At 42.5% G+C, this 72,089-nt stretch overlaps 1 protein-coding gene and 1 pseudogene across 1 annotated transcript; both read left to right on the top strand.

Annotated features, from left to right (window-relative positions):
• The first annotated feature begins 9,541 nt into the window (after positions 1-9,541).
• On the top strand, positions 9,542-21,121 carry LOC114088338 (zinc finger protein 431-like). Its single transcript, XM_034635531.2, has 5 exons — positions 9,542-9,559; positions 18,347-18,473; positions 18,662-18,722; positions 19,288-19,444; positions 19,781-21,121. The coding sequence occupies exons 1-5, from the start codon at positions 9,542-9,544 to the stop codon at positions 21,119-21,121; spliced, it is 1,704 nt and encodes a 567-aa protein (XP_034491422.2).
• Positions 21,122-41,874: 20,753 nt separating this feature from the next.
• LOC139703586 (zinc finger protein 431-like) lies at positions 41,875-54,264 on the top strand (annotated as a pseudogene).
• Positions 54,265-72,089: the final 17,825 nt, after the last annotated feature.

Here is a 72,089-nt window from a genome sequence, read left to right as displayed (position 1 = left end):
AATGTAGTCCTAGATTCCAAAATCTCTCATAAGATACAGAGAAACTCTGTCTTGCATTATTGCTGCAGATTTTGAGTCCAATTCTACAAAAATAGTGGTAGATAAATTTATGAATGTGGTTTCATGAAAACTAGTATCTGTACTTCACAAGGTGATGAATTGGACAAAGGATGACAGTTTTTCACTGTTGTTGTCTGGTCTTGGCAGGTTCATGGTTTTTTTGGTATCAGGAATGGAGCCCAGAGGTGCTTAACCACCAGCCCCTTTTCGATTCTTTGTTTTGGTACAGAGTCTTGCTACATCGCCTAGTGCCTCAGACTCCTGAACCTCTGAGATACAGGTGTGCACCATCACTCCCATCTTCAATGTAATTTTTTTTAAATTTATTTTTTAGTTTTCGGGTTATATAACATCTTTATTTTATTTTTAGGTGGTCCTGAGGCTCGAACCCAGCGCCCTGCACATGCAAGGCGAGTGCGCTACTGCTTGAGCCACATCCCCAACCCCATTCATTGTAAATTTTAATGACAATTTTGACAATACCTGAAATACCCAACTATGATCATTTAACCACTGAATATCAGTGAAACAGTAAATGACACTTGTTTTCTGGAAAGGAGAAATACATGCACCTAAATAAGGGTGATGATCCCCTCAAGAGCACTCCCACTATGTCACCTGATTCCTGTTCCCTTCTAAGTGCCTCCTCTTAGGGCCACCCCTTTGGGAGCTGGCCTTTTACCTTATGAAATTTGGGTGCAACATAAATGCTCTCTCTACTTTCTCTGTTCTGTACAAAATTTTGGCTTGTCTTGGATACAGTCTACTACTTTCAATTTTTTTTTTAGAGAATTTTTAAAATATTTATTTATTTTTTGGTTTTTGGCGGACACAACATCTTTGTTTGTATGTGGTGCTGAGGATCGAAACCGGGCCACAGGCATGCGAGGCGAGCACGCTACCGCTTGAGCCACATCCCCAGCCCAGCTATTTTCAATTTTTTGAAAAATATTTTTTTGTTATTTGCTGTAGGTGGACACAATACCTATTTATTTATTTTTATGTCGTGCTGAGGATCAAACCTAGGGCCTCTCATGTGCTAGGTAAGCACTGTACTGCTGAGCCAGAATCCCAACCCTACTATTTCCATTTTTAGATGTAGTTTTCCGTATGTTTACCTACAAAATACAGTAAACCGTGCCCTGAATTTCACAGAATTTCCTGAAATGCTCCATGTTTTTTAAGAGAGTTTTGATCATGCTAACATTCAATCTCCTTTGTGAGAAAGTGTGTTCTTTCTATTGATTTTTTTGTATTCTATGCCTCTAATTGTGTACCTTTTGTATTATAATCATTTTTATGTATTTTAGTTTTTTTTTTTGTGTGTGTGTGTGTGTGTGTGTGTGTGGACTGCTGGAAATTGATCCCGTGGAGGGCCACATACATGCTTGGGAAGTTTTCTACAACCGAGCTATTCTCCAGCCCAAGAGAATTAGTATTGTAGACTGTTGTTTATTTATTTGCTTACATGTTGAGTGCTGAAGATTGATGCCATGGACTTGCTCATGCTTAGTTATCCTCCGGAAATGATTTTCAATTTGTGAGCAGTGTTCTGGAGGTGGGCAGGTGTTTTACTGGGGAATAAACTTGACCACAAAGCACATTCTCTGCCCTTCTTCTTATTTATTTATTATTTCTTGTTCTTTTATATATATTTTTTAATTTTTTTGTATAGTTGTAGATGGACAGAATACATTTATTTTGTTTGTTTATTTTTCTGTGGTGCTGAGGATCATATCCAGTTCCGCAAACATGCTAGCAAGTGCTCTGACACTCAGCTACAATTGTAGTACCCATTTTTATTTTTGTCGAAGACCAGTCTCACTAAATTTCTGAGTGTCTTGCTAAGTTGCTGAGACTGGCCTCCAACTTGCCATTTCCCTGCCTTGACTTCCCTAGTGGCTGAAATTATAGGTACACACCAACACACCAGCAGTTGAATGACTTTTGAAGACTTATCATCCAATTTCTTTCCAGATGAAATTAGTATTCAAAATCAGTTTCTCTGCTGTTGTCCATACTTTTGAAATTTGTAAATACGACTCTTCCTCTTTGCTTTATTTTTGCATTATTATGAAAAAGTTATTTAGCAAACAATATTGTTTCTTATGTATATATTTGTAAAACTTCATGGCTTGATAGTTTATTCACTTCTTTATTATATAAACTTTATTTTATGAGCAATTTTAGGCTTACATAATTTATTACTCAGTGTTCTCTAGAGGAACAGTATCAAGAGGAAGTATGATTATAAAAGGGGAGGTATTCGATTGGCCTACTTGACCTGAAGCTGGATGTCCACAGTGGCCATCTGCAGCTGGAGAGCTTGAGAAGTAGTAGCTACAGAGTCCAACAGGCTGAAGCCTCAGAATAAGAGGGATCAATGGTGCAGCCCTAGTCCAGACCAAAGGTTCTGGAAACTTCCTGGAGAATCACTGGCAGAGTCCATGTTGGGAGAGTGAAGAAGGCAGAGTCTGATATCCTCAGACCACTGCAGCAGCCATCAAGAACCCATTGAGAAGAAAGGAGCTTGCTCTGCTGCTGCTTCCTTCTTCTTCCAACTTTTGTGCCTCCCAAGACACCATCCTATTGGATGGTGCTGCCTAGCTTAAGGAGGTTCTCCAATTTGATACGCTGTTCCACATGCCAATCATTTGTAGACACACCCTCATGGACACACCCCAAAGCTTATTAATCACTGTATCTTTTAATCCAATCAAGGTGACAATTAAATGTGCCATTACTCATAGTATCGAATACCCCTTCTCTCCAGCCGATAGTCTCCACTGTTTTCAACATATTGCATTGGTGTAGGGTGTTTGTTAGTTACTAAACCAGGTTTGAACATTTGATAAAGAGAATGGATGAAGCAAAACGTTATCATAAGCCAAAGTTCACCATTTACCTTAGGTTCCTCCTCTGTGTGATGTGATTGTGTGTGTCACATAGTATACAAGAAAATGTACAGAAGAGTTTCACTGCTCTGGGAATCCTGTGTTCCACCTGTTCATCACTCCTCTCATTCCTTCCTCCCTCTGTGCTCCCTGAGTCCCTGGCACCCATCAGTTCTGCTAGTGCATCTATAATGTTGTTCATTCCAGAATGTTCTTGACTTGGAATCTTACTGCACTTGGCCATTTCAAACTGGCTTCTCTCACTTTCCAGTCTGCCTTTAAGGGTGCTGTATCTTCCCAGGCTGCAGAGCTTGTTTTCTGGGTGATGTTCTTTGAGGTGGCCAAACTGCAGCTTGTCAATTCAGTATTGAAAGATGCATCTTCCTTGCATCTAGCTTTGGGCAGTTCTGGATATGGATGCTGTAGTCACTGCAGTGAGCGTTCCTGTGCCCATTATTTTCACATCATTTTTATAGACACCTGAAGTGTGATGACTTAATCATACAGTTTTTTGCATTCATGATTGAATTTTGCATTTGTGAATATGAGCATCAGTCATAGTTTTCTATTTAATACTTTTCTTGATCCATTTAATTTGGATAATATGGTAACTTATGCCTCAGAAAGAATTAGAAGGATTTAACTGAGCTTCTGTGTTCTGGAAAAAATGTAGAAAATTGGTGGCAGTTTTTATGTGTCTCATGGAAGCCTGTTTGTGATGTTAGAGCCTTGCCTTGCCTTTTTTAGTAGTAATTAGTTATTGAGTCTCTTTTTTTTCAGCAGCCATATGCTCATCTATTTTGTGTATTTCCCCTTGTGTGTAAAAATAAAAAAAACTGTCTCTCTCAACGAAATGGTCCAGTTTTTGCAAGTTGCCTAATTTGTGTCAAGCATGTTTATGATAATATTGAAGTCCCAATGCATTGTTGACGATGAGAATTTTAAATCTGTTTGTAGGTTTTCAGTCCTCTTTGCTTTTTTCTTTAATGTTATTGTATAATTTACACTTTTATTTCGTTCTTTTTATGTGTCAGTGAGGATTGAACCCAGTTTTTCCCAGGCCATAGACAAGCACTCTTCCACTGAGCCACATCCCCAGTCCCTGTCCTCTGTATTCTTAGCCTTATGTCAGTTTATCAGTGATGCTGATGTTCATGAAGAAGTTGATTTTGCGGACTGTGGATTTCCTGATTGGGGTTTCATCAACACCTTCTCTGTTACCTTCCTGTGGTTAATTTAGGTTTTCCTTGCTCTTCTTTCTCTGGTTTTTTGAAGTGACAGTTTCAATAATTGCTTTTAGCTCCTTTTCTGAAATGTGTGTTGGATGACTTGGATACCAATACAGCACACCTCAGGTATTCTCTATGAATTTCCTGTGATGGACTTTTACATTTTTCTCCTTAAAAATGGTCACATTTTCTCTTGAGTCACCACTTTGTCCTGTGTCTGTTTAGAGTCTTGTTTCATGTCCCCTTCCCTGGAGGCTTTTCACCTGCTCCTGATCTGATTTCTGTTTTTGCTCTCATGATCTTTGGGCATACATGGGATTTCACTGGTGGTGCTCTTGTAGGGGTGTGGTTTATGTCCTGTGGAGTGTTTCTGTGACCCAGAATTCTCAGTGTGCTTCCCAAGGGTTGAAGGCCCATGAAGCGCTCCTGCCTGCATCATTGTCCTGACAGAGTTGGGCTGATGTCTCTGAGTGTAAATGTGCATTCTTCATTGTTTTGGGTGGTTCTGTATGTTCTCAGTCCTTGAGTTTGGTTCTGTGTCAGTGGCAGGGACATTTTCTTTTTGCCTGTTCCATCATGGTGCAGACATCATAGCATGCTTACAGATGTGAGTGGTGGCCTGTTTCACACCCAGACTGTGTGGGATAGTTCAGGAATCTGGGCTACAAACTTGTTGCTTTACCACACTCTGGATGATCTTCTCCCTTAGGTTTGTTGGCACCACCATTGCTGCAGGCACGATGAATCTCTTTCACAACAGACAACCATTGCACATGAAGCCCAACATTGATCAAAATGTCCTTGAGCACAACATTGGTATGTGTCTCATGACTACATTATGGTAGTGAACCGGCTGCTGTTAAGAAGAGTTTGACAATCATTGAACATGCCTTGTTGCTATGAGACTTTGAAATGTAGTGCCTTCTGTTTATTAAGAAAATTGTTTTTAGAGTTCTAAAATTTTGTAAGGCTGTTGTTTGGACAAGGTGACATTTTTGGGTCATTGAGTTATTTCTGAGACATGTGCCATCTTTCACTTCCCCCATTCTGGTTTGACAGTAACCACAGGAAATTATCAAATTGTTGTGTTTATTAATAAATAAATTAAATTAATCAAATAGAGAACTCATGTTTGTTTTGGCCATTTAATAGTAAGCTATTAACTAAATTTGTTCTGGAGTAAAGTACCTGCAAACTTCTAGTTGTTCTCAGTGTAATCACACAGGATGAGCTCAATCTCCAGCTAATGCATTGTGACAACCTGTGTGGAAGTTTGTCTCAATGTTGTCTGTGAAGGTAGCTTTTTAGTGACCCCATGCCCAGAGGGTGTGCATGGGGGCTGGTTCTAGGCATTTCTTTAAGTTTGGAACAATAGACTTTCAGAGGAAACAAGACATCAGTAAATACCATGTTGTGTATATTAACTTTGTAGGTCCAGGGAGCCACTGTAATTGGCAGAATCTCTTAGTTTCATGATTCCTGCAATTTCCTACTCATCACCTTTGTTTTCTAAACATAAGTACTCTCAAAAGTGCTTATATTAGCTCTGTACCACACAGGTCATTTCTAGGACATGTGATAGAGGTGCAACCAATAAAGAAGTTAGGAGTAATCTGGGAACCTGTCTTACTTCCTGTGAACTCACCAAAGAAAAGGTATAAATCACTATGATGTTTTCCTTCTGAGTAGCCAATTTCTAGTGTTGGAATGGCTGGAATAAATTTAGTGCAAGATTTGATGGACCAAATCGTGGAATTAATCGAGAAGCCAGGGAATTATGTGAACATCATGCATGTTGAGTATAGATTTCTCATGCTGTCAATCTCTCCTGGCCTCCACTATACATTTGGTGGGATATTTTAGATCTCAGTGACCTTTGAGGATGTGGCTGTGAACTTCACCCAGGAGGAGTGGGCATTGCTGGATGACTGATGTGTGGGATCACCAGAGTCAGGTCACTTCCAACAACTCCCTAATAGTGGAATGTAGAACATGGACATTAAGCACAAGGTGCTCATTTTATTTCAACCCCGCATTGCTGCCTTAGGGAATTGCCTCCCACACCTCCTTCGCCTCCATTCTGCTGGGGAGAGAACACTGAGCCAAATCACCAACATCAATTGTTTCCTTTTGTTAGCTCTATCTAATTCCTCAAAACATAAGTATTCCAGAGGTGATGAGAATGACTGAAATAATTGTCAAACTCTATTTATTTTCACATATCAAATATGTATGATACATATGATATTTTTAAATATTGTTTCAAAAATTTTGAGACTATATCTTGCTAAGTTGCCTGAGGTGACACCAGCTGATACTATATATGGATATAGGTATCTTTTTCTTTGAGGTTCTGTTGAATAATCCCTGTGGGGCTCGACCTCTGAGCTAGATCCTCAACCCTTTTAATTTATTTTAAGCTAGGCTCTCCCTGTTTGTAAAGCCAGATTGAAATTTATTAGTTTCTGCAGCTAGGTAAATGGGATCTAATATCAGGTCCAATAAAAATTACAATCTGATCTGATCCTGGGAAACCAAAAAAACACTTGATAAGTGAACTGTTCATGTCCCCATGGCCCTGGGAATGTCAATAATAAGGGTTAAAGAAATAGCTGCCAGTAAAATAGGGAGATGCTAATCAAACCACCCTAGGGTGTTTCTGCCCAGATTTCTGCTGCCGCCCCTTCATTCCACCCATTTCTCTCCCTTTGGCTTTCCAGCCTCAGGCCCAATTACCTGCACAATAAAGGAAAATAAAGGACAGGAATGTTGGAGGACAAAAGATCTTAGGTTTAAGAGGGAGAAGTCCTCCTCCTTACAGGCATTCTGCCTTTTGGGTCCCCTTCTTCCTGGGGTGGGGGGAGTCTTTTGTGCTTTCTCTTATTAAAGCCTTCCACTTTCCACTCTCCACCTGCTTCTCTGGTGTTATACTGCAGGATTCGGGGGAACAAGGATTCCTCACAGTAAACAGTATTAACATTTGTCGATGCTCACCTGACCTTGGGCTCCTCAGGCCTCAGAGTCCTTAAGTAACTATTTTTTGTATTTCTTTTTAATTGTTGTTTGTTTCTGTGGTGAGGTTAAAACCCAGGGCATCACCAGTGCTGGGATGGCAGTTTCCCTCAGCCAGAGCTCAATCCCAGATGTTACCATTTGTACCAAGTTCAAGCAAAGGCTTCCCACCTGGGTTAGTTCCCAGCCCAGGAAAGAAGCTCCACCTGAAAAGGGCTGGGGCCAAGGATCTGCCACTCTAGGCAATTTTGGTTAGTGATTGGATAACCTTAGCTGTCAGTCACAATGCAGAGGCCTGACTGGAGGTGGCCCATTAGGGATGCTGGGGTGGAAGTGTCCAATCAGGTTCCAAAACAGAGGGGAAGGGCGGGCTTCCGCACTGTCGCTGGCTTTTTATCCCCTGTACCAACTTTGCTCCTCCCTTTCCGGGCCCCACGTGCTCTGCCAAGAGGCCTAGGTGATTCTGAGCAGCCTGTGCCTCCCTCTATCTCTGGTGCCTTGAGGTCCTCTAGCAAACACCGGGTCCTCTAGAAAGACAAAAATGGTGAGTATGTGATGAGGGCTGAAGGTACACGGTCAGCACCTGCCTTGGGGCCCCCTCAAAGTGGTGAGCTGCAGAGCCTGGCCGAGTCTCCTCTGGAGGTTGCCCTGGGTCTCTGTCCCCTGGTCCTGGGGGTTGGGCTGGATAGTAGAATCTTGAAGTCACCTTGCTGGCGGCTGACCCTAAGCCTCTGCCACTGGTCCCGCGGGGTGAGCTGGGTTCCCAAGGTTGGTGCAGATGGTGCAGCCTAGTCCTCCATGGCGGATGGCCCTGGGCTTCTGCTCTGTGTCCCCTAGTATTGGGCTGGGTATCCAGTCCCTGAGGTCAGCTGCGGAGCATGAGGCCCAGTTCCCACTGGCAGGTGGCCCTGGGCCCTGTCCCTTGGCTTCCATTGTTGAATGGGCAGCTCAGGTCTCCAGCTTCCCCTTCCCCCCTGCTGGTGGCCCTCACCCACTCTTCCAAATGTGTAGGAAGCAGGATCGCAAATCCACTTTCTTTCCCCCAGTTTAGTTCCTCCCACAGCTGCTGTAGGTCTTTCAAATTGCAGTTGCCTCCTGAGTTCTAAAATGCCCCATCTTTTCCACTTCCCGTCATAAATATCTGGTCTTCCTCTAAGTTTCAAATGGACACAGTCTATTAATTTTCACTTTTTCTCTACTGATATATTGCAAAGAATATTTTGTTTTTGTATTGCAGTTCAAAACTAGAGAAGCTTTATCAGTGTAATCGTCAGGCATACCCACCCCCAATTAAAAAAAAAAAATGAGATCCTATCCCAGTTGTTTGGGACACTGTCTTCCAACTTGTGATCCTCTTGCCCCAGCCTCCTGAGTCCCTGGGATTACAGGCCTGTGCCACTATCCCTGGCAAGATTAACACTTTTGTTCTGTTTCTTGAGGGAAAAGAATAGTCATGTGACACACCCTGTGTTCAGGTAAAATAGCTGCTTTAAATGAAATAATGCAGTTGGTTATTGGTACTAGGGATATTGAATCTTGGTGTACATCCCCAGCCCTTTTTTGTTTGTTTTTTGGCAGAAGTTATTTATTTATTTTACTTGGTTTTCATTACTTATACATGACAGTGAAATGCATTATGACACATCATATGTAAATAGAGTGTAACTTCTTCTTTTTCTGGTTGTACCTAATGTCCATTCACACTGGTCATGTAGTCACATATGCAAATAGGATAAAATGTCTGATTTATTCTATTGCCCTTCATCTCCAGCCCTTTTAAATTTTGTTTTCAGAGTGGATCTGGCTATGTTATCCAGCCTCGCCTGGAACTTCTGATCCTCCTGCCTCAGCTTCTCAAGCTGTTGGAATTAAAGGCACTGGCCACCATACCTGAGGAAAATAGTTTACTTTGACCCAAATATTAATGACCATCCTCAGGAACGTGGATTCAACTTATCCTGAATGATGTATGTGTTTCAACCTGGAAGAGATTACATTTTTTTTAAATCCCTGGCATTGACCCCAGGGGTACTTATGCAATAAGCCAGATCTGCAGCTCTTTTTACATTTTATTTTGAGACATGATCTCACTAAGTTCCTTAGGGCCTCACTAAGTTGCTGAGGCTGGCTTTGAATTTAGCAGTCCTCCTGACCCAGTCTGTTAAGCTGCTGGGATTACAGTTGTGCCCCACTGTGCATGGCTGACAAGAATGTTTGTAAAAGAAAGTTATGTATGAATACATTAACCAAGTGCATTGGTAGGATCATCAGATGGGTGGCTACAGTAAAAAAAAAAAAGGTGAAATTTCTTCTGTAGGTCTGTTATTACATTGTTAGCTTTGGAAGATGGCGGTTATATGTCAGGTAAGGTTGGTAATATATTCTGAGAAGTGCATTTGTTTGGAGAATTTTGGACTACTATAGAAATTAGGGTAATTGACTATTAAAGGGCTTAAGATATCCCATAAGAATTTTTGCCATCCATCCAGAACCCCATTTTACTATCCTTATGGTCGTCTCCTTCCCCAAAGTCAAGTGGTCTGAAGGTTCATTGACATAGAGCAAGTTCATAGAGAACTTCAGTTCACACCTGGGAAAATCCTGTGCTTCTCTTTTTATCTTTCTTAGGTATAGACAGCATATCAGATTCCTCTGGCGGGTTTTCTTTGCATACCTCACAGAGTCTTATGTCCCCAGCCACTATCCTTTCCTTGGTTGCCACCATGTGCCCACAGCTCTCCTGTGCCCTGCATGGTACAAGGAATTTTATGCCCTGGGTCAGCTCCTCTTAGAGGACAGCCTAAGTTGTGAAGTACAGCCTCTTGGGAGCTCAGCTGAGGTCTTGGGTCTAAGGAATGTCCTGGAACATGCCTCATCTAGACAGCTAACTTCTTGGGATCTTGTTCTCCCCAAGCCCTGTTCCCATTCCTTGGATACAGTTGGACAGTCAGCCTGTGGATGCTGGTGCTGAGGGGCCAGGTCACCAGTGATTCCTGACCTTGCATTCTTTCACACTGTGAAAGAGCAAAAACTCTCCCCATGCATAAGGACCAGCCACCCCAGTGCAGTGCTGTGAAAATCTGAAAAGCCTCATAGGCTGGAGTCATGGTCTAGGTCTCATGGGACAGTGATTATGGAGTGTTTCAGTGAGCATGCCCAGGTGTGAGGATGTCCCAGCTGGCAGGGGGACTTTCCCTGCCTCTTGAGCCTGATATGTTTGCTCCCTCAGCACCAGCCATTTGTGGTTATCACTGTGAAATGATCTGCTCACTTATCTGAGGCCCAAGTTGATTTATTCAGAACCAAATATGATGAAATATTATAAAAGAGGGAAGAAAGAAGTGGAATAAAAAAGCCTACTTACATTTCCATTTGGTAAACATTCTAATTTATGGCAAGGTGCAGTGGTGCACAGCGGTATTCCTTGCTTCTCCAGAGGCTGAGGCAGAAGGATTTAAAGCTTGAGGACATCTTTAACAACTTAGCGAGACCCTTTGCAACTTGGAGAGACTTCGAATTCTGGGGATGTGGTTGGGTGGTCAACTGCCTCTGGATTCAATCCAAGATATCAAATAGAAAAAAAAAATGTGCCTTATCCTTGGGCCACCGCTTTGGGAGCTGGACTGTTAGCTTATGAAATTTGGGAGTTACATGACTTCTCTCTGTCTACACTCACTATGATCACTACAAATTTTGACTGATATTAAATATGGTCTTCTATTTCCATTATTAGAAGTAGGTTTTTTTTTAAGTTCACCAAGAAGCACAGCACACCTGGCCCTGGAATTCACAGAATTTTCTAAAATGCTCAGGGGTTTTCAGAGAGTGTAGATCATGGGAAAGTTCAGTCTCCTTAATCTCCTTGGTAAGAAATTATATCATCTTTCTATTAATTTTGTTGTATTTTATGCCTCTCATTTTGTACCTTTCCTATTGTAATCATTTTTTGTCATTCATGAGATGAAGTTTAGTAGAGTTATATTGTGTGTGTATGTGTGTGTGTGTGTGTGAGTGAGTGTGCGTGTGTGTGTGTGTGAGTGAGTGTGCGTGTGTGTGTTTGTGCCCTGCTTCAGATTGAACCCAGGGCCTTATGTATGCTTGGCAAATCTTCTACTGTTGAGCTATATCCCAGCCCAAGAAAGTGGACTATTATTGATTTATTTACTTATGTATTAATTGGTGGGATTTAAGCCAGGGACTTGCTCCTGCTTGTTTCATTCAAAAAATACTTTCAAGTTTCTGAAAGCATTTTTTGATGGTGGATGTGTGTTTCCCTCTGGATTAAACCCAGAGCCACTTGACCACTGAGCACATCGCCAGCATTTTTTATTTTTATTTTTTAATTTATTTTTAATGTTGTTATAGTTGGAGATGGACAGAATACTTTAATTGTGTTGATTTTTTTTGTGGATCTAAGTTTCAAACCAAGTGCCTCAAACATGCTGGGAATGTGCTCTGTCACTCAGTGACAGCCTCTTTTCCTGAATGTAATTTTTGATTAAGACCAAGTCTGACTATGTTTCTGATGGCTTTGCTCCATTGCTGAGGCTGGCTTTAGTCTTGTCATCTTCCTGCCCTGACTTTTCTAGTTGCAAAAATTTAAAGTGGACTCCACCAAACCAGGAGTTATAATGACTTTTAAAGATAACTCACCCATTTCTCTCAAAATGGAAACAGTATTGAAAATCAGTTTCCTTGCTTTTCTTCAAAGTTTTGAAATTTGTATATATAACTCTTCCTCTTTCCTTTACTCTTGCATTATTATGGAAAAGGTATTCATTATGTAATATTGTTTCTTCTTTATGTATTTGTGAATCTTCCATGGTGTGGTAGTTGTTTCATTTTTTATTGAATTTATTTTTCAGAGCAATTGTAGTCTTCTATAGTACATTAGTTAGGGTTCTCCATTGGAACAGAATCAGCAGGAAGAATGAATACAAAAAGGGGATTTGTTAGATTGTCCTAGGTGACCAGAAGCTGGAGAGTCCTCTGTGGCAGTCTGCTGGCTGGGGAGCTGGAGAAGTAGTAGCTGTGCAGCCCAAGATGCTGAAGCCTCTGAACAAGAGGGATCAATGGTGCTATCCTAGTCTGAGATCTAATGCTTCTGGAAACTCCCTGGAGAATCACTGGCAGAATCAGCTTTGGAAGAGTAAAGAAGGAAAAGTTGATATCCTCAGGCAATCACAGCAGCAGTGGAAAACCCATCTGTGTAGAATCCAGCTTGCATCTGCAGCTGCTACCAAGTTCTTGCAACTTTTATTCCATGCAAGCCACCATCCTATTTGGATGACATTACCCACACTTAGGGAGGTTTTCTAGTTTGCTATCCCACATGCCAATCACTCCTAGACACAGCCTCATGGACACACCCAGAAGCCTATTAATCATTAGTGTCTCTTAATTCCATCAAAGTGAACATTCGAGTGAACCATCACCCATAGTATCATACACCTCTTCTCTTTAGCTTGTAGTCTCCAGTGTTTTCAACATCTTGTACTTGGTATGCAATTCTTTTTATTTATTTTTAGATTCAGTTAAGTAATGTTTGTGGAGGTATTTTGCATTTATGATCATGAAAGTAATTCATAGCTTCCTCATTTTATCAAGTTAATTTTGATAATAATATAACATATGCCTCCAAAGGAATTAGAAGGTGTTTCCTATGCTTCTGCATTCTCAAAACAAATGTAGAAAATTGGTGGCAGTTCTGGAGTGTCTGGTGGCAGCCGGTATGATGTCTAACAGCCCTACATTTCACTTTTTTGATGGTAATTAGATATTGAGTCAGTTTCATCAGTAGGCACAGGCTCATGTGTTTTGTGTATTTGTCCTTCTGTGTAGTAGTAGATGGTCTCTCTAAAATTATTGGGCCACTTCCTCTAAGTTATCAGATTTGTGTCAAGTGCATGTTTATGATATTGTTGAAGAGCCCATGGATGGTAATGGTGGTTATTTTAACTCTAATGGGTAGTTTCTGTGTCTTTGGATTTCTTATTTGTTTAATGTTATTGTATTTCTCATACCTTTCTTCTACTTATTTACTTTGATGTGCTGGTATGGATTCAGCCCAGTGTCTCACTGGTGCTAGGCAAGCTCTCTACACTGAGCCATAACCTCACTCCTGTCCTCTGTTTCCTTAGCCACATATTAGTTTGTCAGTGATGGTGATGTTCATGCAGAACTTGGTTTTGCTGACTGCTGATTTCTTTTTTTTTTTTAAGAGAGAATTTTTTAATATTTATTTTTTAGTTTTCGGCAGACACAACATCTTTGTATGTGGTGCTGAGGATCGAACCCGGGCCGCACGCATGCCAGGCAAGCGCGCTACCACTTGAGCCACATCCCCAGCCCTCTTTTTTTTAATAATTGTTTTTTCTTAATTTTTAAAAATTGTTCATAGATCTTTATTTATTTATATGTGGTGCTGAGAATCAAACCCACTACCTCACACATGCAAGGAGAGTGAGCTACAGCTTAGCCCCAGCACCAGCCCCTGCTGATTTCTTGATTGTGGTTTCAACAACAACCCCTCTTACCTGCCTGTGCTTAATTTATACTTACCTTTCTCTTTTTTCGCTCCTTTACTTAAGTACAGGGGTCAATGATTGCTTTTATCTCTTCTTTTCTGGAATGTGCTTTGGATGCTGTAGAGACCCCCAGTGCACCATCTGTGCAGTTTTTTCATGTTGGACATTTGTATTTCATTTTTCTCAACATGGTCACATTTGCCCTTAAGTCATCTCTTCCTCCTGTGTCTTTTTAGAGCCCTGTGTTGCATCTCCCTTTACTTAAAGGTTTTCCAGGTGCTTCTGATCTGATTTCTGCTTTAACTCCCATGTTCTTTGAGCCTACTTGGGATTTCACTGGCATTGCATATTTGTTGAGGTGAGGCTTATGGCTCAGAATGTGGCCTGTTCTGGGTGGTGGTACTGTGATCCTGAGAAGGCTGTGTGTTTCACCTTGACTAATGGCCAGGGAAGCCCTCCTGTCTGTTGCTCTGCTACATGATCACAGACCCAGCAGTGTTGTGGTGATGTCTCCCAATGTAGCAGTTTATTCTTCATTGTCCTGGGGAGTTTTGTATGGCTCTGCCTGATGTATTTTGACTTTTTTTTAGGTGCATGCATACTAACAATTCAAGAGAGTTACTTGAAAGTTTAGCCTAGGGCCCCCACATCCCTTTAATCCCAGCAGTTCAGGACTCTTAGGCAGGAGTACCACAACTTCCCAGGAAGGCTCATCAAGTTAGGCACTGAACAACTTAGAGAAATTCTCTCTCAAAATAGAAATAATTAAAAATAAAATAGGGCAGTGAATGTGGCTTAATTGTTATGAACCCTTTGGTTTAATCCTTGGTACAAAATATAAACAAACAAATGAATAAATGAATAAAAAAATTTATCCCAGGGATTCTGGAGTCTTATCTTACTCAGGCATGGTCAATCTCACGTCTGTTATTTTCCATGCATGAGTTATGTTTTGCTGTTCCTCAGTATTCTTTGTACATTTTTTTAAGTGAATGAAATATGTTTCTTGGGGCTGGGGCTGTGGCTCAGTGGTAGAGTGCTTGCCTAGCCTGCATGAGGCACTGGGTTTGATTCTCAACACCATATACAACTGAAAAAAGTTCCATCAATAACTAAAAAAAGAAAATGTGTTTCTTCCTTTTCTCCTATTCTGTGGTTTCTGTTTGTTGAAGGCTTCATGCCTTTGCCTAGAGACTAGGTGTCTGAGCTATGTTTAGCAAATTATTTTGTATTCAGCTCCTTTGAAAAATTTCCCTGAATGCTAGATCATCCAACAGAATGGAAACTTTAGGGGTTTCGAAGCTGACAGGCTGAGGATTGGCAGACTGACACCCACCAGCTGTGCTCTCTGACATTTCACCATGAGGGCTGGCCACAGCTGCAGGTACCTGTAATGCAGTAGCAGAAGCAGTCAACAAAGTAGCAGAGAAAGAACAATCCCTCTTCAGGTTGAGCATAGTAAAAGTCCCAAATGTGTATGAGTCTTTAGGCCATTGGCAAGCTTGTTCCCATATAAGAAATAAAAAATTCACTCTCCAATATATTGCCCCAATTTTCTTTCTTGATGTCCTCAAAGCTTGTTTATGTATAAAAGTAAAAGCCCTGATGTTCTCTGGGCTCACGCCTTGGGAATTATTTTTCTGGGCTGTACTGCCACTAATAAACTGTTGCTGCCAGATTTCAGTGTCCCCTGGCCTCATTTCTCCGTACACCAGAAACTAGAGAATGACAGTAGAAACAGGAAAACCTCACTTGTCTGGTTTTTGTGAGTAGTTGTGCTGGGGCCTGTGCATTAATACACAGTGGTGCTATTAAAACTCTGCTATGTCTTTGCCCTGCAGATCCCCACCTGGAGAGCAACCAGTGCTGAGCATGTGGGTCATGGTCCTCTTTAATATTTCCTCCTAGTCTGTGTGAACTTCCTTCTTTCATCAGTATATCTCGGTGGTTTTATTTGGGGGAGCATACTGTGGAGTAAATCCTTGGGTGCTTAACCACTGAACCAAATCCGCAGCACCTTCCCCCTTAACTTTTATTTTTGTTAACTTTCATTCAGGATTTTGCCAACCTGCTTAGGGCCTAACTAAGTTGCTAAGGTTGGCATTGAACTTGAGAACCTCCTGCCTTAGCTTCCTAAACCTGGGTGTTTTTAAAACCTGATTTTTAAAAGAAACTCTCTGAAGCTTTCTTGGTCAAATTTTAGGTGATGGTTCAGTGGGTAGACAATAGTTTGCTTTCTTGCTATTTGCAGGCTGTTTGTTTACTTAAATCCTTTTAAGGAATTTCTGCTGATTTTTTTATAGTGATTACTTCTGATGTAGAAGACTGAGAGTTGGTTTTAGTCATTAATATATTTCCATGGTTGAGCTGGGGTTGTGGCTCAGTGGTAGAACACTCACCTAGTACATGTGAGGCCATGCGTTCAAGCCTCAGTACCACATTTAAAAAAATAAATGAATAAATAAAGGTATTGAGTTCAATTACAATTAAAAAACAAAATATTTTTTAAAATATATATTTCCATGGTGATTTTAGTATGAATTGCCCAAAACTGAAGAAGATGTGCTGTGTGCAGTCTGGAGTCATAGAGGGTCAGGCTGAAGGTCAAACCATGGTTGCTGCACTGCACTCTTCCATATGACTGCTTCACGGAGCTGTTGGGAAACTTTCAGGGCTTTGGGGCATGATGACGTTGTTGTTCTGATGGTTTGGCTTGTGTTTCCAATTCTGTTCTATCTCATGGCTGTACTGAGATGATTCCAGGCTCTCTATTGTGTCATTTTGCTCTGAGTGTTGAATTTTTTTTCTTTCTTCTAATCATTAGGGAATTGTATAACATGTTCTTCTACAAAACTAAATTTCCACAGGTGCAATGGTGCATGATTGTATTCCTAGCAGCCTTGGAGGATGAGGCAGAAGAATTATAAATTTAAATGCTACCCTCAGCCTCTCACAAGGCCCTGAGGAACTTTTTGAGTACTGTGTCAAAATGGCATATGTGCTGGGGATGAGGCTCAGTCATTAAGTGCCATATAAATAAATAAAATAAAATTTCTTGTAAGGTCATTAAATGTGTTTTAGTGTTTTACATTTGAATGCATAGTAAATGGATTTTTGTCTACAGAATTGAGGATATAGTGCCTTTGGCCACCCAGATTCCAGTTTGCCTGGACCATCATTGTGATCTGTATCCAAGACACCTGCTGTCACTCATCTTTCCATCCTGTGAAGGCCAGCCCACGGAAGCCTTCTTCATGGTCTCTTGCTCACCTCTGCTGATACTGTGATGCTCAGGATATCACATGTGCTAAGTCCTTGAGAATGGTTGTATGTCAGTGGCAGGGGCACCTTCTTATAGGTGATATTTTTGACTATTCCATCATGGAGCAGACATTATAGTATTGTTATGATTATACATGGAGTGGCGTGTTTCACACCCAAACTGTGTTAGATAGGTGAGGATTCTGGGTTGCAACCCTGCTTTTTTACACACCCTGGAAATGCTTCTGTCTTAGGTTTGTTTGCACCACCATCATCACAGGCAGGAGAAAATTCTTTCACGACAGACACCCGTGCACATGTGGCCCACTCTTGACCAAAGTGTCCTTGAGTGGAACATGGCTATGTGGAACATGACCGTACGGTAGTGAAGTGACTGCTTTTCAGTAGGTTATTGACAATCCTTGCACATTCACTGTTGCTGTGAGATTTAGAAATTCGTGTCTGCTGTTCATTAAGAAAATTGTTTTGAGACTTATAAAACTTTGCAATGTTGTTGTTTGGACATGGTGACATCTTTGGGTCATGGAGTTATATCTAAGACATGTTCCATCTTTCCCCTTACCTCATTCTGCTTTGACAGTAACCTTGAGAAATCATCAAATTTTTGTGTTTATTAATCATTGTGCATGTTTTCTATTTTATTAATTTTGTTATGGAGAAATGCACCTGCAAATATCTAGTTGTTCTCTTTGTGTAATCCCACAAGATGAACGCAATCCCCGGTTCACAAATTGTGGCAACCCAAGTGTCAATTTGTCTATATGCTGTCTGTAGGGGAATCTTCTTTGTGATCCATGCTCAGACGTCATGGGTGGGGACTGTTCTATGCATTTCCTTAAAGAAGGAACAATAGACTTTCATAAAGAATCAAGAGATCAATGAATGCTGTGTTGTCTATATTAACAGTGTAGGCACAGTGACCCACTGTGGTTGGCAGAATCTCTCTCAATTACTGAGTTCTGTGATTGCAACAATTTCATAGTACTTACCCTTAGGAAAGAAAGCTGACTATTGGGGATGTTAATATTAGCTTTCCACAGCAGAGAAGGTTGTTAGGACATGTAATAGAGGTGTAACCAACAAAGTGAGTCATGATACTGTCTTACTTCCTGTGAACTCACCAATGGAAGGGAGCAAAACACTTAGTTGCTTGCCTTCTGAGTGGCCCAATTCTAGTGTTGAAATGTGTGTGGGGAATTGAGTGCAGGAAGGATTTGATGGACCAAATCATGGAATTAATCAGAAATTCATAGAATCCTGTGGACATCAAGAATGATGAGTACATACTTCTTCTGCTGTCAATCTCTCCTGACCTCCAGTAAATATTTGTGGGATATTTTAGATCTCAGTGACCTTTGAGGATGTGGCTGTGGACTTCACCCAGGAGGAGTGGGCATTGCTGGATCCTTCCCAGAAAAACCTTTACAGAGATGTGATGCTGGAAATCCTCAGAAACCTGGCTTTTATTGGTAATAATGATGTTTTTTTTTTTTTTAAATTAATCACATAGAGAACTCATGTTTATTTTTGTCATTTATATACAACATGAACAGGGAATACATTGTTGAATTATTGCAGCATAAAAGGCACCTACAATTTGGCAAAGCATTTCTGTCTCCTAAAAATTCATACAGATTGTTCTGGTTTCTCATTTTAGAAAACAAATTGGATGAAAAGAATATTGAAGATGAGATAAAAAATTCTGAGAGCATTCTAAGGTAATTGTACCCACATGAGGTGTATTTGAGGGAATCTGAGAAGGTCATATAATTTTTAAAACAGACCAACTCAAGAAGTATGCACAATTTGAAATATATTTATTTTTATAAGATTTTTTAACTAGAAATATATACTTAACTGTAACAGATATTCAGTTTTTTCCAAGTACTTGGCATGCCAAAAGTATATGAAATTGCATATGAATATCACTATTTGGATAATCACCATAGGGAAGCTGCATTGCAAAGGATTGTTTCCTTTCAATCTCTTAATTTTGAGTCAATTTGAACACATCAGGAAACCTCGCCTTACCTGATGTTGATAGTAATGTAAGCCTAGGTCCTATAAATAAGTATAAAATCATGAATGAATCAAGCATTGATAATGTGCTGGTCATTCTTCAAAGAAGCCATGTGGTAAACTTCAACGGCCAAGAAGATAGTGTGGGGAAAGTTTCAATGAGAGTCCAGTTCTTACCTGGACAAAGAAAAATTTTAATAGAGTAAATCCATGTGGTTGTCATATGTATGCCAAAGACTTCATATGCCCTTCATTACTTCATAGGCACATCACATCTTACTCTGGACACAAATGCTACAACCAGGAGGAATGTGAAGAGAAGCCACATGAATTTAAACACTATAGGCAATGCCTGGTTTCTCTAAAAAATGTTCACACACAAATGTTAATACAAACTGGAGAGGGACCTTATGAACGTACAGTACGTGGGAAAGTCTTCACTTGTTCTAGTGACATTCAAAGACATGAAGATACTCATACTGGGTTGCAACTCTATGAATATCAACAATATGGTGAAGCCTCATCTTCTTCCACACGTGTTCAAAGACACATGAGAATACACAGTGTAGGTAAACCTTTTCAATGTGATATATGTGGGAAAGCCTTTCATTTCCCTTCTTTATTTAGAAGACATGAAAGAACTCATTATGGAGAGAAACTCTATGAATGTAAACAAGATCGTGAAACCTTTATTTCACACACAAGTCTTCAAAGGCAGAGGATCACACACATGGGGAATGCACATTTAAAATGTAAGGTATGTGGGAAAGACTTTGCTTACCCCAGTTTATTTAGAATACATCAGAGAACACATACTGGAGAAAAGCCTTACGAATGTAAGCAGTGTGGCAAAGCCTTTTCTACATCCAGTTACCTTCAAATACATGGAAGAACACATACTGGAGAGAAGACCTATGAATGTAAGCAGTGTGGAAAAGCCTTCACTTATTTGTCTGGCCTTTACAAACATGAAAAAATTCATACTGGAGACAAGTCCTATGAGTGTATGCTTTGTGGCAAAGCCTTTGCTAGTTCTAGTAACCTTCAAAGACATAGAAGAACACATATTGGAGAGAAGTCCTATAAATGTAAGCAGTGTGGAAAAGTTTTTGCAAGTTCCAGTGATCTTCAGATTCATGGAAGAACACATACTGGAGAGAAACCCTATGAGTGTAAGCAGTGTGGCAAAGCCTTTACTACATCCAGTAACCTTTACTCACATGAAAAAACTCACACTGGAGAAAAGCCCTATGAATGTAAGCAGTGTGGTAAAGCCTTTGCTGCATCAACTTCCCTTCAGATTCATGGAAGAACGCATACTGGAGAGAAGCCCTATGAGTGTAAGCAGTGTGGAAAATCCTTCACTAATTCCTCTGGCCTTCACTCACATAAAACGGTTCATAGTGGAGAGAAGCCTTATCCATGTAAGCAGTGTGGCAAAGCCTTTGCTAGGTCCATTAGCCTTCAGAGACATAGAAGAATACATACTGGGGAGAAGCCCTATGAATGCAAGCAGTGTGGAAAAGCCTTCACTCAATTCTCTGGCCTTTACTCACATAAAACAATTCATACTGCAGAGAAGACTTACCCATGCAAGCAGTGTGGCAAAGCCTTCGCTTGTTCCTCTGACCTTTACTTACATAAAACAATTCATACTGGAGAGAAGCCTTATGCATGTAAGCAGTGTGACAAAGCCTTTGCTGCATACAGTAGCCTTTACAGACATAGAAGAAAACATACTGGGGAGAAGTCCTATGAATGTAAGCATTGTGGTAATTTCTTTGCTAGTTCCAGTTACCTTGCCAAACATGAAAAAACTCATACTGGAGAAAAGCCCAATGAGTGTGAGCTGTGTGGCAAAGCCTTTTCTACATCCAGATACCTTCAGATTCATAGAAGAATGCATACTGGGGAGAAGCCCTATGAGTGTAAGCGGTGTTTCAAAGCCTTTGCTAGTTCCAGTGAACTTCAAAGACATGGAAGAATACATATCGGAGAGAAGCTCTATGGTTGTAAACAATGTGAAAAAGCCTTTGTTACATCTGCTCAGCTTCACTTACATGAAGGAACCCATAGTGCAGAGAATTCGTACTCATGAAAACAATTGGCAAAGTCTTCTGTTAATAATGTTTCACTCATTAACATGTAGTAATTTTTCTGTAGAAAAATTCTTTGAATGTGAAATGTGGGAAATCAATATTTCTTGTCAAAGTGAAAAAAGTGCTCACATGTCCAAATCAATCAATCAATCTATCTATCTATCTATCTATAGTACTGGGGATTTAGTCTGGTGGTCATCTATCACTGAGCCACAAATTTTTTCCTTTTTATTTTGAGAGAGGGACTTGCAGAGTTCTTTAGGGCCTTGCTTATGTGCTGAGTTTGGCTTCACATTTGTGATCCTTCTGCCTCAGACCCCGAGTCTCTGGGATTAAAGGCAAACACTACTAGATCCATCTGAATAAAGCTTTAAATGTGAAGATTGGAAAATCATTCCATTTTTCCTGTTGCCTTCAAAGTCATTTCACTCACACTGAAAAACAAACCCTGAGAATGTGGAAGATTTGGTACATTCTGTCAGCTTCCCATCCCAGTCCTGCTTTCCTTCTCATATATGAAAATACAGAGAGAAGCCCTGAGAATGTGATTAATGTGAGAAGTCTTCTAATTTTCCCAGTTTTTTATAAGGTCTGAGAAGACTCTTCTGAAAAGATTCATGCCAAAATGAATAAATCATTTGCAAGTAAGTGTTCAAGTGTTTCAGTTTTGTTCAGTTGTATGAAAGGACTCATACTGTAGAAAATCCTGTGGAAAAGCCATGTGGGGCAGTATGCAGCTCTCCTGGTTTCCTTCAAAGACATAAAGGGATTCACATCAGGGAAAACCCTTCTGTTCTTTAAACAATGTGATGACACTTTCACTTTTCCATGTTCTTTTGGAACATCATGGAAGAACTCACTCTGGAGAAAAGCCTTGTATATACAAATGTGGTGAGACTTCCAGTTGTTTCAGATCCATTTAGACTTATTTAGACTTGAGAGAATTTGTTATTTTAATTTCTTTTACTTTTTTTTTTTTTTTTGGTACCAGGGATTCAACCCAGAAACAATTGATCACTGAGCCACATCCTACTTCTTTTTCTTTCTTTCTTTTTTTTTTCAAATATTTAGCCATGGTCTAAGAATTGCTTAGGTCATCACTATGTTGCTGAGGTTGATGTTGAACTTGTCATCCCCTGCCTCAGCCTGCTTTTCCAGTGAAATTACAGTAATGCAACCCCTTCAGCAAGAAACTTCTTTTTTTGAGAAAACCACTGTAGGCAAGTAAAAAGGGTGTGTGACTTCATTTATTTTTTGTCTATTCAGAGGTAATGAGAATGCACCCAGGAGTGGATGTAGGAATTGTGTCAGCATGAAGATGTGAAGGCAACATGTTTCTCCTGGTTAAATATCTCTTTCTGTTAGATTTAATTTTTCTCTATATATTTTTTGCACCTGTTGTCAACTCTCCCATATGATGACATAATCCTATATTTACTATGTATGTGTTGGCAAAATCTAGTGTGTAGTATGATTTTGTACAAAGAAATATGATATAGAATAGTACACAAGCTTTGTAGTTAAAATGTATTAACCTGTATTTGCAGCATTTTATTTTTTTTAGAGTTTTCATCTCTCTTCTTCCCTTGAGTTCATTTTCTCTTTTATTGTCCATTTTTATGACTTTTATATATGTTTTGACAAAATATAAATTGTGAGAGGTTTTCAATATAATTACCAGAGTCATAGAATTGAGGGCAAGAGAAAATAAACATTAATATTTTAATTATCATCATCACCATCATCATCATCATCACCACCACCACCACCACCACCACCACCATCATCATCATATCTAAAGTGCCTAAGCCGCAGGTGGACCAATGGTACAGAATAGAGGACACAGAGACTAATCCACAAAGCTACAACTATCTTATATTTGATAAAGGAGCTAAAAGCAAGCAATGGAGGAAGGATAGCATCTTTAACAAATGGTGTTGGGAAAACTGGAAATCCATATGCAACAAAATGAAACTGAATCCCCTCCTCTCGCCATGCACAAAAGTGAACTCAAAGTGGATCAAGGAGCTAGATATCAAATCAGAGACTCTGCATCTGATAGAAGAAAAAGTTGGCTATGATCTACATACTGTGGGGTTGGGCTCCAAATTCCTTAATAAGACACCCATAGCACAAGAGTTAATAACAAGAATCAACAAATGGGACTTACTTAAACTGAAAAGTTTTTTCTCAGCAAGAGAAACAATAAGAGAGGTAAATAGGGAGCCTACATCATGGGAACAAATTTTTACTCCTCACACTTCAGATAGAGTCCTAATATCCAGAGTATACAAATAACTCAAAAAATTAGACAATAACAAATACCAAATGTCTTCTTTGATATAATGAGAGCAACTAAGAACAGAGCAGGGAGGAAGAGCAGGAAGAAAAGATTAACATTAAACAGATACATGAGGTGGGAGGGAAAGGGAGAGAGAAGGGAAATTGCATGGTAATGGAGGGAGACCCTCATTGTTATACAAAATTACATATAAGAGGTTGTGAGGGGAATGGGAAAATAAAGAAGGAGAGAAATGAATTACAGTAGGTGGGGTAGAGAGAGAAGATGGGAGGTGAGGGGAGGGGGGATAGTAGAGGATAGGAAAGGTAGCAGAATACAACAGTTACTAATAGGGCATTATGTAAAAATGTGGATGTGTAACCGATGTGATTCTGCAATCTGTATTTGGGGTAAAATTGGGAGTTCATAACCCATTTGATTCTAATGTATGAAATATGATATGTCAAGAGCTTTCTAATGTTTAAAAAAAAATAAAATCAAATCAAATAAAAATAAAGTGCCTAAGCCCTGATCTCATCCGGACCCATTTTTATTTATTTATTTTTAAAATTTTGATTGAAGTTGTTTTTTTTTTTTTTAATCCTTCTAAAGGGCCTCAGTATGTTGGTGAGGCTGGATTTGAACTTGTGATTCTCATTCTATAGCCACTGGGATTACAGACGTGCTATCATGCCTGGCTCCTGGATGTTTCTTGAAACTTTGATGTAAATCATTGTCTGCCTTCTTTCTGTAGAGTTTCCAAGTCTTAGTTGATACAGAGGCAAGAATTACTTTTTAATGTGTTTATATATACTAATGCCATTCAAGCTCTAAGATTCTAGAATGATTCTGAGCATCACAATGACATTAATTCACACCTTATACTCCAAATTTTTATATTTTCAGTTGGACTAAACTGAAGTCCACTTGGAAAAAGTTTATTTTAGATAATTTGTGTTGAAAACAGGGTGGGAGAACTGCTTTAGTGTTTAAGGGAAAAAACCTTTTCATTTTTTTAAAGATCTTATGATAAAATGAAGTGCAAGTAATCACTAAGAGTATTACAGAATTTTTTTTAACAAATGATTTTATATTTCCCTCTGTGCACCAGACACCAGATAATCAACTTCGCAGAGTCACAGAGACTATGGAACATGGCCTGGTGCTCATGTGAGTGTTATCTAGATCACCAAGTGAAACTACAAAAGCAAACACCTGAGAGGGCTGAGTTGTACCACCCACACATGCACACTCATACCCACGTGCACACGCATGTACAGGATCAAGTCACCCTTTTCACTGCATACCCTCCATAGTGCAGTTCTTTCATCCTCACTGTGTAATGCAACTATTGATTTCTTTGACTTTTCTCACAACATTGCTGCCCACTATTTTTTCTCAAAAATTATTACTTCATGACTTCTCAATTTATTCTTTTGTGTCTTCTAAAGTTTGGTTACACGTTGTGTATGTGAGTTGAGGCCTGTGCACTCCAGCATTCTGTGCAGATTGGCTAAATGTCTATTTTTTTCTCCTTTGCTCCCTTCTTTCCTTTAGATTTCACTCAGGATTGCTCCACCACTGAGATTCCCCCTAGCCTTTTTATTATTATTTTTTGAGATGGGGTGACGCTGGCCTCAAACTTGTGGTCACCCTGCCTCAGCCTGCTAGCATCTGGGACCATAGAGATGTGCCCTGTTGTGTCCTGAAACTGGCTTCTTCCATTTCCTTGGTGCCTTATTGTCCTGTGATGACTCTGGGACCACCATTCTGTCGTATTTCTTCTAAGTCTCATGTGTTGTGTTGTATGTAGGCACATTTAAGGGCATTATAAAAGTTGTAATGTGTATGTATTCTTTGGAGAGGCACCTTCTCAAAATATACTTTGCCCTGTACTTAATTGAGTGGCTTTCTATTTCTTCTCTTTCCCTGTTGCCAGGGACCCAAACCTGCCTTGTGCCTGTTAGACAGGCACTCTAGCACTGAGCCCTCCCCTAGCTCAGGTAGTAAGTTTGCTGCTGCTGTGTGCATGGACACCACTGATGACCACGTCGGTAGATGCAGCTCTGCAGGTTTTCCTCCACGTTTTCACCTGGTCCCTTTCTTCTTAAACATATTTAACAGCAGGGAATTTTATTTATTTATCTTTTTAATTTTATCAATTGAATGCTTAACAACCATCAATAGAGTTTAACCTCCTTTGACATTTCTTTTTTTTTTTAAGAGAGAATTTTAATATTTATTTTTTAGTTTGCGGCAGACACAACATCTTTGTATGTGGTGCTGAGGAAGGAACCCGGGCCACACACATGCCAGGCGAGCACGCTACCCCTTGAGCCACATCCCCAGCCCAAGACAGCAGGGAATTTTAACCACTGACATCCAATTTAGCTTTTTTCACCATGATTAATACTTAGGTGGAATATGCTAGAAAACCCAGGCTGGACTTCTCTCTGTGTTCAGGGTACCTCAGTAGCCCTGGGAACCTCCTGTGATGATTTTTTTTCATACACAGCATGTAATCAAAACTAGGTAAGGAGGGCCCCAGTCGAATGTCCTAATGTATTGATTGGTGCCCCCTTCTGCACCTAAGAATCTTTTCTTAAAAAAATATTTTTATTAGTTGTTGATGAATTTTTTTTTACTTATTTGTATGTGGAGCTGAGAATTGAACCTATGGCGTCACACATGCTAGGCAAGCGTTCTACGGCTGAGCCACAACCACAGTCCTGCACCTAAGAGTCTTAAATAAGCTTCTCCAGAGACCCTCACCATAATTTTCTTTAAAACAAATATCAGGAAAACGTTTTGCAAAGAACTCAATATGTGTTGAATGAAGATTTAATGATGTTAATTCTTTTCTGGTAAAGCGTGGAAGACCTCTGAATAATCTCAAAAATGATTAAAAGTTCACTTTCATTGAACAACCAAAAAAAATTTTTGTAGACTCCTATAAATAAATAAATAAACCTCCACCCCCTCCCACTGGGTATAAAGATAATGAAATTACAACATCAAGCTCCACAAAATTTTAGGTGATACCCTTGTAAGCCCTGCTGTGAATAAGTCTGCTCCTGAAAATTTCCCAAGTATCCAGCCTCATCTACCCCACATCACTAATAGAGCCTCAACTGGCAAAAGATTTCACATGGTATCCAGGAATGTTTCTTTTAACATTAACAGCAGAGTCTCTGATGTGATTCAGGAGTACTAGTTTCAAGGCTTCCAGACACTTTAGAACTTCCTTACCAGCAGTCATGACCCATTTGAAGTCCACAGTGTGTGTAGCACCCTGGAGGTGGTCAGCCTATTGAAGGCAATAACCTTCTTGACCTTGCAGCCAATAAATTTCCAGGATCCTGCTTTCCAGTGCTTGCCCTGTACTGCAAAGGATTTTGCATGTTGATATATACTTCTGGGTGTTCTTTCTGTGCTCTGCTGGGGTCATTGTGCCCAAGAGGCCTGGACACTACTGGTCCTGGGGTCTATTAATGACTGTGGAGCAGGAGGCACTTGCATGGATGCCCATTTACTCCTTGGTCTGATGAATTTCCTGGGCCACCACCACCCAGTTGTGCCTGGATCTGCTCTTCACTGTTGCCTTCTTCCCTGCACTGCCTGAGCTCAAGAGTCGCCTCAGTTCTCCACACTCACATTCCTCTTTCCTGATGGCCTTGGTGGGCACAAGGAAACATACCCCCTCTTAGCCTCATGGGCTCCTGCCAGACCCCACTCTGCACAGGTCAACATGGTGTATGCCACAGGTTTGGCATCTCCCCTTGCTGTGGAGTCTTGGTACACTGGGCCCCAGGGTCAACCTGGTCTGTGCCACAGGGTGGACAATTCCCCCTGTCCTGTGGAATCCTGGTATACTCTGCCTGTACCCTGGGTATCCTGCCAGGAGGAGAGACTGCCTCCAGCAGAAAACCTAGGTTCTGATCTGCTGTGATATTGTGATTTAAGGACCTCCATTGACCTGTCCTGTTCCCACCCTAGGGAAGACTCTGCAGGGCACCCTGGATGTATTATGCTCCATGGAACATGCCCCCAGGGAGAATTGTGTTTGTGTCATTTGTGACTGGCTGTGATTAATAATGTTTTTACTTATAGTCTGAGGTAAACACAAATTCATTCAGCCAAAAGTGAGTTGACCAAATGGGAAAAGGGGTTGGGACAGAATTTTTTTTTTCTTGGAGAGCATATTTCTTGATATTGTAAGTGCTGCTGGGAGACTGGATGATTTGTAGGGAGTATAAGAAAAGCAAAGGAAGTGAAAACATTGTGACATAAGCTTCTGAAAAGGTACTTTCAGCTGCTTCAATGGATAAAAATGAAAGTGGACCATTGATCTCAATTTGATATATTTTTACATAAGAAAAAAGACCCTCCCATTATTGAAACAAATTCATGATAGTTAAGGCTGCTTCCTTGTGAGGTGCAGACTCTGTTTTATTAATATAACATTATAGATAGGTGTTACAATGTTAGAAGACTGGAACACAGGTAATAAAGCAGATGCTGTGGTGGCTTTTTTGACCCCCAAGAAAACATCTGATTTATGTGTCATTCATTATCTCTCTTCCCTCTCTTTTTCCAAAATTTTAAATCAGAATAATTATGTCCATCTCATGGTAGGTGAGTCATTGACAGTCCTACAGAAAATAAAAATGATAGATATTATTGTAGTATTATTTGGTTGTAAATAGTGTGTTTTTACTTGCTAATAACTAAGTTACTGAAACATCATGATACATGAGGTTATCAATCTGATTTTTTTCATGTTGATTTGAAATTACATTTAAAAAATAATTTACTTTTCTCAATTTTTTTCTTTTACTAATTATCAAACTTCATGCGATCATTAAATATCAATTGCTTCATAAATACTCAGAATTTTACCTAAATTATTTTACAATACAATTGTCCATCCAAATTTGAAATAACTGAAGTTAATTTAAAAGTTTTGGCTTTTACATTAAGGTAAAGATATATATAGTGAAATTTTTCAACCATTTTTAAGTGCATAATTTTGTCCTATTAAGAGCATTCACATTGATGTATGACCATCCCTGCCATGCATCTTCAGAAGTTTTTAATCTGTCCAAAGTAAAACTCATGAAACACTCTCTCCCCTTCCCTTAGTCCCAGGCAACTTCCTCTCCAATTCCTGTCGCTAGTTCATGACTGGCTTCTATCATGAAGTATAATCTCTTCAATGTTCATTGTTATTGCGGCCTTTGTCTCTGTGTATATTTTTGTCTCCACTGTTAGTTTATCATTGTGTATATGTATCACATTTTGTCATTCACTTCAGGATGGATGTGGCACACAGATAGCTGTTTTACCTTTATTTATTTATTATTACTATTTATGTGTGTGTGTGTGTGTGTGTGTACACACCACACTGGTGAAAATACTGAATTATTTATTAAGTCAAGGATTAGTGTTTTGAGGATTCACTGTACTGCTTAACACATTGGCATCACTATTTCAAATTTCCAAAAAACCCAGAAAAGCTTCAAGTTCTACACACATTTTGTCATTTATTTTTGAATAAATTTTTTTCTTGTGGATGCGAAATGGTTTCTCATTGTGAATTTGATCCTCATTTCACTGATGAGTACAGGTGCAGGACATGTTTTAATGTGTTTATTATCCATTTGGATATCCTCTTTGGAGAAATTTAGTCTTCAAGTTCTTTGTTCATTTTCTAGTTGGTCTTTCTCCTTCATATGTGCACACATAATCCCACTTGTGTGGATCTTAATGTTTCATGATGTGAGCTTTCCTCAAGTCTAGGGAACTTTGGCTCTAATATAATATATAAGCCTAAAAAGCACAGAATTATTGGTGGTACTTCTCAAAATTGTCCAATGATGAACTTCATCAAGACTGGAATCTTCTATACTCTTGTGATCTGCATATTGTCAGGATGACAGCTCCTCCTTCCACTTTCACAAGATCCAAATGACAGACGTTGTGTTCAAATTTATTTTTGAAGAGTTCATAAAGCTATGAGTTTGGTGCATGAGCATCCCAGAAGCACAGAGACATACCACAAATGCTATTTGTGAAGAGCTTCGGCACAGCTGGGAAGCTGCAGTGAACATAGGCATAGATGTCAGATATGGGAATGACCTTTTACTGAACTCTGGAGATTGGATGAAAACCAAAAAGAGACTGGGTGGAAGTGAACAGTGAAAATTCAGAGTATGAATTTCTGTGACTTTGTATGTGAGGTATTGACAATAAGAATTAACTGTGAATTTTAGAACCGAGAAAAAATGATGTTCCCTGACATAAGATATGCCACACCTGGGAATGTTGTACAAAGAATATTAAAGAAGATAAAAAAAAAACCATTTTCTTACATTACATAATAAAACAAAGAAATTTTTGAAGTAGCCATAAAAATAAATATAGAAGAAATAAATGATGCTGTGATGATTTTAAAACATTTTGTAATATGGACCTCTATTGGATGAATTTAAATGAAGTTTGTATGCCTATATCCTGGAAAAATAATTCCTTATACTAATTTGTAAATGCATTAGTGGATACAAGACATTCATATCCTACTGAAGTTGTAACAAATGTTATGGTTCACTAAATTTCCAAGTTTCTTAGAAAACATTTTGGTCATAATTAGTCTCAGAAAATATTAATATCTAAAGAAGAACATGAGATTTCTTTTTCACAAATACAAAAAACATGGTACTTAAATTAAGATGCACACATTTAATGAATAACACACATCCTGATTGCAGAAAGAAATTTTCCAAATTGACTTAATAATGATTACTCAACACATTGATTCTTGTTTCTCATACCAAGCTGAACCCTAATAAAGCTCTGTGGCAAATTATGATGAAGTGTCCATTGATTTTATCTTGTTGGAATTGTTTCCATCATAGAGAGTTAGTCTTGTTGGGCACAGTGTCACACACTTATAACTCTAGTGGACCAGGAGGCTGAGGGAGAAGGATGACAAAGTTTTGCTCATCACCTTGGTGAGGCCTTAAACAACATAGCAAGACCCAGTGTCAAAATAAAAATTAAAAGTTCTGGGGATGTTGCTCAGTGGTTTTGCACCCCTGGGCTTAATCCCCAGTACCAAATAATAAAAATATAAAAATGGATTTAGTCTTTCCTCTTCATTTGCATTGCTCTCATCTTCCTAATGGCTCTAATTGACAACCTATGCATGATCCTTCTCACCCTCCTGGATGTCCTCCTCCACATGTTCCTCTATTCCCTGCTTAGTTGGCTGTCCCTCATTGATGTAAGTTACATCTCGACACATGTCCCTAAGATGGCGTTTACTTTCTTATTTCAGTGAATGTGAAATTCAGTTTCTCCTTTCTTTGTTTAATAAGTAGAGATATACTATCCCTTATATCTGTGTTATTTGTTCATTTGTTTGTTTTGGTACTGGGGATTGAATTCAGGGGCACTTGTCCACTGAGCCATATCCCCAGCCCAATTTTATATTTTAGTGAGAGACAGAGTCTCACTGAGTTTCTAAGTGCCTCACTTTTGCCAAGGCTGGCTGTGAACTTGTGATACTGCTGTCTCAGCCTCTTTAGGCATTACAGGGATTACAGGCATGTGCCATGGTGCCCTGTGATAATAGTTCTTTAAAAAGGGCTTTATCCACTCCTGTGCTCCCATCACATATACACTCCATATCTATCTTTTAGTGTTGATTTAGGGCCATCAATCATTTTTTTCTGCTATGTCTCCAGCATTTTGGCCCTTGTTTGTATGAACATCTGGGTCCAGGAGATCACAGTGTTTGTGAGCATCACCTTTACCTTATGTTTGCATTAACTGGAATCATTTCTTGTGGTCAAGTCTTTGTTGCTCTGTGTTGTATGCCCTCAGGGTCGAGCAAAAGGCCTACTCCACCTGCAGCACCCCACTTCACTAGGCACTCTTTGCTTACACTTACCCACAGCCAAGATACCTCTGGTCTTCAGCAGAGGACAAGGTCCTTGCTGTCATTTCTACCACCTCACCTCAATGCTCAACTCCATCTTCTACAACCTTAGGAACAAAAAGGGGTTGGGGCCCTGAGCAGATGGACCAAGAGGGTTTGGTGTGTGTAATGTAGATAAACTTTCTGCCCCTTTCCCCGGGACTTAGCTACAAGTCCATTCAACAATGCATAGTAACTGAAAATATTACTTCACACCAAGAATGTAGAGACAAAAACAATCTAGAATATAAATACACTTTTCAGGTCTGTACAAAATTGTCTTATAAACATGTGTAATTTGAAATAAGACTTTAATTGTGTATTGTCCACTACATATAAATGTGTGTATTTTCTGCTAATGTACTATGATAGAGGAGATTTTTTTTCTTGCTCTTGCTGAAACAAGATTGGAAATTGTCTACCTGGATTGGCATTCAGCATAACAATTTCAATATAATCAATTTGTCTTCTAATATTGTTAGTTTATTATTTATGTACATCCAAAACACGAAAAGAAATTTAGTTGAGTAATGGATCTAATCAATAGCTGTACGTTTTGTGTTTTCTTCCCCACATTGTATAATTTAACCATTATCAATTATCTTTCTTTCAATTTAGAGAAATCATTACAGAATTCAGCAGAGAACTCATTAGAAATATTGAACTCTTCATTTTTGATGTCACATTTCAAACTAATGCTTTTTTGTGAAGGCTGAATGCTAAGTGAATGAACATCAAGGAGGACTCAGAGTTGCCAGCAGAGGTAAAGGGTGAGGGGCAGGTATGATATAATACAGACAGGCCAGGGTTCAGTCTGATGAGCCACATTAGATACACGGAGGGCCTACTACCATCCTTCCCATGCTCAGCACACAATCCAGTAACATTCCGCATAGCCACTGCTCCTTGCGTATCCACACTGTATGTCAAATGATGCTTTACATTCTACATGCCACTTCCCATACTTTTACTGAAATGAGTGAGGGAAAGTGAACACTTATACACTAAGATTTTCAGTCACACTTAGCACATATTACAAAATGATCTTAAAAATATTTAATTTGAGAAAAAATAGATTATTTTACCAAGGTTTTCTAGAATATTTCTAACTGGAAAAGGTTTGGTATAAATTTCTGATGAATCATTGAAAAATAAAAATTTTATTATGCAAAATTCACAATTTTCCAAAAGTAATTTATGTTCTAATAACATGTAATTCTTACTATAAATGAAATTTATATCTTCCAGGTTTTTAAACTTCAAAAAGAAGCAACACGCACACACATGTTGATATTTGGCAGTATTGAGTATACAAAACACAGATGTGCACCTATGAGGCAAATTTTTCACCTCTAAGTTATACTCTTGGATGTAAATTTAAATACAAACTCATCAACAGTATTCATAGATTCTCACAGAGAAGTGTTCAGGAACAAGAGAGAAAACCAGCTTCTCACAAGTCTGTTCTCACCTCTTGCACTGTTTTACACCGAAGAGAGTACCTTCCCAAATAAAACCAGACAATGGCTCGCATTTACCAGCAAGGCCTTTAAGGATTTCTGTGCAGAGTGGAATATTAAACATACCACTAGTATTCCCTACAGCCCTCAGCAGCAAGGAATAGTGAAAAGAGCCCACAAAGAGCTGAAGGTTGCCATTTGAAAACAAAAGGAGGGAGACAGCACCTCCTCACCATCTCCCCATGGTATTCTTAAGACTATCCTCTTTACTCTGAATTTATTAATAGTGCCTAAAAGTGATGACTGCACACCTAGCTTCAAATATTGGCCCCTTGATTGGGCCTTCTCATTAACCCTTAATACAATATAAAGACTCCTTTACCAATCAGTGGTAGGAGCCTTCACCACTCATGAAGTTAGATAGGAGGTTTGCTTGTATCTTCCCAGAAAAAAAATCCACAGCCCATCTGGGCCCCTGCCTGGCATATCTGACCCTAGATGCCTACCCAACATGATGGCCTGCACCACAATATAAGAAGAGAGGAAACAAAAATGCAAGAGGGCATGAGGACCCCAGAAAGAGAACCGTCACAGGATCACATGGAGGGATATAAAAGGACTAATTCACCAGGCCAAAAATATTGGAGAAAGATGGCGTCGTGGTTCTAATTCTCCTGGGCAAGTTTTTTTCTACTTTTATGCAGAGCTCTAACCATTGAGAGTGCCATGGCCCAGGTAAATTGGGCCCTGGTCACTAGACCACCCCTTTTTGCTGTGGATAATTGGGAAGGGGCTTTACCTAAGCTCTTTTTCTAAAAACTCCAACCTCATTGACTCTGAGTTATTCATCCAGGAGGTGACTGTAACCTGGAATGCCAGCATTTCCAAACCTACTCTGCTCATTTGTATCTCTATAGCAGACAAAGATACCTATAATCCAAACAGAAGGGCTAAATCATAACAGTGAGGACATATCCAAAAACACAATCTACAATCAGAAAAAAAAGTGAAAATAAAAGAAAAATTGATAAAGGAAATTGAACACTGAACAATAATAGTAGAAGACAGGAAATAATTTATTAGTGGAATCAGTTGAAAGTGTTTACCATCTGAAGTCAGGCATAACAACATTAAAGGAGTTCTGAGACCATGGCAAGGTTGTCAAGATATTTTACTATTCGTAATATGCAAAGAAAGAAAATTTGTTCATGAGATTGTTGAGATGCTAATGGACCAGAGGTGCTTTCGAGAGGCTAAAGACCAGAGGTACTGTGGATTTCAGGTTCTCACCTATAAACTAGAAGGATCAGGGAATTTTCAAAATAGAATATTGAAGCTAACTAGAATGTCATTTACACAGAGCCTAAAGTAAATATTTTTAAAGCCTCCAAGTTTAAGTTCCCAGCACATTTTTAAAAATTATTTATTCATTCTGCTTTGTTATATATCACAGCAGAATGTATTTCATTTCCTAGTACACATAGAGTACAATTTTTCATGGCTCTGGTTGTACATAAAGTAGTGTCACACCATTTGTGTCTTTATACATGTCCTTAGGGTAATGATGCCCATCTCATTTCACCATCTTACTTACCCCCATGCGCCTTACATTTCCATGTATCCCCTTTGCCTTATGTAAAGTTCTGTTATTCCTCCCATGCTCTCCCCCATCCCCTTTGTGGATCAGCCTTCCAATATAAGAAAAAAACATCTGACTTTTGCTTTTTTGGGAAATTGGCTTACTTCATTTAGCCTAATATTCTCCATCTGCACCCATCTATCTGCAAATGTCCTAATTTTATTCTCTTTTTATGCTGAATAATATTCCATTTGTGTATATATACCAGTTTCTTAATCCACTCATCTATTGAAGAGCATCTAGCCTGGTTTCACAAATTAGCTCTTATAAATTTTGCTGCTATAAACATTGATATGGCTGTGTCACTCTAATATAATGTTTTAAAATACTTTGTGTATAAACCCAGGAGTGGGATATCTGGGTCAAATGGTGGCTACATTCCCAGTTTCACAAAGAATCTCCATAGAGTTATCCATATTGATTGCACCAACCTGTTCTCCCTCCAGCAATGCATGAGTGTCCCTTTTTCCCCAGATCCTTGCCAACACATAATGTGTTTTTTGTTCTTAAAAGCTGCCATTTTGACTGGAGTGAAAGAAAATTTTAAACTAATTTTGATCTCTAAGAATCTTTATTAAAATAAGCTGTGTTTCTCTAAAAAGAGCATAGTGAAGGAAGAAGATGTGAGCTAAAGGGAGTCAGGGTCGACCAGGAGCCAGACAGGGCTGGGATCTGTTCGGCTGCGCCATTGATATGGAGGTGCGCCAGGGCACAACAGGCTGTGCAGACAGATATCCATCCAGACTCTGGTACATCCTGATGGGTGGCTTTTCCTTCCTGAGGTGTAGATCATCAGGCAGTAGCTTCTCTCTGGATGTCACACTCTCAGGTCTCATTGTAGTGAAGTGTCTGTGTGGGATCTAATTGGAGGCCACATTCTCTCTGCTCTGGAGAAGGAGAACAAGTTATTCCCCACCCACACATGGGGTACCGCCCCTAGTGCTTTTCACTTCCTGATGACACGTGGCTGACTCCCGCTGTTGTCCTAACTCATCTCTCTATGATTTTTTACCCTCTGCAGGCGCAATCCTGCGGAACGTGCACTTCCTGACCCTGATCTTTGAGCCAGAGGGCACCTGAGCCTGCCAAGAGGGAGGGGGTCTGCTGTGGTTTGAGGTCCAGTGGTCCAGCTTGACCCGCCTTTGCTCTTTGTTCTCTGAAGAGTCCCCTGGAAGACCCTCATCCTTACAACTATCTCAGAGCCCTGGTTCCACAAAGTGACGGGCAGAGGCCTGCAGGCCTTGGAGGAGCACCAGTGGTCACTGAGCCCCTTCCCCAGTAGCTGGGCATCCTGCAAACCTGTAGAGGACATGGCTGCAGCCTTGTCATGGCCCTTTCACCCTGTGCTGGTGCAACACAGAAGACCAAGGGCGGTGACCAACTGCGTGGAAAGAGCTGGAGCTTGGTCCAAACAGCTCTTTACTCTGTCCTTAGGCATTGTTTCCATGATGATCAGTGATTCCCCACATCAGCCTTTAAAGTCACAATGCACAAACCACACTGAATGAAATGCACCCTCAGGGGCTACTCTGAGCACCCAGCAAAGAGACCAGAACTTCCTGCAATTAGAGGCTGAGACAGAAGACTCAGATCAAGACTGGAGGATACCACTCTGCAAACACAAGGTGCTTCCAAATTGCACAGACTTGAAGGAGTAGAAGAGGAAAGCCCCACAGGACAAAGCTGACTCTGATAAGTCATGGCACATGATAAGGAATCAATAATTTTTGGGGCGGCTGGGGATGTGGCTCAAGTGGTAGCACACTCACCTGGCATGTGTGTGGCCCTGGTTCGATCCTCAGCACCACATACAAACAGAGATGTTGTGTCTGCCAATAACTGAAAAATATATATTAAAATTCTCCCTCTCTCTCTCTCTCTCTCTCTCTCTCTCTCTCTCTCTCTCTCTTTAAATAAATAAATAAATAAAAGTTCAGCATTATAGATAGAGTAATTTCATTTAAAAAAAAAGAATTTTGGGGGGACTCCCATACTCAGGTCATTGCAGTGGTCAGAGGGCTGGTGTGTCACTGTATTAGTCTTCCTGTACTGCTGTAACAAATCAGCCAGGCCAGGGGCTTGTAGACCACAGAACCTGACTGCTTATCGATGACCTCACGGCAGTCACCACCTGTAGCCACCTCCACATTTTTCTGATGGCCAAATCCAACTTCAATTCAGTGGAACTTGGTATAAGAAGAGAAATGGCAAATGGTCAACCCTAGGAGCCCTACTTCCTTACCAAATCCCATGCTTTGTGGAACAGAAAGCCAGCATATTGGGCCAGCTCTATCCTCTTTCACCAGCCCATCTCATCACCTCTGAGATCTTCAGCATCCTCTGGACTGGGTCATGCCCTCCAGACCCAACCACACGTATGACACTGTTGGCTTTTTAGCCCAAGTCCCCATGGAGGCTCCAAGTTCTTACCCCATAAGTGTCAAGCTATCAATTCTGCAAATGTATCAACACAATTATATTTTTAATTATTATTATTATTATTATTAATGGTAGTATTGGTACCAGGGATTGAACCAAGGGTGCTTTAGCACTGAGCTGCATACCCATTTTTAGATTTTAGTTTGAGACAGACTCTAAGTTGTTTAAGGCCTTGCTAAGTTGCTGAGCCTGAATCCCATGTTGCAGTCCACTTTCCTCAGCCTCCTGAGTCACTAGAATTATCGGTGTGCACCACTACAGCTGACTTCAACATGATTATTGACATTGTGCATTAAAATAGGCTGGAAATCATAATGTAGAGCTTATGTTTTATTGCACTATGATTTAACTGTTATTAGATAACAATATTCTCTGTTATGTGATGTTTTGAACTTTCTCACCTTCCCCTATTCAAGCAAACTTCTTCAAATACCTCTCTACAGGGAAGCAGCACCCTCTGACCCCAGAGCATTTGTAACCCAGGATCATGCTCAGTACATTTGATAGTCTACCTAGCAGCACCCAACATACTTATTTTCTGAGATTTTGTGACATCTCTGCTCTCAGGACCCAAGGTCTCCTTTATAAACATAGTCCTGTCTGCCGCGGTGGTGCACGCCTGTAATCCCAGCTGCTTGGGACACTGTGGGAGGCAGATTGCAATTTGGAGGCCAGTCTCAGCAACTTAGTGAGGCTCTGAGCAACTCAGCAAAACCTTGTGTCTATGTAAGATATTAAAAAGGCTGGGCATGTGACTCAGTGGTTTAGCGCACTGAGTTGAATCTCTAGTAACAAAAAAACACAAAGAAATAAATTATATTAAATAAAAATGAAGTGGAAACAACCCATACAATGTACTGGGTTGTTAATCTAGGATGTTCGCAGGTGAGATTTGTGAAATGCATTCTGAATGTATAGTATTTGGGGTTTCTGGATGTGACCCCATCTGTAAGTCCAGAGCCTATGGAAACGTGAATATTCAAATTTCCAAATTAAAACAAAGACCTTTTCTCCACCTCCAGCACCCTCTCGTGATTCCAACTCTGAGTTAAGGGGGGTGAGCCTCCTGCATGCATTTTCAATCAATACTCCCCAATGATTTAGGGGAGCCTGGCAATACAGGAAACTCTAATTTTCTTTGGTAAAAATAAAGAACTGATTTGCAATAGTGAAAACAGATTATCTGTCTCAGCAGAAGAACCAGGGTCCTGCCGAGAGCACCATCACGCAGGTCCCCAGTAAGAAGACACTTGGAATCAGGTACCCTTGGCTTAGCATGCAGATACCCCAGGCCCTGAGTGCATCCATGGAGCCTGGAGTCCAGCACCCTACAGATTCCAAAGTTGGAGCCTGCTGGAGCTGAACACTCACTGATCCTCTGAGGCGGGTTATGCTATCCCAAGATTCTTGGTGGTGAGAAACTGATGTGACTTCATTTTTTAAAAAATAGCCTCTACCTCAGAGCAGGACCTGTCCAAGGGAGGGGTGACTCTTGATCTTGGAAAATCCACAGAGCATTCCTAGGCACGGAGCAAGCTATGTGCTTGTAAGGGTAAGAGAAATTGAAGTTAAAGTGTAAAAGTTAAAGAGTAAAAGACCGGGCATTGTAAAGTTCCTAGGCTGCAAGTCCTGAGTTAAAATGTAAAGGATTAGGTATTGTTAGGTTTCTATGCTACATGCAAAACCTGAAATACCTGTAGCTGTTAAGACAATGCTTGGAACTGCTCAGCAAATATTCCCCCTGACTGCTTGGTTGTTTAATTACTCAGGGCTCTGTATGATCTTGTACGTAGGCATTGCAGGGCCTGGACCAATCGGTTTGAATGTGTACCCCGTTTAGAATTGACCTATCACCCCCGCCCAACCTGTTCCCGCCAATGAATGAACTAATCATGTTTAGGAATTGTTGTTTGATTTTCCCACGGTGTATGATGATTTGTTAAAGGAGACTGTGATGTATGTAAAATCCCCGCCCTCCCAAAAAAAGTGTACTTAAGCATTGCACAACCCCTGCTCTGGGCTCTGGGCTGTTCTCCCTTCTTGAGTGGGCACGGAGCCCGAGCATGCTAGATCAATAAATCCCCTTCTGCCAATTGCACGAGTGGTCACTTGGTGGTCTCTTTCTCTGACGCTTCACCGAACCCTTACCTGCTGAGTTGTTTGTCTATAAATAAAAGGAGAGATCTGCAGTTCCAGGTGTCTCTGACTCAGCAATGTTACTTCCTGGAAAGTCCAAACCCTGTTTGTGGCCTACACCTTGACCCTGAAACCCATAGCAACCCACTAGCAACCACCAATCAGCTAAAGACAGGAAAAGTAACTGGAATGCCAGGTGACCCCCCTCCCCCAGTAGTCTCAGTGATCCATAACATGTAAGGAAACCATGTAGATTGGCGGAGCACACTCTTGCAACTCATCTTGGCCCCACCTCTTGAACTCACCAATCCCCCCTACCCAACTTGTTCCCGCCAGGGAATGTGCTAATCAATGTTAAGAGTTGTTTGATTTTCCCATAGTGTGAAATTCTTTGTGTGTGATGTTGTGACATGTAGAGTGTCTCCCCAAAAACCTATAAAATCTCACTGAACAAAAAATCAGGACTCACTCCCGGGACAGCTGTCTTGGAAAGGGTTGTGAGTCCAGGCTGGAGCTTGCAGTAAAGACTCCTGTGTGATTGCATCAGATTTGGCTCCTGGAGGTCTATGGGGTCCCAGGAATCTGGTATAACAGTGGGAATAAAAAATGGCCCCCCACCACCATACTCAAGCCCCACCCAGTTAAAAAGCTCCAGAAGCCTCAAACTCCCTGGGCAGCCAGAAAGGAGAACCTGTCCCCAAGGACACCACCCAGGCCAGAGTTTGCAGGTTAATTGTGTTTAGCCGGCAGGGCAGGCGGGACCAGGGCGGAGATGCCAGCAGAGGTTGCGGTGGATTGTGGACCTTGGTTCCAGGACAAGATCCTGCAGCAATGCCAACCACAGCCTTGGGATCCCCAGAGTAGAGGGGCGCTCGGCAACTCAGGCCCCACTCAGGCCCGGGGAGGGGTCTATCTATGCTCCCTGGGGATGAAGGGGTGGTGTCCTGAGACCCAGAGTCACCTAAACCCAGCCCTGGGCGCCTTCTCTGCTTGTCCTGGAGAGCAGCGCTGGGGTGGGGTGCAGACAGAGGTGGGGGCCAAGCAGGAGGATTGGGCTCAGCCTGAGCACAAGGGGGAACTGGGTGGAGTTGCAGAAACTGCGCCTGTGACACCAGCACCGGTGCTGCTTCCTGGCTGAGCGGAGTAACACGCCCCATCCCAGGACCTCGGATAATCGCCTTCTCAAGCTGAGACCCTGGGTCAGCTTCTGGGGGTATGTTGCTTTCTAGGGCTTGTGGCTTTGCTTGAAAATGTTGGTGCATCTGAAACCTTGACATGGAAACAATACACTGGAGGGGGACTTCCTCCTGAGAGATAAAATGAGGTCAGTCTGTGCAGTAGAGGGACATGTGTCAATGGGGCAAGTGAGTGTGAGCTCACAGACATGAGACCCACAGATGCCTGAAGCCTAAATCCTACAGATAATACTAAATCCTACATACACTTTTCCCTTTCTTTACATACCTATGATTATCCTTCTATAAAACCTCAAAGTCCTTGTCAGCACCAGTCCTGGGCTGGGGATGTGGTCAAGCAGTAGCGTGCTCGCCTGGCATGCGTGCAGCCCTGGTTCGATCCTCAGCACCACATACAAACAAAGATGTTGTGTCCGCCAAAAACTAAAAAATAAATATTAAAGATTATCTCTCTCTCTCTCTCTCTCTCTCTCTCTCTCTCTCTTTCTCTCTCAAAAATAAATAAATAAATAAATCTTCTCTGTTTAAAAAACAAAACAAAACAACAACAACAAAAAAACCCTCAAAGTCCTTTCAGCACCTGAAGACAGCATAAGGGAAAGTTTTCCTTGTCTTCCTGATGTAGCTGCACTGGTCAAAGTTTCTTTCCTGCTTTGCATCATGATCTTTTCTGTTTGATTTTGGGGCAAACACCTGACCAGACCTGTGGGATCCCCAGAGTCAGGTCTCTGCATAAGACTTCCTAACAGTCAAAGTAGAACATCTACACTAAGCACAAGGCACCCATTTTATTTCCACCACACATTGCTGCCCTAGAGGATTGCCTTCCTTCCTGCCTGAGGACCCTCTCTGCTGGGGATGGAACCCTGAGCATCAGAGCCCACCCCAATTGCTTCCTTTCATAGCTCAGGCTGCCTCCTCAAAGCAACAGAGGCCAGGAGGTGATGAGAATTACTAAAATAGTTTTCAAATTGTTCTCATTTTTAGATATTATGTATGGGTCATACATATGATATCTTTAAATAGTGTTTCAAAAATTGGGAGACTGTGTCTTTCTAAGTTGCTTGAGGTCGCATCAGCTGAAAAAAACAATATATATGTTATATAGTTCTTTCTTTTTCTTTGAGGTACTGGGGAATAAACCCAGTGGGGCTTGACCTGGATCTCTGAGCTACAACCCCACCTTTTTCATTTTATTTTATGAGAGGGTCTCACTGACCTTGGGCTCCTCCAGCCTCAGCCTCCCCGAGAAGCTATGGTTTGTTTTTGTGTTGAGGTTAAACCCAGGGCCTCGCCATGCTCGGAAAGCACTCTATGGTTGTTGCACACATATACCAGAGCCACATGGCACCTCCATACCAGAGGCTAAGCCAAGGCTTCCCACCTGGATAAGTTCCCAGCACAGTGGGGGAAGCTCCACCTGAGAAGGGCTGGGGCCAAGAATCTGTCACTAACCCAATTTCAGCCAGTGATTGGATGATGTTAGCTGTCAGTCACGATGCAGAGGCGGGCCTGGAGGCCATCCATTAGGGACGCTGGGGTGAACTGTCCAATCAGTGCGCAGAGGAAGGGGAAGGGCGGGCTTCCGCAGTCTCGCGGGCTTTTCTTCCTCAGCTACTGGGCTACTCCTTCTCCAGGCCCCGAGTTCTCTGCCTCAGGGACCCAGGTGACTCTCGCTCCCTGTGAACCCACAATTTCGGGTGATGGGAGGTTCCTCAAAGGATCCCCGGTCACCATGGAAGCCAACAATGGTGAGTTTGTGACCAGGGCTGAAGGTACAGAGTCACCATCAGCTTTGGGGCCAGCAGCACGGATTAGCTCCCCGCTGGCGGGTGGCCCTGGGCCCTGTCCCCTGGTTCCCTGCGTTTGGAAGGGTGGCTGAGGTCCCTGGTGTACCCTCCGCTCCACCGGTGGCTTGACCCACTCTTCCCAACGTGTAGGAAACAGGGCCACAAATGCACCTTCCTTCTCCCAGTGGAGCGCCTCAGGAGGCTGCTGTAGGTCCTCCAAATTGCAGGCGCCTCCTGCCTTCTAAAAGCCACCTTCCCTCCACCTCACAGCTGGGCCAGACGTTCGTTCTTCCCACTGGGTTCAAATGGACACCGTCCACTAATTTTCATTAGTACTTAGTGAAATATTGGAAAGAATCTTCCTTCCTCCCTCCCTCCCCCCTCCTTTCCTCCCTCCCCCTCCCCTCCTCCCCTCCTTTTCTCCCTCCCCCTCCTCCCTCCCCCCTCCCTCTCTCCCCCTCCTCCCTCCCCCCTCCCTCCCTCTCTCCCCCTACCCTCCTCCCTCTCTCCCTCCCCCCTCCCTCCCCCCTCCCTCCCCCCTCCCTCCCTCTCTCCCCCCTCCCCTCCTCCCTCTCTCCCTCCCCCTCCCTCCCCCCTCCCCCCTCCCCTCCCCCTTCCTCTCTCTCTTTCCCTCCCCCCTCCCTCCCTCTCTCCCACCTACCCTCCTCCCTCTCCCCCTCCTTTCCTCCCTCCCTCCCCTGCCATAACTTGTGATTCTCCTGCTTCAGCCTCCCTCATATCTGGAATGACAGGCCTGTGCCACTATATGTTATATAGTTCTTTCTTTTTCTTTGAGGTACTGGGGAATAAATCAAAACAAAAATAAAACAAATGCTTTTGAAAGCATTTGTTTTCTATTTCTGAATGTTATACTTGAGGGGAAAGAATAATCACTTAACACTTCCTTTTGTTTGCTCAAAATAACTGCTTTAAAAGGAATAAAGTCGTTGTTTATAGATCTCAGGGATATGGAATCCTGGACTACATCAGTAGAGTATAACTGCTCCATTTTCTGATAGTCCATGATGTAGAGTCACCCCAGTCGTGTAGTCACGTAAGCACACAGGGAAATGATGATGTAGGGACAAAGGAGGCTAGGCACTGGAGATAGCCAGAAACAGTTTTATCTGGCTGCAGCCAGTCTCAGAGGGCACAGCTTTTGCTGTAATCAATCAATCAACCCCCTGAACCCTGAGTCCAGGTGGTTTTAGAATTTTATACCCAGCATGAAGGGGGAGGGGCTCAGAAGTTCACATTGTAATACCAAGACCCTCAAATAGCTCTCAGACCACACAGTCTCATTCCAGTTAAGCCTTTATTGCTGGCTCTTGGCAGACACTCTGCTCTCAAAAGAATGAGATGGTCAGAGTGGTGACCCTGCCTTCAGTTAGCTCCATATTTAAGCACAAAAACCACAAAAGGGACATTTGGGGTTCAGACAATGCAAGCAAGGCTGAAAGTTGCAGTCAGTTAGTCTGCAGTTGGCACCATAGATCATTCTGTGTTTTGGGGGGATTTTCATGAACAAAAGAATACAAACTGCCCTAGTCATGACCTTTTTGAGTGTCATGGCTGAGTTCACAAAATGGAGTCACCATAGTCAAGTTGTTACATCACAAACATAAAAGTAGCTTTTTCTTTCTCTGTTCTGACCAAGTTAACCCTTCAAGGACAGCACCTGAGAAGGGGAGAGCTTCTTCTCCCCTTTTTTTCCTCCTCCATTAGCTGTTGCTATGGAGCCTAGTTGGTAAGTTCTCTGTGAAGCCCAGCTCAAGGCCAGAGGCCTTGTTTGCACATTTCTACAAACTACTATACTGGACACAAGTGTGTAAAAACTAGTAAGGGAAGTTCAAGTCCATCACTTGGAGTGCTAATTTCTCCCAGACTAGTGGCCCAGTAAAATAGGGCAACACAAAAATAGGAAGTTTATCTACACTGAACTTTTTTTGTGGACACTCTTTTGTTGACAGTTCTAAAATTAGCCATGGTAAAGATTTCTGGAGAAATCCAGTTAAAATTTTCTGTGCAAAAAGGGGATGCCACTACAATAATGTCTGATTCATTTACTGTTCTTCATCCCCACCTCTTTTCAATATTTCTTCAAAAAGGATCTGGCTATTTTGCCCAGCCTGGCCTGAAAGTTGTGATCTTCCTGCCTCAGCTTCCCAAGCTATTGGGATTAAAGGCATTGACAACCCCAGCTGCATAAAATAGTTCATTTTAACCCAAATATTCATTACCATACTAAGGAACATGGATTCAAGTTACCCTGAATGATGTGCGTGTCCATCCCTGGAAGAGATTACATGATTACATCATTTCTTTCTTTCTTCTTTTTTTCTTTTGTTCTTTCTTTTTTTCTTTTCATTTTTTTTTTTTTTTTAATATACGAGGGATTGAATGCAGGGACACTTAAACACTGAGTCACATCCCCAGCCCTTTTTATATTGTATTTTCAGATATGATCTCACTAAGTTCCTTATGGTCTCACTAAGTTGCTTAGGCTGCCTTTGAATTTTGCAATCCTCCTACCTTAGCCTCTCAAGCTGCTGGGATTACAGTTGTGTGCCACTGTGCCTGGCCTACATGAACTTTTATAAAAGAAACTGTGTATCACTGCATTAACCAATTGGATTGGTAGGAACATCAGATTGGTGAGGTACAGAAAGAAAAATAGAGAAAATTTCTTCTGTATGTCTGTTATTGCATTCTGAGCTTTGGTAGATTTTGGAGACGTCTGGTAAGGTTAGTGATATATTCTGAGAAATTATGAGATTGTGGTCTGATACAGAAATGAAGATAATTGGGTATTTAAGCGCTGAAGATAGCCCAAGATAATTTTTGTTCTCCATACAGAACCCTGCCTTTCTACCCTCATGGTGGTCTAGTTAGCTAAAATCAAGTACTCTGAAAGTTCTTTGATGTAGATGCATATGTATAGAGAACTTGAGTTCACAGCTGTAAAAATCTGTGCTTCTCCTTTTACCTTCCTTAGGTGTAGACACCATGTCAGATTTCTTGGGGAGAGTTTCCCTTTGGACACTTCACAGGGTCCCATGTCCTCAGCCACTATCCTCTCCTGGAGCTGCCACAAAGTGCCCACAACTGCCCTGTGCCCTGCAGGGTGAACAGAACTTCAGGCCCTGGGCCAGCTCCTCCTAGAGGACAGCCTGAGATGTAGGGTGCAGCCTCTCAGGGAAGCTGCTGGGGGCTCTGATCTGAGGAATCTCTTGGAACAGACCTCATCTAGACAGCCATTTCTGTGGGACCTTGTTCTCCCCAAGCTGTGTTCCCATTCCTTGGAGACAGGTGGACAGTCAGCCTGTGGATGCTGGTGCTGAGGGGCAAGGTCTTCAGTGACTTCTGCCCTTATAGTCTCTCGCAGTGTGAAGGAGCAAAGCCTCTCCCAGAGCATAAGGACCATCCACCCTAGTGCAGAGCTGTGCAAAACTGAAAAGCCTCATAGACTGGAGTCATAGTCCAGGTACATGGGAGGGTGATCCTGGATACTTTCAGGGAGCAAGACCAGGAGGGAGCATGTCCCAGATGTCAGGGACCTTCTCTGCCCCTTGAGCCTGACATATGTGTGCTCCCTCAGCACCAAAGCTTTCTGTGTATCACTTTGAAATGATGTGCTCACTTATGTGAGGCCCAGGTTTATTTATTAAGAGCCACATGGGATGGACTATTATTAAAGAGGCAAGAGAGAAGTGGATTTTAAAAAGTCTAGTTACATTTCCATTGTTACAAATCCCAACTTACAGCCAGGTACAGTGGTGCTCACCTGTGATCCCTCTTGCTCCAGAGGTTGAGACAGGAGTGTTGCAAATTTGAGGACAGCCTTAGCAACTTATCCAGGCCTTATGCAGTCTAGTTAGACTGCATCTCAAAATAAAATATACAAATGACTGGATGGCTGGGGATGTGGCTCAATAGTAAAATGTCTCTGGGTTTAATATTGGGGTACCAAACCAAAAAAAAAAAGAAGAAAGAAAAGAAAAAAAATTCTTAATTAACTAATTTACCTTTTGCTACCCATGAGTATGTATAAAATGTCTGTAAGATTCAGTCTTGTCTTTTCAGTGATTTCAAATTGAAATCCAATCCTAGATTCCAAAATGCCACGTAAGATACAGAGAAACTCTGTCTTGCATTATTGCTGCAGAATTTGAGTCCAATTCTACAAAAATTGTGGTGGATAAACTTATGAATATGATTTCATGAAAACTAGTATCTGTCCTTCACAAGGTGATGAATTTGACAAAGGATGACAATTTTTCACTGTTATTGTCTAGACTTGGCAGTTTCATGTTAGCTGTGTGGTTTTCTGGGATCAGGAATGGATCCCAGAGGTGCTTAACCACCAGCCCCTTTTAGATTCTTTGTTTTGAGAGTCTTGCTACATCACCTAGGGCCTCAGACTTCTGAACCACTGGGGTTACAGATGTGCACCATCACACCTGTTCATTGTAAATTTTAAGGACAATTTTGGCAATACCTGAAATACCCAATTATGATCATTTAATCACTGAATATCAGTGAAATAGTAAATGACACTTGTTTTCTGGAAAAAAGAAATACAAGTGTCTAAATAAGGGTTATGATCCCTTAAAGAGCACTCTCACCATGTCACCTGATTCCAGTTCCATCCTAATTGCATCCTCCTAGGGCCAATCCTTTGGGAGGTGGCCTTTTACCTTATGAAATTTGGGAGCAACATAAATGCTCTCTCTACTCTCTCTGTCCTGTACAACATTTTGGCTGGTCTTAGATACAGTCTGCTATTTTCAATTGTTTGAAAAGTATTTTTTGTTGCTGTAGTTGGAAAAAATACCTATTTATTTATTATTATGTGGTGGTGAGAATCAAACCCAGGCCCTCTCATGTGCTAGGCAATCACTCTACTGCTGAGCCAGAATCCCAACCCTCCTATTTACATTTTTAGATGTAGTTTTTCTAAAGTTTACCCACAAAATACAGTAAACCATGCCCTAAATTTCACAGAATTTACTGAAATGCTCAGTGTTTTTTTAGAGAGTGTAGATTATGGAAACATTCAATCTCCCTTGTGAGAAAGTGTGTTGTCTTTCCATTGATTTTGTTGTATTTTATGCCTCTAATTGTGTACCTTTTGTGTTATAATCATTTTTATCTCTCATTACATGTATTTTAGTTTTTTATTTTGTGTGTGTGTGTGTGTGTGTGTATGTGTGTGGCCTGCTGGAGATTGATCTGAGAGTCACATACATGCTTGGCAACTTTGCTACTACTGAGCTACACTCCAGCCCAAGAGAATTAGTATTGTAGACTGTTTTTTTATTTATTTGCTTACTTATTGAGTGCTGGGGATTGATGCCATGGACTTGCTCATGCTTAGTTATCCTCCAGAAATGAATTTCAATTTTTGAGCAGCGTTCTGGCGGTGGGCAGGTGTTTTACTGGGGAATAAACCTACAGGCACTTGACCATTGAGCACATCCTCAGCCTTGTATTTATTATTATTTTTCTTTTTTTATATTTTGTATAGTTATAGATGGACAGAATATCTTTTTTTTTAATTTTTCTGTGGTGCTGAGGATCATACCCAGTGCAGCAAGTGCTCTGCCACTCAGCTACAATCCCAGTACCCTCTTTTAATTTTTAATGAAGACCAGTGTCACTAAATTTCTGAGTGTCTTGCTAAGTTGCTGAGACTGGCCTCTAACTTGCCATTTCCCTGCCTTGACCTCCCTATTGGCTGAAGTTACAGGTGCACACCACCACACCAGCAGTTGGAATGACTTGTCAGACCATGCTGACAATCTGTTGTTCCTGATCAGGTGGTAACAGCAGAGATGCTGAAAGACACACACACACAGTAGGAATGAGCACCTCTTTATTTTTTTTCCCTTGTTCTTTTATATAGCAAAAAAGAAACACATCCTCTTGGCAGCTTAATCTTTTCCAGCATGGATAAACATTCTCAGAATAACTTTGTTACTGGTCACAGTGCTCTATACTTTTTATTATACTACTTGTAGTTAGTTATTTTCTGGCAAGCACACAAATATATATATATATTAAACTTGGCAGAACATTCTTTTATCTTCTTAAGATGGCAACAAGCACACAGTTCAAAGAGTTCATAGTTTCTCACAGAACCCCTTTGATTTGCTAAGCACAGCAAAACTAAACTCATTGTGTGCTTGAGCACACAATGACTTTTGAAGACTTATCATCCAATTTCTTTCGAGATAGAAACAGTATTGAAAATCATTTTTCTTGCTTTTGTCCATAGTTTTGAAATTTGTTCCTCTGACTCTTTCTCTTTGCTTTATTTTTTGCATTATTATGAAAATGGTATTTAGCATATAAAATTGTTTCTCATGTATACATTTGTAAAACTTCAGAGCTTGGTAGTTTATTCACTTCTTTATGACATAAACTTTACTTTTTTCAGAGCAATTTTTGACTTACATAGTTTATTAGTCAGTGTTCTCTAGAGGAACAGCATCAAGAGGAAGTATGATTATAAAAGGGGACTTTTAGATTGGCCTACTTGACCCGAATCTGGATGTCCACAGTGGCCATCTGCAGCTGGAGAGTTTTAGGAGTGCTTGCTGCAGAGTCCAAGAGGCTGAAGCCTCAGAACAAGAGGGATCACTGGTGCTGCCCTAGTCCAGACCTAAGGTTCTGGAAACTCCCTGGAGAATCACAGGCAGAGTCCACTTTGGGAGAGTGAAGAAGGCAGAGTGTGATATCCTCAGGCCACTGCAGCAGCCATCAAGAACAAATTGGAGAAGAAAGGAGCTTGCTCTGCTGCAGCTTCCTTCTTCTTCCAACTTTTGTTCCACCGAAGACACCGTCCTATTGGATGGTGCTGCCTACCTTAAGGACGTTCTCCAGTTTGGTTCACTGTTCCACATGCCAATCATTTGTAAACACACTGTTCCACATGCCAATCATTTATAGATTTAATCATTGGCATCTTTTAATGCAATCAAGGTGACAATTAAATGTGCCATTACTCATAGTATCAAATACCCCTTCTCTCCAGCTGATAGTCTCCACTGTTTTCAACATATTGCATTGGTGTAGAGTGTTTGTTAGTTACTAAACCAGTGTTGAACATTTGATAAAGAGAATGCATGAAGCAACATGTTATGATAAGCCAAAGTTCATCCTTTACCTTAGGGTTCCTCCTCTGTGTGATGTGATTGTGTGTGTCACGTAGTTTACAAGATAATGTCATACAGAAGAGTTTCACTGCTCTGGGAATCCTGGGTTCCACCTGTTCATCACTCCTCTCATTCCTTCCTCCCTCTATGCTCCCTGAGTCCCTGGTACTCATCAGTTCTGCTAGTGCATCTATAATGTTGTCTTTTCCAGAATGTTCTTGACTTGGAATCTTACTGCAGTTTGCCATTTCAAACTGGCTTCTCTCTCTTACCAGTCTGCCTTTAAGGGTGCTGTATCTTTCCAGGCTAAAGAGCTCATTTTCTGGGTGATGTTCTTTGGTGTGGGTAAACTGCAGCTTGTCTATTCAGTATTGCAAGGTGTATCTCCCTTGCGTCTAGCTTTGGGCACTTCTGGATATGGCTGCTGTAGTCACTGTGGTGAGGATTCCTGTGCCCATAATTGCCCCATCATTTGCATAGACACCTGGAGTGTGATGACTTAATTGTACAGTTTTTTACATTTATGATTATGAGCATCATTCATAGTTTTGTTTTCTATTTAATACTTTTCTTTATCTATTTAATTTGGATAATATGGTAACTTATGCCTCAGAAAGAATTAGGAGGTGTTAACTCAGCTCCTATGTTCTGGAAAAAAAGTAGAAAATTGGTGGCAGTTCTTAAGTGTCTCATGGATGCCTGTTTGAGATGTCAGGGCCTTGCCTTGCCTTTTGGGGTAGTAATTAGTTATTGAGTCTATTTTTCTCAGTAGCCATGGGCTCATCTGTTTTGTTTATTTCCCCTTGTGTGTAAGTTGTAAGAGATTGACTCTCTCAAAGAAATGGTCCAGTTTTTGCAAGTTGTCTAATTTGTGTCAAGCATGTTTATGATAATCTTGAAGTCCTAGTGCATTGTGGACAATGACACGTTTAAATGTGTTAGTAGGTTTTCAGTCCTCTTTGCTTTTTTCTTTAATGTTATTGTATTTTACACTTTTTTCTTTTTATGTGTCAGTGAGGATTGAACTTGGTTTCTCGCAAGCACTAGGCAAGCACTCTTCCACTGAGCCATAGCCCCAGTCTCTGTCTTCTGTATTCTTAGCCTTATGTCAGTTTATCAGTGATGCTGATGTTCATGAAGAACTTGATTTTGTAGACTGCGAATTTACTGATTGTGATTGCTTTACCACACTCTGGAAGAGCTTCTGCCTTACGTTTGTTTGCACCTCCTTTTCTACAGGCACCATGAATCTCTTTCACAACAGATAACCATTGCACATGTGGCCCAACCTTGATTAAAATGTACTTGAGCAGATAATTCCTATGTGTCTCATGACTGTACGTTATGGTAGTTAACTGGCTGCTGTTAAGAAGAGTTTGACAATCATTGGACATTTATTTTTACTATGAAACTTAGAAATGTAGTGCCTGCTGTTAATTAAGATTGTTTTGAGAGATATAAAACTTTGTAAGACTGTTTTTTGGACAAGGTGACATTTTGGGGTCATTGAGTTATTTCTAAGACACGTGCTATCTTTTCACTTGCCCCATTGTGCTTTGACAGTAACCACAGGAAATTATTGAATTGTTGTGCTTATTAATAAATAAATTAATTAAATAGAGAACTTATGTTTGTTTTTGTCACTTAATAGTAAGCTAGTTGACTAAATTTGTTCTGAAGTAAAGCACCTGCAAACTTCTAATTGTACTCTGTATAATCACAGAGGACGAACTCAATCTCCAGTTACCACATTGTGACAACCTGTGTGAAAGGTTGTCTAAATGTTGTCTATGAAGGAATCTCGTTATTGACCCCATCCCCAGAGGTTGTGTGTGGGGGCTGGTTCTAGGCTTTTTTTTTAAGTATGGAATGATAGAATTTCAGAAGAAACAGGACATTAGTAAATACCGTGTTGTTTATATTAACCTTGTAGGTACAAGGAGCCACTGTAGTTTGCAGAATCTCTCTCAAATGCTTAGTTTCATGATTCCTGCAAATTCCTACTCATCACCTTTCTTTTCTAAAGATAAGTACTATCCAAAGTGCTTATATTAGCTCTGTACCCCCAGGACGTTTCTAGGACATGTAATAGAGGTGCAACCAATAAAGAAGTTAGGAGTGATCTGGGAGCCTGTCTCACTTCCTGTGAACTCACAAAAGGAAGGGTATAAAACACTAAAAAAGGATGTTTGCCTTCTGAGTAGCCAATTTCTAGTGTTGGAATGGGTCTAAGAAGTTGAGTACAGTAAAGACTTGATGGATCAAATCATGTAATTAATTAAGAGGCCAGGGAATCATGTGAACATCATGCATGTTGAGTATAGATTTCTCATGCTGTCAATCTCTCCTGGCCTCCACAATACATTTGGTGGGATATTTTAGATCTCAGTGACCTTTAAGGATGTGGCTGTGAACTTCACCCAGGAGGAGTGGACTTTTCTGGATTCTTCCCAGAAGAAACTTTACAAAGATGTGATGCTGGAGGTCCTCAGAAACCTGGCTTCTATAGGTAATAATGATGTTTTTAAAATTAATCAAATAGAGACCTCATGTTTATTTTGGTCATTTATGTAGAAGGTGAAAAGGGAATAAGTTGGTGAACTAATTGCAGCATAAATGGCACGTATGATTTGGCAAAGCATTTCTAGCTCCTAAATATTTATAAAGATTGTTCTGTTCTCTCATTTTAGAAAACAAGAGGGAAGACAAGACCACTGAAAATCAGATCGAAAACTTTGGAACCAATGTAAGGTAACTGTACTCACAAGAGGAATTCGTGAGGGAATCTGAGAACTGTCATATAATTTTTAAAGAAAACCAAATGAAAAAGTATGTGTAATATGAAATGTATTTATTCTTATAATATTTTTTATCAGAAATATATACTTAGCTGTAACAGATATTCAGTCTTTTCAAAGTATTTGACATGCAAAAAGTACTATAAAATTGTGTATGTAAATATCGGTATTCGGATAATAGCCATAGAGAATCTGTGGTGCACAGGATTGTTTCCTTTCAATCTCTTTATTTGCAGGCAAGTTGAACAAGTCAGAAAACCTAGCCTTTACCTGATGTTGGTAGTAATGTAAAGATCTATAAATACATAAAAAATTGTGAATGAATTAAGCATTGATTATGTGCTGGTCATTTCTTCAAAGGAGTCATGGTAAACTTCAAAGGCACAGATTTGTGTGGGGAAACCTTCAAATCAATTTCAATTCTTAATTGAACAAAGTAAAATTTTAATAGAGTAAATCCATGTGACTTCATTATGTGTGCAAAAGACTTCTTATGTCCTTCATTTCTTCATAGGCAAATCACATCTCACTCTGGACACAATTACTACAAACATGAGGAATGTACAGTGAAGCCCTGTGAATTTAAACAATATAAGAAATCTCTGGTTTCTCTCAAAAGTGTTCACACACAAATGTTAGTACAAATGGTAGATGGATCTTATGAAAGTACAGTATGTGGAAAAGTCATCAGTTGTTATAATGACATTGAAAGACATGAAGAAACTCATACTGGGGGGCAACCTGATGAATGTCAACAGTGTGGTGAAGCCTCTTCTTATCCCTCTGGTGTTCAAAGACACATGATAACACATAGTGGAAGTAAACTTTTTCCATGGGACATATGTGGGAAAGCATTTCATTTCTCCTCTTTATTTAGAAGACATGAAAGAACTCATTTTGGAGAGATAGTCTATGAATGTAAACAAGGTGTTTGGACCTGTATTTCACACACAAGTCTTCAAAGGCACAGGATCACACACACAGGGAATGCACATTTCAAATGTAAGATATGTGGGAAAGACTTTGATTATCCCAGTTTACTTAGAATACATCAGAGAATGCATACTGGGGAGAAGCCCTATGCATGTAAGCAGTGTGGCAAAGCGTTTTCTAGATCCAGTTACCTTTACTCACATGAAAAAACTCATACTGCAGAGAAGTCCTATGAATGTAAACAGTGTGGCAATGCCTTTGCTACATCCCATCAGCTTCATAAACATGGAAGAATACGTACCAGAGAAAAGCCCTATGAATGTCAACAATGTGGAAAAGCCTTTACTACTGCCTCCTACCTTCAGATACATGAACGAACTCATATTGGAGAGAAGCCCTATGAGTGTAAGCAGTGTGGCAAAGCCTTTTCTACATCCAGTTCCTTTCAGATTCATGGAGGAATGCATACTGGAGAGAAGCCCTATGAATGTAAGCAGTGTGTCAAAGCCTTTGCTACACTCAGTTACCTTCAGTCACATAAAAAAAACTCATACTGGGGAGAAGCCCTATAAATGTGAGCAGTGTGGAAAAGCCTTCACTACTGCCTATTTCCTTCAGATACATGAACAAACTCATACTGGAGAGAAGCCCTATGCATGTAAGCAGTGTGGCAAAGCCTTTACTACATACAGTAGCCTTCACAGACATAGAAGAACACATACTGGGGAGAAGCCCTATGAATGTAAGCAGTGTGGGAAAGCCTTTGCTAGATCCAGTATCCTTCACTCACATGAACAAACTCATACTGGGGAGAAGCCCTAAGAGTGTGAGCAGTGTGGCAAAGCCTTTTCTACATCCAATTACCTTCAGGTTCATGGAAGAATGCATACTGGAGAGAAGCCCTATGAGTGAAAGCAGTTTGGAAATGGCTTCACTCAGTCCTCTGTCCTTCAGTCACATGAAAAAATTCATAATGGAGAAAAACCCTATGAATGTAAGCAGTGTGGCAAGGCCTTTGCTACATCCAGTTACCTTCAGATTCATGGAAGAACACATACTGGAGGGAAGCCCTATGAATATAAGCAGTGTCAAAAAGCTTTTGGAAGTTCCAATAACCTTCACAGACATGGAAGAACACATACTGGAGAGAAGCCCTATGAATGTAAGCAGTGTGGGAAAGCCTTTGTTACATCTGCTCAGCTTTGCTTACATGAAGGAACACTTTGTGCAGAGAAATCAGTTTCAATTATTAACGTGTAGTAAGTTTTCTGTAGAAAAATTCTTTGAATGTGAAATGTGGTAAATCAATGTTTCTTGTCAAATTCAAAGAGAATAAAGTGCTCACATGTCTGAATCAATCATTCAGTCAATGTACCTATCTATCTATCTATCTATAAATTGTACTGGGGATTTAGTCTGAGGGCCCTTCATCACTGAGCCACATCCCTTTTACTTTTTAATTTAAGTCAGAGACTTGCGGAGTTCCTTGGTGTCTTCCTAAGTTGCTGAGTCTGGCTTCACTTTTGTGATCTTTCTGCCTGAGTTCCCCGAGACTCAGATTAAGGGCATACACCACCACATCTAACTGAATAATGCTTTAAATGTAAAAAATTTGGAAAATCATTCCATTTTCCCTGGTGTCTTCAAAACCATTTCACTCACACTGGGACAAAATGTGGAGGATTGGATACATCCTGTCAGCTTCCCATCTTAGCCCTGCTTTCCTTCTCCTATATGAAAATACTCGTGGAGAGACGCCCTCAGATTGTGAGAAATGTGGGAAGTCTTCTAATTTTCCCACTTTTTTCTAAGGACTAGGAAGATTCTCCTTGAAAGATTCATTTCAAAATGAATAAATTTTATGCAAGTAAGAAATAAAAAGGGCTCAGGTGTTCCAGTTTTGTTCAGTTGTGTAAAAGGATTCATACTGTAGAAAGTCCTCTGGATAAGCCATGTGGGGAAGTATTCAGCTTTCATGGTTTCCTCCAAAGCCATAAAGAGGATTCACATCTGGGAAAACCCTACTGCTCTTTAAACAATGTGGTAACAGTTTCAACTTTCCAGGTTCTTTTTAAGTATTATGGGAGAACTCACTCTGGAGAAAAGCCTTGTATATAAAAATGTGGTGAGACCCTCAGTTGTTTCAGTTTGTTTTAGACTTACTCATCAAGCTTGAGGGAATTTTTTACTTTATTTTATTTTACTTGTTTTGGTACCAGGGATTCAGCTCATAGACACTTAACCATTGAGCCATATCCCGGTTCTTTTATTTTTTTTTTCAAATATTTAAACATGGTCTCACTGAATTGCTTAGGTCCTCACTATGTTGCTGAGGTAGACTTTGATCTTGTGATCCCCTGCCTCAGCCTGCTTTGTCACTGGAATTAGTCAAGCAACCCCTTCTGCAAGGAACCTTTTTTTCAGAAAACCACTGTAGGTGTGTAAAAAGGGTGTATGCCTTCTTCTTCTTTTTTTTTTTTTTTTGTCTATTCCGAGGTAATGAAAATGCACCCTGGAGTAGATGTAGGGATTCTTTCAGCAAGAAGATGTGAAATCAACATGTTTCTCCCAGTAAATTTCTTGTTAGATTTAATTTTTCTCACTATATTTTTTGCATCTGCAGTCAACTCTCTGATATGATGACATAATCTTTTATTTACTTTGTATGTATGTGCAAAATCTAGTGTGTAGTATGATTTTGTACATACAAGTATGCTATACAATAGTACACAAGGTTTGTGGTTAAAATGTATTAACCTGTATTTGCAGCATTTTAATTCTTTATTTTATTTTATTTTTTAATATTTATTTTTTAGTTTACGGCAGACACAACATCTTTGTTTTTGTATGTGGTGCTGAGGATCGAACCTGGGCCGCACGCATGCCAGATGAGTGCGCTACCGCTTGAGCCACATCCCCAGCCCATAATTCTTTTTTTTAGAGTTTTCATCTCTCTTTTTCCCTTGAGTCCATTTTCTCTCATATTGCCCACTTTTATGACTTATATATGTTGTGACAAAATAAAAATTGTGAGAGGTTTTAAATATAATTACCAGGGTCATAGAAGAGAAAATAAACATTACTATTGTAATTATCATCATCATCATCACCACCACCATCATCATATCTAAAGTGCATAAGCCCTGATCCCATCCCTACCCCTTTTTATTTTATTTATTTATTTTTTTAACTTTTTATTGAAGTGCTTTTTAAATTCTTCCCAAGGGGCTCAGTATGTTGGTGAGGCTGGGTTTGAACTTGTGATTCTCATTCTATAGCCACTGGGATTACAGATGTGCTATCATGCCTGGCTCCTGGATGTTTCTTGAAACTTTGATGTAAATCAATATGTGCCTTCTTTCTGAGAGTTTCCAAGTCCTAATTGATTCAGAGGCAAGAATTACTTTTTAATGTGTTTCTGTATACAAATGCCCTTCAAGCTCTAAGACTCCAGAATGATTTTGAGCATCACAAGGACATTAATTCACACCTTATACTCCAAATTTTTATATTTCCAGTTGGAGTAAACTGAAGTCCACTTGAAAAAAGTTTATTTTACATAATTTCTGTTGAAAACAGGGTGGGAGACTGCTTTAGTATTTAAGGAATCAAACTATTCATTTCTGTTAAGATCTTATGATAAAATGAAATGTAAGTAATCACTGAGTATTACAGAATTCTTTTTTAACAAACAATTTTATTTTTCCCTCTGTGCACCAGACATCAGTTAATCAATTTTGCAGAGTCTCAGAGACAATGGAATGTGGGCTGTTGCTCATGTGAGTGTTCTCTAGATCACCCAGTGAAACTACAAAAGCAAACACCTGGGAGGGGTGAGTTGTGCCACCCACACATGCACACTCACACCCACGTGCACACGCATGTACAGGATCAAGTCACCCTTTTCACTACATACCCTCCATAGTGCAGTTCTCTCATCCTCACTGTGTCATGCAACTATTGATTTCTTTGACTTTTCTCAAAACGATGCTGCCCACTACTTTTTCTCAAAAATTATTATTACTTCATGACTTCTCAATTTATTCTTTTGTGTCTTTCTAAAGTTTGGTTACACATTGTGTATGTGAGTTGAGGCCTGTGCACTCCAGCATTCTGTGCAGATTGGCTAAATGTCTCTTTTTTCCTCCTTTGCTCCCTTGTTTCCTTCAGATTTCATCCAGGAGTGCTCCACCACTGAGCTTCCCCCTAGCCCTTTTATTGTTATTTTTTGAGATGGGGTGACGCTGGCCTCAAACTTGTGGTCACCCTGCCTCAGCCTCCTAGCAGCTAGGACCATAGAGATGTGTCCTTTTGTGCTCTGTGACTGGCCTCTTCCTTTTCCTTGGTGCCTTATTGGCCTGTTAATGACTCTGGGACCACCACTCTGTCACTCGTGTTTCTTCTAAGTCTCATGTGTTGTGTTGTATGTAGGCACATTAAAGGGCATTATAAAAGTCGTAATTTGTGTATTCTTTGGAGAGGCACCTTCTCAAAATATACTTTGCCCTGTACTACTTGAGTGGCTTTCTGTTTCTTTTCTTTCCCTGGTGCCAGGGACCCAATCTTGCCTTGTGCCTACTAGACAGGCACTCTAGCACTGAGCCCTCCCCTAGCTCAGGTGGTGAGTTTGCTGCTGCTGTGTGCCTGGACCCCACTGATGACCACTTGGGTAGATGCAGATCTGCAGGTCTTCCCCTGTGTTTTCACCTGGTCCCTTTCTTAAACATCTTTTACAGCAGAGAATTTTACCCACTGACATCCACCTTAGCTTTTCTTCCCATGACTAATACTTGGGTGAAATATGCCAGAAAACCCAGGCTGGACTTCTCTCTGTGTTCAGGGTACCTCAGTAGCCCTGTGAACATCATGTGATGATTTTCTTCAAACACAGCCTGTAATTAAAACTAGGTAAGGAGGGACCCAGTCGGATGTCTTAATGTATTGGTGCCCCCTTCTGCACCTAAGAATCTTAAATAAGGTTCTCCAGAGACCCTCACCATAATTTTCTTTAAAACAAATATCAGGAAAAGGTTTTGCAAAGATATCAATATGTGTTAGAACGAAGATGTGATGATGTTACTTTTTTTTTTTTGGTAAAGTTTGGAAGATCTCTGAATAATCTCAAAAATGATTAAACATTCACTTTCTTTGAACAATCAAAAAAAATTGATGTAGACTCCTACAAAAATAAAATAAAATAAACCTCCACCCCCTCCCACTGGGTGTAAAGATAATGAAATTCCAACATCAAGGTCCAGAAAATTTTAGGTGATACCCCTCTGAACCCTGCCGCGAATAAGTCAGCTCCCTGAATCTTCCTCAGGTGTCCAGCCTCACTTGCCCCAAGTCACTAATAGAGCCTCCATTGGCAAAAGATTTCACATGGTACCCAGGAATTTTTCTTTTAACATTAACAGCAGGGTCTCTGATTGGAATTCAGGAGCACTGGTTTCAAGGTTCCTAGACACTTTAGAGCTTCCTTTCCCAGCAGTCATGACCCAGACAAAATCCACAGTGGGTGCAGCACCGGGAGGTGGTCACCCTTCATGAAGGCAGTACACCTCTTGACCTTACAGACAATAAATTTCCAGGAGTCCTGCTTGCCAGTGCTTGCTCTGTGCTGCAGGGGGTCCTACATGTTGGTATGAACTTCTGGGTGTTCTTGCTGTGCTCTGCTGGGGTCATTCTACCCAGGAGTCCTGGACATTGCTGGTCCTGGGGTCTATTAATGACTGTGGAGCAGGAGGCACTTGCATGGATGCCCATTTACTCCTGGGTCTGATGAACTTCCTGGGCCATGACCACCCAGTTGTGCCTGGATCTTCTCTTCACTATCACCTTCTTCCATGCACTGCCTGGGCTCAGAGTCCCCTCAGTTCTCCACACTCATTTTCCTCTTTCCTGATGGCCTTGGTGGCCACAAGGGACCGTACCCCCTCTTAGCCTCATGGGCTCCCTCCAGACCCCTCTCAGCCCAGGGTCACCATGGTGTACACCACAGGTTTGGCATCTCCCCCTTCTGTGGAGTCTTGGTACACTGGGCCCCAGGCTCAACCTGGTGTGTGCCACAGGGTGGGCATCTCCTCCTGTTCTGTGGAACCCTGGTACACTCTGCCCCTACCCTGGGTACCCTGCAGGGAGGACAGAGGGCCTCCAGCAGAGAACCTGGGTTCTGATCTGCTGTGATAGTGTGATTTAAGGACCTCCATTGACCTGTCCTGTGCCCACCCAGGGGAAGACTCTGCAGGGCACCCTGGATGTATTATGCTCCCTGGAACATCCCCCCAGGGAGAACTGTGTTTGTGTCATCTGTGACTGGCTGTGATTTCTAATTTGTTTTTATTTGTAGTCTGAGGTAAACACAAATTTCATTCAACCAAAAGTGAGTTGACCAAATGAGAAAAGGGACTTGGGAGAGGAAGATTTCTTTTTCTTGGAGAGCATATTTCTTGATATTGTAAGTGCTTCTGGGATGGAGACAGCATGATTTGGAGGGAATTTGAGAAAAGCAAAGCAAGTGAAACCATTGTGACATGGGCTTCTGGAAAGGTGCTTTCAGCTGCTTCAACGGATAAAAATGAAAGTGGACCATTGATCTCAATTTGATGTATTTTTTCATAAGATAAAAGACCCTCCCATTATTGAAACAAATTCATGATGGTTAAGGCTGCTTCCATGTGAGGTGCAGACTCTGTTTTATTAATATAACATTAAAGATAGGTGTTATAATGTTAGCAGACTGGAACACGAGTAAAAAGCAAATGCTGTGTTGGCTTTTTTGACACACAAGAAAACACATCCGATTTATGTGTCATTCATTATCTCTCTTTCCTCTCTTTTTCCAAAATTTTAAATCAGAATAATTATGACATATCATGGTAGGTGAGTCATGGATATCTGTGACTCACATTTGATTAACCCAGGGGTACCTAACCCCTGAGCCCCATCTGCAGCCCTATTTTGCATTTTGGGGTCTCACTGAGTTGCTTAGGGCGTCCTTTTGGCTGAGGCTCGATTTGAACTCGAGATGCACCTGCCTCAGCCTCCCGACTGCTGGAATGACAGGCGTGTGCTACCATGCCCGGCTTTGTGCGTGGGTTTTAACACCCACCAGGTCTGAGGGTCCTGAGGGGGTGAGGGCATAGGGTACCCTGTTCTGAGCACACACTGCAGGAAGGTGACAGGAGGGCACATTAGCCTTCACTTTACCAGTCTCTCGGGGATCGCTACCCAGATAGAGCAGTGATGGGGTCCAGGCTGCAGGCCGGAGCTTCTGACCATGGTCCCCAAGTCACCCACCTGATTAGAGGGCATATCTCCCAGTGAGAAAGGCTTCTCTTCTTGGGGTGCAGAGCATGGCGGCTGCCAGTTGCTGGGTGAGTCTCACGCCCTCCTCCACCAGCCAGTCGATATTGGGGGGTCCTGAGAAAATCAGATGAATGTCATTTGGGAAAGGGACGGGAACACACTGGGCTCCAAAAGAGGCCAGCATGGAACTTCCCGGGGAGGCATGGCACCTGTCTTAGTGCGCCCAACTCTGAGTTTGCAAAGGACAGATGAGGCTCACCCTGGGCGGTTCCTCCTACAGCCCTCCCCCACCTTAGCTGTTGCCAAAGCAAAAAAGGGCCCCCAGATTTTGAATTTTGACTTTGGCCTGGGGGGGCTGGCACACAGACACCTTGCTGATTTCACTTTCGGGGGGTGATGGATGACAGATGTTGAACAGTGATTATAAACACAGGCTGCGTGAGAAGCTTTTGTCCAGCCAGGAATGAGGTGGGTTCTAACCCCGCTTGAGGCAGTCTGGGCTCAGCCAGGACCTTCGGTGGGTTGTGGGTGAAATGCACATCTGCTTGGTGACATTCTCCACTTAGAGTGGGTTATGGGTACCTCTTGTCACAATAACTCTATGGTAACATCACAGGTCTTCTTAGGAAGATGGATCCCAATAAAATTAGGTTTGAAGGAAGAGATGACCAATGTCACACACAAAGGCAAAGTTTTGGGCTTTTTCTTATTTTTTTTGGGGGGGGGTTATGCAACCCATGGGGCTTGTGTGCTTTGAATATCCCATCAACATTCATGAAGGGTGCACCCTGAGTTTCCTACCAGCTTTCTCAGGTGAAAAATACAACGAGAAAATGAAACACTTCACCTAAGAGCTTTTGCAGTCAGATGTGCAAAAATTGATTGAGAATCTCACTATAGATACAAATCCCAAAGGCAGTGACCCAGCCCCTAGAGCTCAAGGAATTTCCCCACGTACTGGCAGATGACAGGTGCTAGTCTCTTCCCTTCTACCTTGGAGGAGGCTGCATCTGGTGGGAGCGAAGCTATAGAAGCTCAGACCTTGTTCTTCATGCACCCAAAGCTGACCACCTAATGGTCCCCCCTAAGGACAGTTCTATTCCCCTGAGGACAACTGGCAAAGTGCAGAGACACTGGTGATGTCCCACTTTGGGATGTGGTGCTATTGGTGAGCAGCAGGTGGAGACCAGAAATATTGTTCAACATCCTACAATGCACAGGATGGGCCCATCACAGAGAGTGATCTGGGCCAGTGCACCAGTAGGACCAAGGCTAAAGAACCCAGCCTTAGCATGAGAATCTGTCAGTGCTTCCATTCATCCAGCCAGCCAGACACCCAGCCAGCCAACCATCCATCCGCCCATCCATCCATCCATCCATCCACTCACCCACCCACCCATTCATCCACCATTCAACCATCCATTTATCTATTCATCCATTCACCCATCCACCCATTTGCCCATCCACTCACCCATCTGCCTGCCCATCCACCCAACCATCCACCTATCCATGCATCCATCCAAGCATCCATCTAGCCATCCATCTAATCCACCCATCCATCCATCCTTTCATCCACCGAGACATATACCCAACATCCATCCATCCATTAATCCATTCATCTATCCATTCATCCATTCACCCATCCACCCATCCATCCATCTATCCAGGCAACCGTCTATCCATCCATCCATCCATCCATCCATCCACCCACCCATCCATCCATCTATCCATGCACCCAACCATCCATCCATCCAGGCAACCGTCTATCCATCCATCCATCCACCCATCCATCCATCCATCCATCCATTGATCCATCCATCTATCCATCCATGCACCCATCCATCCATCCATCCACTCATCCACCCATCTATCCATCCACCCACCCATCCATCCCCCCTCTATCCATCCATCCAGGCAACCATCTATCCACCCACCCATCCATCCATCCACTCACCCATCCACCCACCCATCCATCCATCCACTCACCCATCCATCCACCCATCCATCCATCCACCCATCCACCCACCCACCCATCCATCCATCCACCCATCCATCCATCCACTCACCCATCCACCCACCCATCCATCCATCCACCCATCCACCCATCCACCCACCCATCCATCCATCCACCCATCCACCCACCCATCTATCCACCCACCCATCCATCCATCCACTCACCCATCCACCCACCCATCCATCCATCCACCCATCCACCCATCCACCCACCCATCTATCCACCCACCCATCCATCCATCCACTCACCCATCCACTCACCCATCCATCTATCCATCTACCATGGGTGGACGGGCAGATAGACGAATGGATGATTCCTGGATGAAAACATGGGCAGATGGGTGGTTGGAGGGATGGCTCATTCATGGATGGATACATAAGATGCATGCTGATGGATTTGGGGTAAAATTCTAGTGATTTGCTGACTCTGAGAATAAAGGGCTCAAAATGGATGACAATTTTACAAGCCTGTGTGTAATCCTCTATACAGTTTAGCCAAAATAAGAAAATACCCCACACTCTCTAAGATCCTCTGGCCTCCAAAGACCCCCATTCAGAACTTCTCTTTGGCCCCCATTTTGGCCCTGGCTCCCCCACACCCCACTAAGACATGATTTTTGCCCTAGTCCTCAGTCATACTGGGGATCAGGGTTTCTGTGAACACAGAATATGTGAGTATTTTTTGGACTCACTGCTTTCAAATCCTTTGGGTCTGAACCCAGCAGTGGCATTGCTGGGTCATATTGTGATTCAGTCTTAAGCTTTTGAGGGGTCACCATATTGTTCTTCCAAGGGCCACCTGGAACCCCAGGAGCTGAGAGAGGCAGGAGAAGCCTCCCTGGAGCCTGTGGAGGGAGCTGGACACCATTGTAAGAGGCAGGTCCTGTCCACACCTTGACCCCAGAACCTGTGAGTGGGACCTTGTATGGAAACAGGGTCTCTGCAGAGGTTGTTAGTGAAGGGTCTGAGATGGGCTCCTCCTGGGTCAGGGGGCCCTCATGCAATGGCCGTGTCCTCCCAAGAGACAGAGGAGGGGACCCAAACCCAGAGAAGGAGCCACATGGAGATGGAGGCAGAGACTGCAGTGAGGGGCCACCAGCCCAGGGCCACCTGGAGCCCAGGAGCTGGAGAGGCAGGAGGAGCTCCCTGGAGCCTGTGCAGGGAGTTCAGGCTGGGACCCTGGTCCAGCTTCTGCCCTCCAGGGCTGGGGTAGGGGGAGGTGGTTCCTGGATTACTTTTAAGTCTCTTTGTTTTGGGTTATTTATTACAGCAGCCCCAGGAAAACCCTCACAAACTCAGCCCGGCCTCAAGTTGTTTGAGAGGGCTATTTTCACTCTTGGAAAAGAATCATGTTTGGTGCTGAGTTCCGCAGCACTAAGAAATTTCATTTGCACTGGTCGATTTTAAGTGAATTATTCCCCTAAACTGCACACACACAGCACCACCCCACCACCCAAACCGCACTCTACCTCAGTGTATGGTTCCCATAGCAACCAACATCCCCGATGCCCAGATCATCTGCCAAGATCAGCAGGACGTTTGGCTTGGAGGCGTTCGGTGATTTCGGCTCACAGGTCTGCAGAAGCCAACATACAAGGAGGAGAAGCAGCGTGGAGTCCCTGCAGAGGAAAACAAAAGGCAGAAAATAAATGTACAGGATTTGGGATGCAAAGTATACACCATGCACATGTAGATGTCAGGGGTTTATCTATCTCCTATGATGCCAACTGAGCCCCGAGAGAATTATCCAGCTGTGGGAAGCCTCTGGTTTTGCATGGGGTCCAACAGCGAACCAGGGTGGAGTCACTACTGCTAAAGGCCACACAATCAAGATGACGCTGATAGGTCCATTTCCTCCCTGCACCCAAACTGGAGATTCTCAGCAAGCAATCAGAACCTGAGCCCTCGTAATAAGAAGGTTCCCTCCACTTCAACCCCATGAAAACAGAGCAGAGGTCCCCTCTTTATCCTCTGGGGACACATTCCAAAACTCTGAGAGGATGTAGAAAGTTCAACTAGTACCTAACCCTATATAGACTACACTTGTCCAGTATATATAGATGCCTGTTATAAAGTATGATTTATAATCTAGGCACAGCAAAGGATTAACAGGGCAAATCATAACAAAATAAAACAGTTGTAACAATGTGCTGTGATAAATGCCTGACTTACAAGTTTTTCACTTTCTGTTTTTTCCCACTTATTTTTGGACATTCGGGAACTGAATCCTGGGAGATTTCTGACCACTAAATTAAGGAACAATTACTGACTGCATTTGTGGTGACCTTTTGTCGCTACCAACACACCGGGGTGACCCTGGAAACACCCTTTCTTGTTGTGCAAGTCATGGTCTCTTTGAGTTTGTTTTGTCACTAAATGGGTCCTTTAGTGAGCTCAACTCTCAGTAAAGTGCGGGCAAAGTTGGTGAGAGTTGGGGTTCAGAGCCTGGGGCCTGACGTTTGGGGTCCTCGGTGGGTCAGAAGGCAGCTGATGGTTGGCAGGCGCCTTGGCCCACAGTGCGCAGAGCCAAGGCTGTGCTAAGCAGCAGGCAGGGCACTGGGAGGACGGGACCGCAGGGACACAGATGGGGGATTCACAGCAACCCTAGAGACGCAGTGCAGCCGGCAGAGAAGAGAGTCCCTGAGCGTCTGAACAGGGGGCCAGGCGCCCCACCGCCCCAGCGGCTACTAGGAGCATCACTGGCGGGTCCTGGGCTCCACCCGCCCCAGGACCCAGAGGGACTCGGTTGTCCAGGACACGCTGGGGAACCGGGGAGGGCGGGCGGGCGGAGTTACTTGAGTGTGGAGAGGGGAGGGTAGCCGGAGGGAAGGGGCGGGGGCTGCCGTAGATCTTGTGCGCCTGGGGGTGGGGGACCGGAGCCCAGTCTCACTGCTGGAGAGACGGGGACGCGCGAGGGCGCAGTGGGCGGACTGGAGGACCAGGAGCAGGACGGTGAGTCCTAGCGCTGGGAGGGGGATCCAGCTGTGGCAGGGGGCGGGGATGGAGAAAAGTCAAGGGTCCCCACGCTGCTGTGGGGGGGGGGGGGGGTTCAAAAGGCCGTGCACAGCTGCGCTGGGGCGGGATGGGGGACTTGGGAGCCAGGAGCAGGACGGGGCTGTCCTAGAGTGGGGTGGTGGGCGTGCTGGGGGTGGGACAGGGACCAGCCTGAGTGTTGGGCACCACGAGCTGGGGCTACGAGGGGGACGCGCCCTGGAGCTGGACTGCGCCTTCCTAGAGGGACCCAGGGTGGAGGGCGGTGCAAGGGCGTGCTCTAACCTGCGCAGTAGACTGCAGGGGGCGGTGCAAGGGGCGTGGCCTAGAGGGGGCGTGCTGGGGGTGGGGTAAGGGGCGAGCCTCAGTGTGGGCGGGCAACGCAGAGCACATTTCTTAAGACAAGCAGCCCGATGCCCCGTGTCTCCCCAATAAATTTGAAGCACTCCGTGTCCCGTTCTGGTCCCCACCCACAGCCATGGCCTGTCACACACTCTAAGACACAATCCTGCCCCTCCCCCAACACGGTCTTGACGCCGGCTGAGACTCCTGTCCGGTCCCCTCCCCATAAGGCCGTTTCGCCCCATCACTCCCAGAAAACCACCCGGTCCCGACTCGGGGCCCGGCTTGAGCCCCCCCCCCCCCGCACGGCCGCGCCCCCTCCCTGATGCTGCTGGGGAGCCCCCAGGAACAGTCTAAGCCACTGCTGTCCCGCTCCAGGGCCTCTCTCCCCTCCCCCCAGCACTGACCGTCCCTCCAACTCTAGGGCCACCACTGGACCCCTGCGCCGCCCCTTCCCCTTCTAAGTCACTCCCCAGTTCGCTCCTGGACCCATGTGTGTACCCTGGGGCAGCTCCGCGGTGCCCAACACTTAGGACCACCCCTGTCCCGCCCCGAGCACGTCCAGTCCATCCATCCTAGGGCACGCCCCTTGCACCACCAGTTTTTTTTTTTTTTTTTTTTTTTTAATGTGTGTGTGTGTGGGGGGGTGGGGTGGTGTACAGAAGTGTCAGAGTGGGGCAGGGGACGTGCCTTATAGAGATTGTGGGACTTGGCCATGGGGAGGGGTCCGGGCTCCGAATGGGAGGGGCAGAGCGGGTCTTAGTGGGGGGACACTCCAGCGCATCTGTGCTGACCTGGTGTGGGGGGACACAGGCCGTGAGGGGGCAGAGAGCGGGTCTTGGAGGGGTTCGGAGGCCCGAGGGTGTCAGCGTGGGGAGGCGAGTCTCTGAGGCCCTGGAGTGGGGCGTGTCACCCCGCTGGACCCGGGAGCGGCCCCGCGGGCGTTGCGAGCGCAGTTTCCGCGGCTCGACCCGGGCCCCCTTCCTGCTCGGTCGGCGCCCCCTGCTGCTCTCCGGGCTGTGCAACCTCCGCTTCCTTCCCAGGGTCTCGCGCTGTCCCCTCCCCAGACCTGAGTGGCTCTGCGCCCCAGGGTCCCACGCGGAGACACATCCCCTGGGCCTGCGAGCGGCCCTCTGCGTGGATCCCATGGCTGTGCGCTGGGATCTGGGCGCTGTCCTCTCCACCCACCGGGCTGCTGGGCGTGCTCCTTGACCCTAGTAGATCTGATTAACCTCGGGAGTGGCGCCTGAAAACAGGTTCTCCCGGGTCCCCACCGCCTGGTGAAGCTGGGGCTTCTGGAGCTGCTTAATCTGGATGGAGCCCGAGCAGAGCGACTGCCCCATACAGCCAGGGCAGTTTAGGGAACGCTCCTCTTTTTTTATTCCTTCCAAGGGTCTTGGGACAGCCCCACCCCCCTCATAGAATTGGTGCGAATTCAGCTCCACCAGGCTCCGGTTTGGAATCTCCAGGGTGCTGGACTCTTGCTCCTTTGTGCACGCAGGCCCTGGGGTGAAGCCAGAATTAAACCGGCAGTCAGTATAGACAGGAAATGGAGTGAGGCCAATTTTGATGAGTCTGGCAAGTTGGAGACTGTTCCCTGAGGGATTGAAATGTTAGTTCCTTCAGAGCCCTTCCTCCACCCTTATGGAGCACCTGCCCTTGAGCCAATCTGCTGTTAAAATAGCTTGTCCCAGGAATTGCCCCTCCCTACAGGGAGCTACAAGGTTTTTGATTAATTGTCCTGGCTGCTCCACCCTGCCCTTTCCCCTTCAGCTCTTCTGGTTCCCACCTTTTGACCAGCTCAGGAGCATCCCTGGGCCTAGTCAGGTTCCTAGGAAGGAGGAAGATGAGGGGAAGAGGGCCCCAGAACCAAGGAAGCCTAGGACACATAAAAAGGGCAGAACACCTTGCTTCCTGGGATACCAGGACACCAGCTGTGGCCCCTTCTCCCTCCCAGGAGAAGTCTGTGTTCCCCCTTTTTAAATAAACCCTGCTTCATATGCTTGCTTGGGCGTGCTCCTCTAATGTTCAAACGTCAACATGTGGGAAGGCAGAACTCCTCACCAGTAACCATGGTATCATTTGGGGGTCCTACCAGCTCTTAATGCTTAAGTGCAGTTAGTGCAGCTGCCACTCTTCAAGACTGGGGTGAAGGGCTTCCCTGCCTAGGCAGCTCCCAATCACCTGTTAAGTGTTTTGTTTATGATCCTCATGATATGGAGAACAGGGTACCCGTCAATCAATAATAAAAGTACATGTAGCCTGAGAATGCAGGAAAATCCCCAGAATGAGGCCAAGGACACAATTGAGACAGGCCCCAAGGTGTGTTTCAGTATCTCTCAGGATACAAACCATAGTGTTATTCCTTAAGAAATTCACAGAGAAAAAAATCACAAATCAGGGTTCCTGAGAAAAGCCTAACTGACTAGAAATGTTTATCCCATGGTTAACAATGTACACTGGTCTCCCCCGGCTTTCTAAAGGCACAATCGGTGCCACAGCCTAGTTACAGAAAAACAATTCCTGCGCCAAGTGTACAAGGACCACCATATGTAGCTTGCGTAATTAAAGGAAGATTATAGTATTCCCCTGCAGGACAAGAGGCTAATCAAAATACATCCCCCCTCATTAACACACCCTCTTTTGCCTCACACAGGAATTCATGATGAAAGTGGAAAACACATAGTTAATGGCAAATGGGTTGAGGAGCAGAGCCTGCCTTTTAGTTAAAAGATTACAAAGACACAAGACTTGGTGTGCTTTGACTAAAGACCAAGAAAACTCTTTAAGAAAGCAACTAAATAGGTCATATGAAAAACGGAAATTACTTTGGGAATTAAAAATAGAATAATGTAAAATTAATATAGATATATTTTAGAGTCACATTGGAATAATAGGCTTTCACTATTTTAAGTGTGTTTTACTGGGACTTTAGATTAAAAGTAAGAAAGTTACTAATAATTATAGATGTGCTTTAAAGTTAAAGGTTAATGAAATAATTATAGGTATGATTTAAAGTTAAAAGTTAATAATAGACCAGGAGACGTGTAGTCGAGTTGTGAACTATAGTGTTAAGGGCCAGGCTATATGAGCAATGACCAAAAGACTCCGTTTTACCCTGAGACTCCATATCATGGAAGAAATGCTTCTCCCATGGGAAAGCCCCACCTCTGTACCCATTAATGGTTTCCTACAGAGCATACTTGGCAACACAAAATAGCAATTCTTACACAATGTAAAATTGTTCTCTTTGCTTTCCATTTTTCTTGGACAATGTCCCTTGTCAGAGATTAATTGCCTAGACCTTAGTAACCATTCTATAACTTGTACTGAACTAGGGTCATTTTGACCCACTTCCCTTCTGCTGGCTTGCTGCTCTGCCAACCTGGAAAGTCCTGCGGGAAATACCAATGTACCCACTGCATTGTCTCGCTAAATGCCCTGTCCAGCTTCTGGACCTGCTTGCTTACAGCTACATCCACCCAGATTGTTTTTGTTTTTGTTGTTGTTGTTGTTTGTCTTTACATATCCTAAAATGCTCAGGCTTGGGCCTGTTCCTTGCAGAGAGAGTTATGGGTCCTGTGGGGAGCTGTCCCTGGCTGGCCAGCTAAATAAAGACTTTTTAATTTGGACAGAACTGGGACTTGGAGTGCTTTCTGAGTGACCTGCCCCACAACAGTGTGCCTAATGATTAAGGTGAAAATGTAAAAGCTTACTCATGATTGGCAAAGGTTACAGGAAAATATTTTAAACCATGTCCTCAATATATCTTCGGTAATCAATATGTCAGAAAAGATTGTGACTCTTGGAAAGTATGTACACCAAATAAGTTTTGGGCTTTGAGGTTATTTATTAACTACCTGGAAAGATATCTGCAAAAAAGATATAAAAATAAAGGTCCCCCTAAGGGCAGCAGATTCCTTTTGAAGGCTGCTCAGAACTTGCAACATGCTATCCTTCAGGACCACATAAAAATTAATAAATAAAATTATTGTGTCCAACTACACCTAATTTTTTTTTTTATAAAAATTAAAATGTTGGGACAGAGTAATACTGAGACAATCTCAGTGAATGTGCTTGTTTCTCTGTGCACCATGTCGTGTAAGGGTAAAAGAAATTGAAGTTAAAGTGTAAAAATTAAAGGGTAAAAGACCGGGTATTGTAAAGTTTCTAAGCTGCAAAGTCTGAGTTAAAATGTAAAGGATTAGGTATTGTTAACCTGAAATTCCTGTAGCCGTTAAGACAATGCTTAGAACAGCCCAGTAAATATTCCCCCTGACTGCTTGGTTGTTTAATAATTCAGGGCTCTGTGTGATCTTGCACGTAGGCATTGCAGGGTCTAGACCAATCAGTTTGAATGTGTACCCCGTTTAGAACTGACCTATCACCCCTGCCCGACCTGTTCCCGCCAATGAATGAACTAATCATGTTTAGGAATTGTAGTTTGATTTTCCCGCAGTGTATGATGATTTGTTAAAGGAGACTGTGATGTATGTAAAATCCCCGCCCTCCCCCCAAAAAAGTGTACTTAAGCAGTGCTCAGCCCCTGCTCAGGGCTCTGGGCCGCTTTCCCTTCCTGGGTGAGCCTGGAGCCTCAGCGCGCTGAATCAGATCCTCAATAAATCCCCTTCTGCCAATTGCACGAGTGGTCACTTGGTGGTCTCTTTCTCCGACGTTTCGCCGGACCCTTACAGTTGCCCCTTGACATGTCTTGACAACATTTCAATATCTTGCTGAACCTCACTCCTCAACCTGGGCCCAGGGATGTTTTGTGTCACTGATGAGGCCTCTTTGGTCCAGGTCCCAGAGACACCCTCATGAATAAAAGCAAATCATTGTCCTCAGTCCACAGGTGAAGGGAGACTGTCCCAAGTCTCCACGGAGTTTCCTAAAACATGAGGATGAAGAGGAGCAAGGAAGAGGTACATGTGCTTGAAAAAGAGTCAAGAGGTTTACCCAGAACGTGACTTGTTCATTGGACATGGGTTAGCAAGGCAGTGAGATTTGAGGGTGGGGCTAATTAAACATACTTAAGCCATTTAAATGTTTATATCATTCTTCATGTGGGAGGAGAAACATGTTCTTCAGAAATAGATCTGAAGTGGAATTTGAAGACAAATGGTTAAATGTTTAGTCACAGCATTCAGCAGAAATCCTGGGGCAGGAAACACAGAAATCAGGAAGTGTTTTCAGCCCATTCACAAATGTACCCTGTGGCTGGGTAGGGACTGGAGGAATGAAGAGGCAGTGCTTTGATGGACAGCTGAAGTGTTAGACCAGGATGCAAGAAAAGACCACTGACTCCAATTAAAATCAAATTAAAGCAAGCTTATTATTTCGACCAGCCAGGCTGCCTCCCCCTCCCAAAATGCGGGAACAAGGCAGCCATCCCACCTTTCCTACAGCCCAGCTTTATAGCCCAGAAAGTTACACAAAAGGGGGGTTACAGATAACAGAACTCTGACAAGCATCACACTAATGGTAGTTTACATTTTTTTGCTGGCCCCAACATCAGAATTTATGAGGACCATTAGAACCTCAGAGAGGGTCATTGTCTGGCCAGGGAAGGCCAATATTTATGAGGTGTCACTACAGTTTCAGAGAGGGCTGCTATCTGGTCAGAGAGCCAGGCATGGGTGGGTTCAAGGCACGGGCAGGCATTCCAAGCAGGTTCAGAATTTGCAGTAATTTATAGTAAAGCCGAAATTATCTTTTCATGGCTTTGTGGCAAGATGGCTCCCAATTTTAATAAAAGATCAGGTTGGGTCTATCAGAAGCTGGAGAATGAACTGAACTCCAAGAGTTCAAGTTCACAGTAAGGATGTGAGTCCCATTTCCTACTTGGATTCTGAATTATTTTCTTTCTGTTATTATTGTTTTCTACATTTAATTTCCTATGAGTGATGATTGATTCAAGACTCATATTATAATCTTACTGCTTTCTACTTGCTAAATGACCTTCTAATGAAAGGGTAAAGTTTCTAAGCTGCTTCTAAACTGCAAAGCCTGAGTTAAAATGTAAAAGACTGGGCATTGTAAAGTTCCTAAGCTGCAAGGCCTGAGTTAAAAAGTGAAGGACTAGGTATTGTTAAGTTCCTCTGCTACACCCAGAAACTGAAATTCCTGAGGCAGTTAAGACAATGCCCTACTGGCCATTTAGTTGATTAATAGCCTAGGACCCTGTGTGATCTTGCATGTAGGCATCGCAAGGCCTAAACCAATCAGTTTGAATGTGTACCCCACTTAGGAGTAACCAATCACCCCTGCCCGACCTGTTCCCGCCAATGAATGAACTAATCATGTTTAGGAATTGTTGTTTGATTTTCCCGTGGTGTATGATGATTTGTTAAAGGAGACTGTGATGTATGTAAAGTCCCCGCCCTCCCCAAGAAGTGTACTTAAGCAGTGCTCAGCCCCTGCTCTGGTCTCTGGGCTGGTCTCCCTTCTTGAGTGAGCACGGAGCCCCAGCGCCCTGGAATGGATCCCCAATAAATCCCCTTCTGCAA

The sequence above is a fragment of the Marmota flaviventris genome, chromosome Y (genome assembly GCF_047511675.1).
Source record: "Marmota flaviventris isolate mMarFla1 chromosome Y, mMarFla1.hap1, whole genome shotgun sequence".
NCBI classification, from domain to species: domain Eukaryota; kingdom Metazoa; phylum Chordata; class Mammalia; order Rodentia; family Sciuridae; genus Marmota; species Marmota flaviventris.
This window is presented reverse-complemented; position numbering and strand designations above follow the sequence as displayed.

Bases quoted from the DNA above. Each gene is read 5' to 3' on its own strand.
- LOC114088338 (XM_034635531.2), top strand. The intron at 18,474-18,661 runs GTAATAATGATG...TTCTCATTTTAG, and splicing joins CAGAAACCTGGCTTTTATTG to AAAACAAATTGGATGAAAAG. The intron at 19,445-19,780 runs GTACGTGGGAAA...TTAAAATGTAAG, and splicing joins AGGGACCTTATGAACGTACA to GTATGTGGGAAAGACTTTGC.